This window comes from Lagopus muta, chromosome 4, assembly GCF_023343835.1.
Source record: "Lagopus muta isolate bLagMut1 chromosome 4, bLagMut1 primary, whole genome shotgun sequence".
In the NCBI taxonomy this organism is placed as follows: Eukaryota; Metazoa; Chordata; class Aves; order Galliformes; family Phasianidae; genus Lagopus; species Lagopus muta.
The window spans coordinates 64065062-64126009 of NC_064436.1; the positions used below are offsets into that span (position 1 = coordinate 64065062).

Consider the following 60948-nt stretch of genomic DNA (forward strand, 5'->3'; position numbering starts at 1 on the left):
TTCTCCCATTCTAGTCATTATTTTGTTTGGTCATTCTAGAAGATGTTTTTCCCCACTTAAAGCATACACCATCATATCAGCCATGTATACACCCAAACAGATTCCAGACTTCGGAACTCTAAACTGCATGCAACAGCAAAAGCTGAAGAGACACATACAAGAGATCACTACAGTAAGGAGAAGAAAAAAGGAAGTGTAAGATTCACCAGCAGATTCAACAGGTTAAAGAACAAGTTTGAGTATTCACTACTACCGGGTATTTTACAAGTTATTGCTGCCCGTGTTATTTCCCCAAACTCAACTTCTGAGGCTATGCCTCAGACCACAGAGAGTTAAGCCATTACTTCCTGAAACAGGATTTCCTCCCATTGTTTTGTCCCTGGACAAAATAGATATTTCTATGTGCCATTCATATCTCCTGTAGAGCAAAACACGATTAAGAGCCACTCAGTAAAAACAGTACTTCGATAAACCCGAAAGCAAAAGCAGGAGACAGAGTTCACAAAGCTCTTCTCACCCGGTTTGAGAGCCTCTTCCCTGCAATAGCTCAGCCCCAGACTTGTTCAACTACTAAAGGCCCCTCCCATTCTCCCTCAGTGCTTAACCTAATAAATGCCAGTCAAGAGCGAGACATCAGCTAAAAGCTTTAATTACTTGGTTAGTTAGAAGTGCCATCCTTCAGCAATGCTAAGTCCTTCAGTTTACTTGTTACAAGCAAATCCATATAGTTTACAAGTAGAAACGATATGCAGTAAATGCAATATCTTGACACACATTTATGCACCTAAAGCCAATTAGATGCCTTTTTAACATGCTTGAGCCATGTGTACTTGATTTTCATTAATTAAATACTATTAAATACTATGTCTGAAACGAACACAATATTACTTAAAAATTATGGTGGCTGGCTTAGAGATACTTTTCTGAACTACAGTATACATACAAATTAATAGCTGAAGCAAATGTAAACATTTAAAGGCACACGTAAGTGCTCCAATATTTTTCTCTTCTTCCTGCCCCAAATGCAAGACACTGGGAAAGAGTACAGGGTAGTTGAAAGAACCGGATATACTTCCTTGGAGGCAACAAAACTAAGGTCAAAGCCTTCTTGCCACTGGGCGCTACAGATGCCAGATGTTCGCATAAGTTTAAGGAAGGGTGGGAAAAAAAAATCATAAGTAAAACATTCATTGAGGCCCACCTATTTAAACAGCAATCATACTACAGGATCATTATGCCATCACAGCAATATTTTTGTAAAGGAGTAATACTGCAGAACTCGTGCTCTTCTCCAGACAGATTCCAGGAGCTTCCTTGAGATCCAGGCTAATAGATTATCCTTGGGATTGATGTTATATTCACTGTACTATCACATCAATTTTAGCACTTACTGACTCAAGGTGTCAATTCCAGCAAACCATTCAAATGACACTTCTGAGAAGAAAGTCTGAAGAGATAAAATAGTACTTAACATACAAGCCTTAACATCTCATCTCTTGTTCGATTAACTCTAGATTCTGTTAATCCATGAAAACCTCACTGAATGAAGCAGTTCTGTATTCCATGCCTAGCATGGCTCTTTTCTACAAAATTATTTATCCATAACATAACACACTTCCAGGAAATCAGTTAATAAATCACTTAGAAACACAGTTCAGTATTCAATATTACAACCAAGACAATGCTTTCTTAAAAGTAATTAATTAGCTGTGAAAGAAATTTGCTTATCAAAGTCAACACTGACTTAGGTTCCTTCATGTAGCTTTCATCTTGTTATACAACCTTAGAATGTAAATACACACGTTTATAATGGGGGAAAATTAACTTGATTATGTCCCACATTGCTAATGCTACAAGCAGTGAATACATTACTTACACAGCGCTGATGGGCACAGAGAGATCATCCTGCAAGGCTTCACTGCAATCATCAAGCGTGAAAGTAGACTCAAGTTTGTCTGTCATAGTGGGACTTAATATTTTTCGAGACTGAGGATCTCTTAGAGGAGTTTGAAAGGTTACCTTTAAGAAAGGGACAAGAGGGCAAGGGAAGGAAAAAAGAAGGACATGAATACCAGAATATTGTCAAGCTCCGAATACCAGTACTGTATATACTGAGTACTGCAGCTCATAGAAGAATATACTTAAATATGAAAGCAGAATTTTACCTTCATAGCTCTTGCCACACTTTTTGGTGGCAAGTTTTCTTTCTGGGACAGGCGCAGAATAGGTCTCCCTGTAGGTTCCGGCAGTGCAAAGTAAAAGCCACAGTCTTCCGCTGTTAGATCATCACTGACGTTTTCTCCATTTTCTGCATTTAAGATCTGCAGACTCATTCTACAATATCAGCACACAACATCAGGGCAAGAATGAGAGGGTGTGGTCAGCCAGATGTACTTTCAGATAGCTGAAGAAGTCGGAAGCCTGGCACTGGATGGCAAAAAAAAAAAAAAACAACCCACCACCCACCAAACACAAACAACACCACTTCAAAGCAATCTTACAAGTATTCAAGATCCTCCCATGAAAAGGTGTATCTCAAGACTCTTCAAGCACCCAAACACAGCACCTGACCGGCCCCTCTGCTTTTGCTAGAGGTCTAGCAAGTTAATTGCTGATATTATGCTCTCTACTTAACATACAACCCTACTAATTAAGTCCATCCCTTAAAGGGAGCTCTATTTTCTTCATTCCAAACCCCTTAAAATCAGTAGAGGCAGTCACATCTCATGTAATAGGATGAGATCACATGAATCAGAGAAATGACTGTCATTTCTGCATTGTTGATCAGCGAAAAGCAAAACAAATGCGTTTAGTTAGGATGTGTTTAGGATCAGGGTTCAGAATTAAGATTAATTCAGCTTTTTCTTGCACTGTCTGAACATATGCTGCTTTTTTGAAGCACTTGGCACTTAAGAATCCTTTGTTGTACACACATTACTAGTATGCAAACCTGGTGGGGAAAAAATAACAATATAAGTAGGTAATTCTTAAATTCTGCTCTTACATTAGACATGCACAGAAGCTTTACTAGACTGCAAAGTACTATAAAATTAGATAAGTCTAAACATGAAGGACTTGAAACTAAAGCTTACAAAATAAGTTAGAAATAGACAAGTGGCCCAGGCAAGCTAATAAATTTTACATACATGAACTCTGTCTACTTTTTATTCCCATCAGGATCACATTTCTTTTAAAGCATCAAAGAAACAATAGTCCATGACGCTACTGCTATAAACAAACTAAAAGCAAAAAAGGACCAGAACATAGAAGGCATCTTAAGCAAGATCTGGGCATAACCAATGCCCACCAAGGTCAACTCCTGAGAAGCACTTATCTGACAAGCCACCAGCAAATCAATTTCTTTCAGGAGAATGGAGGTGTTAAATGATACATACAGGACCTAGGCAAGGGAATCAGGATCCTCAGATAAGAAAGTTGGCTTTCTGCAATGGGAACAACCATTCCAAATGATCTCAAATGGTTGATGTGAACAAGCAACTGATTATTAGCTGTCATGTAGTCAATAAAATTAGACTCTGAATGATTGTTTTCATTATCATAAAGAGTTAAGAAGCATCTCCCACTGAAAACCTTGTCATGTTTTCAATCCGTGTCCTCGTTTATTCAAATTTTAAAGTCTCTGCATTCTTTCCTACTCTTACATTAATCCTTATGAGAAAGTCTGCTTCCTACTTTCCACTGAACTCTACTGCTTTGACTGCAACACTGACAATTTTAATCAGCAATTGAATGCAAACAATACAGTAGCAATGGCAAGCAAAGTACACCTCCATTTGTTGTCTCTTCGTTTCTTTAGCTTTCACCACAAATGATTTTACAAGTAATTTTACAAAAATAAATGTACATTACATCATAGAACTCAATGTAAAGAACTTCCTTGCATCCCTTCATTAGGAACGATAATTAAGATAACAGATCAACTGAATTGTTGAAGATTGTAATTGTTCAGTTTAAACAATTTGTTTAAAAACAAAGCCATCATCTAAGACAAGCTTTATAAGCAGGGAACATTCATTCAGAGACAGCAGTTTTGTCAATGCACTCAAGCCAACACATACAAGTTTTAGTTTTGTTTTTAAAAGGCACTGAGTTCCCCCTCAGCCACTCAAAGATCGCAGAATCATAGAACTGTTTGAGTTGAAAGGGACCCTTAGAGGCCATCTAGCCCAACTCCCCTGCAATGACCAGAGACATACACAACACAATCAGGTGCTCAGAGTCCCATCCAGCCTGACCTTGAATGTCTCCAGAGATGAGGATTCCACCACATCTCTGAGCAATCTGTTCCAGTGCTTCACTACCCTTATCATAAGAAATAATAAATTCTTGCATGCAATCTAAACCTCCCCTCTTTCAGTTTGAAACCATTTCCCCTCATCCTATCACAGCAGATCCTACTATACAGTCTGTCCCCTTCTTTTTTATAGGCCCCCTTCAGATACTGAAGGGTAACCATCAGATCTCCCCAGAACCCAGCTCTCCCAAGGAAATTGTACCATCCCTTGCATTATTTTTGTGGCCCTCTTCCAACAGGTCTCTGTCTCTCCTGCACTGAGGAAAACTGGACCCAATACTCCAGGTGAGGTCTCACCAGCACAGAGTAAAGGAGCCGAATCACCTCCCTCACCCTGCTCACCATGCTTCTTTTGTTGTAGTCCAGATACAGTTGACTTTCTGAGATGCAAGAGAACATTGCTGTCTCATGTCCAGCTTGCCATCCACAGAATGAAACTGCTTAATGTCTCTGAAGACTATTTAAATAGGTACAAGTGGCAGTCTTCCGTTCTGGACTTGTGAATGAACGTTAGCTCAGAGACATCAAGTAAACCACAGGTAAACATCACTGACAAATTGAGGACTTCCTGGCAGCTACTGTTGTCTATTGGTCAGTGGAGCACAACAGCCAAAACACCAACATGATCTCAGACACTTCAGAAAGCCACCAAATTCGTAGGACAAAAACAGACATTCCTCTCTATTGAATTGTCCTTTTTAAGTTCTCCAGCATCTGAGACAGAGCACCAGTTCCACACAGAGCAACTTAGTATGAACAAAAGCATGCTCTGTGTGTCAAGCTAGATACCATGTGTTAATTGCAACTTGGAAGTCAGTAACTCTAGAGAACAACTTGCTTTCAAATCATTTCAGGAAGGAAAAGTTGCAGCACCTGTAGCCAAAAACAGGCCAGGATGGAAGCAGAAACAGAGCTGCAGCCCTGGGGGCTCTGCTGTCCCCCGTCTGCAGTTTGGGGTAGGGAACAAAAGATGGCTTTGAACTGGAGGCAGCAGTCCTTGATAAGGCTTTAAGGAGGGAGGATAGGCAAAAAGGGACTCCTCTATCCCCACAGTTCTCCAAGGTGCCCCACAATGCTCTTGATCCATCCTAGACCATGAGGAACCCTTCAACCTCACATCACCCACCATGAAACTCACTGGGGTTTCCTCTGCTGCCCCTCATCATCTCAAATAACGGAGATGCCCACCAGGCCCCATCCCTGGAGGTGTACAAGGCCGGGTTGGATGGGGCCCTGAGCAGCCCAGTGGTGGGAGGGGGAGGTGTTGGAGATTAATGATCCTTGAAGTTCCTTTCAACCCGAGTCATTCTGTGATTCCAATTCTGTGATCCTACACGGACACAGTGCCACACCTCCTGCACCCCGTTCTTACCCCGGTTCAGCCCTACAAAACCCTCATACAGAGGCAACCCCCCAGAGCCCGACACTGCCCTCAAAACACGGACACGTCCTTAGGGCTCTCCTGAGTCCCACATCACCCCTCCAGCTTTGTCCTGTAGCCCCAAGCCGGCTCACAATGCCCTTCAGCATGAACACCCCCCAGCTCCAAGCCCACAGCGCTCCCCGAGCACCCACCTCAGCCTACCCTTCTCCCAGACCACGAAACCCCTCCCCAACAACTCTCCGTACACCCAAATCAAGCAGGATGATCACTAGAGCGGCTCCCTTCCTACCTGCCGGCAAGCACCAAACCCGCAGAGCAACGCGCTCCGCCACAACCGCCTCAGGATTTCAAACTTCAACGGCACCTTCAGCCGACCAATGAAAAAGCGGCATTCGGAAGGCGGTCTCCAATCCGGAAAGCGTCCTGCGGAAGGGCGGGGATTTTCGAGGCCTTCCGCCAGTAGGATCTCACGGAGCGGAGCGGCCTCGGGAGGCGCGCTGGGAAGCGCTGGCTGCGGAGCTGTGCAGTGGTGGCGGGCTGAGGGGGAGGGGGGAGCGGGTTGGCGGCCAAGTGGTTCCGCCTTTAGACCCGCCCTAGGGGAAGCACCGAATGGTTCTGAGGAAAAAAGAAAAAGAAAAGAAAAAAAAAAAAACAGCAACAAAGGCTCCATGTTGGATGTTTTTTAGAAGTGCTACCCCGCTTTCCACGCAGAGCAGAACTGAGTGAGAAAGTGAGGCACAGCCCAGCGTTCTCCTTGTGGGTGCCTGCAGTGGGGCTGGCTTTGTGAGATGTCGCTGTCAGTGAACACAGTTCCCCTTCAGCCTCATTCCCATGATGTGTTTGAATCAAAGAAATCAAGTGCAGAAATTTCACAGCAAAGCGTTGTTACTGTTAAGATGGGTATTCCTTATTAGCAGCTCTGGGAAGCAGGGGGGATGTTTCCCCCATAAGCGCTTCAGAGATTACACAATTCAGGGTCCGTTTTATTTCCACAGATAATCCATACTCATCAATCACCTGTGAGATAATTTATTAACATATACATGCCTATCTCAGGTAGCGATTCATGAGATTTACAATCTGCTGTTCCATGGTCTCTTCTACTGTCAGGATCCTTCTAGCATCATGACAGTGACACTCCAGTTAACAGCCTTTTACTTTGTCCAGTGGTCCTTCCTCTGTCACCCTTCTATGTAAATTTTATTCACTGATACATGCTCAGCAGGAGAATGCCTATTATAAGTAATTTATAGATACCAAAATCAAAACATTTGCTCTCTCAGCACTTGGCCGTTATTTCTGGACATCTGCTCATCCTTGGATAGAGATAAGTTTGGGAACATGTCTTTTAATGATAATATACTGGGTCGCTGGAAGATAGGAGGATAGAGGGGAGTGTCTTGACATCTGCCTATTGCATCCCAGCCTACTCCCAGAGTGAGACAATTCAGCTTTGTGCAGAGGCCCTGGCTTCTTTTGATGTTTGACAAGCCTACCCATATTGTTTCATTATTGTATTTCTTTTGCTGGAAGTCTTTTGTTAAAACAGAACAAACTTATCACATGCTTTCTAGCCTATAACCCATAACTATTTGCAACATCTAAAAGCCATTGCAGTTTTGCAGGCAAGAACTAATCACGTAATGCAACAATTCAACAACTGTATTTCTAAAAATATGCTACTAAAATATATGGTGTATCTACTTTTTGAAATCAGCTATTTCTAAAAACACATTATAGAATATATTGTGGCCTACCTCTTCAAATCAAGGTCATGAAATACCATTAGGTATTTCATTAGGCTTTTATCATCAGGGCCCTTTGAAAAAAATGAAACTTGGCAATATAAAAGTTAATACAGGATCAGCTCCGAACTTGGAAAACCTTTAGATCCGCTTTTAAGCTTGGGATCTGTTCAGTGATCTATGCTGGTTAAGAAATCCTTGTGATTGTGATCCATCATCTTCAGGCCCTTTGCGCAGCTGTTTCACATGATAGCATTTTGCCTCTTTCCCTCCTGCAACACAAAACCTTTAGATCCCTCTACCCCAAGTATCTTTACAGATCTCTGCTATTCTGCTTAGAATAAAACAGAATGAAAGCTTGCTGCTTCACAACCTGATTTTTATTATTAATCTTCATTCTACCAACTACAACAGTTCTTGCAGTTCTTAGCAATAACAACATGACTGATAAAACAATAAACTTGGTAACAATAGCATCCTTGAGAATGAAACAAGATGCCTGCAACCCAAATGTAATTTTATTGATATAACACTCTTAACTCAAAAATCACCAGATAACTGAATTCCTGACCTCTGTCCATCTCAGTAACACTGCAACCTGCCAGCATAAGACTTCATACTGTGGAGACTGCATTTCCTTTTTAGTTCCCTCTCAGTTGCACCAGTCCTTCTTTGCTGTGCTTGTCCTGTTATGCAATTTTCCTTTTCTTTATAAGACAAATTAGTGGTTGGTGACCCTGCCCATGGCAGGGATTTGAAACTAGATGATCTTTGAGATGCCTTTCCAGCCCAAGCCATTCTATGATATGATTCTATGATGACAATTCTGATATTTCTATGTCAGCAGGAGCCAGAGATCCTTTGTTTTGGATATGCTCAGCCCCCTCTAGCCTCATGTATGTCCACGGCATTTCAGCTATTCTGATTCAATCATCTTCTGAATAAATAATAGTAACAATAAAAAACAATACAAAAAGAAGGCTTGCAGCCTCATAACCTGATTTTTATTATTGATCTTCATTCCACAAATTAAAATAGGTCAAATATCCCTCGGGCCACAAAAAAAGAGGGGAGATTTTGACTAGATATAAGGAAGAAGTTCTTTACAGTAGGAGCGGTGAGGTTCTGGCACAGGTTGCCCAGAGAGGTGGTGGATGCCCCATCCCTGCAGACACTCAAGGTCAGGCTGGAAGGGCTCTGAGCACCTGATGGAGCTGCAGGTGTCCCTGTTCACTGCAGGGGAGTTGGACTAGGTGGCCTTTATGGGTCCCTTCCAACTCAAACGATTTTGTGAAACATATCTTAAAATTTCTCTCCCTTTAAGGACTCAAGTCTCTGATCATTCTCTAAAGAAAGTATTACATAATAAAATACACCAAGAAACCGAAGGAAAAGTGTTGTTTTTACTTTAGAGCCTCAAGCAAAACCCTACTGACCTACTTCAGAAGGATGTTACTTTCACACAGAACTCTTCGAAGCTCAGAACTCCAATTAATTTCATTCACCAAAGCCGTTAAGCACGAAGTTACGCGTTTCTGACGCACCAGGAGGCAGAGAACGGCTCAACCGTGCGGAAGGCGGCAGAAGCGGAAGCGCCCATTCCCATTTAATGTACACCCGGCGCAGGGGCGGAGTGAACTACCGCTCCCAGGGAGCCGCGCGGCGTCGCGCCGGGCCGTGCCCCCGTGGGCGGGTGGCTGGGCGGCGGGAGCGGGGTCCGCGGCGCAGGATGGAGAGCCCGGCGGTGACCTTCACCTTGGCTTACCTGGTGTTCGCCGTCTGCTTCGTCTTCCCGCCCGACGAGGTGCGCTCGGCCGGCCTGACGGTGCAGAGCCTGCTGGCCGCCTGGCTGGGCAGCGAGGACGCGGCCTTCGTGCAGTACCACCTGCGGCGCAGCACCGGCACGTTGCTGGCGCACTCCCTGCTGCCCCTCGGTGAGCGGCGGGCCGGGGGGTGGGCTGCCTTCCTGCCTCGGTGCGGGCAGCGGGCACGGTGTGCTGCTGTGCCCTATCTGCCAGGGTTCTTGGTGGTATACATGCTTATCTTTGTCGCCAGCACGTGGAGTTGCAAAGGAATAATGTTTTCTTTAATTTGGAAGTTCAAATCGGCTTCCTTTGGCAGTGTATTTCAAGTAGAAATCAGTGATGGGTATGGATATGAAGTACCGAATGTATTCTTGTCCTGGCTAATTATCCAGGTGCACATCAATGAGCGCAGTGGATAGGTTAGGAGTCTGCGTTGATTGATGTACTTAAATTTAGAGAATCATAGAAGATAGCAAGTTGGACTCAGATTTGTATCACACTCGTGAAACCACTCCAAAATCATAGGATTGTTTAGATTGGAAAGGCCACGAAGACCATCCAGTCCCACCATCCACCCAAATCAGAACATATGTCTGAGAGCAGTGTCCAAACACTCCTGGAGCTCCAGCAGCTCAGGGCTGTGCTCATTGCCCTGAACAGCCCGTTCCATGCCCACCATCCTCTGGGTGCAGACCCTTTCCCTAACGCCCAGCTGCCCCTCCCCTGACAGCTCCATGCCATTCCCTCGGGCCCTGTCACTGTCACAGAGGGCAGAGCTCAGTTCTGCCGCTCCACTCCCTGTGAGGAGCTGCATCTGCCATGAGGCCTTCCCTCAGCTCCTCTGCACCGGGCTGAACAAGCTGAGGGACCTTGGCTGCTCCTCACACTTCTTATCCTCTAATGGTTAAAGCCATTGCACTTAATTGCTTCCTTTTCCCTGCAGGTTATTACCTTGGTATGTGCTTCGCTGCACCTGAGAAACACCTTTGCTTCTTCTACCTGGCCTCAAAAGAATGGAAAATTTTCTTCTTCTTTGCTGTTCTCCTTCCAGCAGTCAGCAGCACCCTGGCGTATTACTGGTCACGGAAAGGTTGGAATAACCACCCATTGGCCCGGACACTCGCTGTTTATGCTCTGCCACAGTCAGGTTGGAGGGCAGTGGCTTCTTCCATCAATACAGAATTTAGGAGAATTGACAAATTTGCCACCGGAGCCCCAGGAGCGAGGGTGATTGTTACAGACACATGGGTGATCAAGGTAACCACCTACTGCCTACATGTCGCCCAGCAGCAGGACATTCATTTGACTGTGACAGACTCCAGACAGCACGAACTCACACCAGACTCAAACATGCCCGTGCAGTTCCTCACCATCCGTGTTGCCAGTGTTAATCCCTATGTGAAGGCATTTGATATCCGGTAAAACAAAATAACACTTTACAATTATGACATATATGATATACGATGGCGTTCGTGAAGTGTTCTTGGAGCAAATCTGAAAGCTCAATGACTCTCGCTTCTCTCTCCCTGCCCGGTGCTCAGAGATGCTGTATGCACAGTTCTACCATGCAGTGCAGTGAAAAAAAGTTTAAAAAGATTCATGTGCCCACAATAATAAATGCACAGTGGTTAAACAGAAACAGAGGGACTGCCCTATTTGGTCCTCTCTTAGAAAAAGGGTTGTGCTGCATGCAGAAAGAAGTAGCTGGAAAAACTTCAGTGAGAGGTACTGGAAGAGAGCAATAAGAAGCTCTCAGTAAGAAAGAGAATCTTCAAGTCTTTGGTCTTACAAATTTGGTGGTGAAGAAATAGTGATATTTCTAAACTTGGCTGTTGTTCACTCATATTTTTACCCCTTCCTCTGCACAAGCCTCCTGATTTTGTCATTGCTCAAAAGAATTCTCACTGCTCTACTGCAAGCTAGCTGCCCTTAAAGCTAGGAAGTAATTCCAACCCATTTCTGACTGATGAGTTGTAATAGCAGTAAATGATAGTAAATGTGCTGTGAAAAATTAGGCCTTGTTTTCCAAGGGCTTCAGCTGTTTTTTAGCAGTCTTCCTATGTAGCTGAGCAAAAGTACAAGTTCTGCAGAAACCCTCAACGCTGATCAGAATGATACTAAAATCTGCCTTGTTCTTGTGTCATGAAAGGGAATTTGTGCTCCTGCAGTTATATATTTGAAAAGGTATTTGAGTGTCTGTTGTTGTAAATGTCAGCAGCTTTTATAGGTGAACAGAGGGCTCCTGGCAGGCATGAGGATGACATAGAGATGAGGTGTCAGAAATTGGGTGATATGCTCAGACTGAGGGGTTAAGGTAAGCATTATAGGATCCTAAGTAGAGACTTCTATAGACCTGTGAAAGTAGTGATCAAATAAATATTAAACAACTAATTATCTTCTTCTCTAAGTGATAAAAATGCATCCCATCATACTGGGAAAAGCACGAGATCCTTGACAGTTTCTTTTAGGGAAAAGAAATCCAAATCCCAAAATTTTATGGTTAACCAAAACAGCATCAAGAAGAGTTTTTAGAAGTTCTTGTAAGATGCATCAAAAGTAGCAAGTATTCTGGAATGCAGTCATACAGTGTTTTAAAAAGTGCCATAGGACAGAATTCACTTTTTAAGAATGTAGGACCACTGTGTATTTCCAGAATCAGAAGTAGGGATGTTTCTGAAAGAGAAGTGCTTCTGTGTAGGCAGGCCACGTTTCCCCATGTGCACAGTGAGAGTTCTTTATCTGGGTATAAAGGTCTGTGTTATTTTCACAGTCAGCAAACTCTATTATCCTTCAGCAGTTAAAACAATGGAGACCACCAGGAATTAAAGATGAACATTGCGTTGTGCTGTGCTGCAGGAACCTCAGCTGGGGCAGAAAGACTGAGGTATTTCAGGGCGATGTTCCCAGGGCTCCTCCATAAAAGCTGCTTAATGAGGGAAACACAAAGTTGGGGAGTTCAGAGTGTTGTGTTTTGAAGGGTAACAACAGTAGTGTGTCACTGCAGGATCTGTACAAGGTCTTATGTGCCACGTGAGGTCTGTTGGACTCAGGGAGACTTCTTTTACTAGCAGCAAGCTAGTGTGAAGCATGACCTGTTGCTACCTGAAATGAGAGCATGTCACATTTAGCAGCCATTTGCAGCCTTTTGAAATTTCAGTTTTAATCTATAAGCGTATGAGAGAACCAGAAATTAATACTGACTTTCTTCTGATTCTTACATGTATCAAAATACATATCGGAATACATGATGCGTGCCTCATTGTGTAATACAGTCATACAGTAACTCTAATTTCTGTCCTCTGGGGTTAATGTACTATGGTTAACTATATATATTACTATAATTAACTTATGGTATAAGGAAACAGGCATTGAAAAGGTAGACGGAAACTGTGCATGCAGTATTTTATAGATAATTCATGATATATTAAGTATTTTTACTCATGTTGTTGAATTGACTGGACATGAAGCCTGAACTTGCTTATATGTGCAGGCTGAGATCTGGGCAAGAGGACTGCATGTTCCAAGAGATATCAGGGAAAAAATACAAACAAAAAAGAAACCAGACAAAACAAGCCCAGCAGAACAGTTGGTTCTTCTGTGTACTCACTTTTCTGTGTTTAACCTCTGTGAGGTACTATCGAGGTATTTGAATGGATAATTGAGGTAACATTTTATTCCATCTTTTTCAAGGCTGAACTCCACAGAGTATGGGGAGCTTCGAGAGAAGCTACGTGCTCCCATCAGCAATGCAGCTAATGTTGTGATCCACCAAAGCCTTAGTGATTTATTTCTAGAAACCTTTACATCTCTGGTGGAAATGAACCAGACGTATTCTGTTCCAAGCACTCAGGTGAGACTTTCTATCCATGTGAAACTGTAATAATTTATTTTACAATATAGCTGAGCCCGCAATTATTGTAACTGGTAATTTTGTTTACTTTGAGTTCACCTCCCATTTCAGTAAACGTGTAATAAACGTAGATCGAGCTGCTGCTTCTGTTTCCTCTAGAAAATGAACTGTATTGTGAACGCCATATTTTTGAGACATGAGAAATAGCAGAGCAGAAGTTGTTTCTTTAAAAATTTAAAACATTTGGACACGGTGATGTTGCATTTCCAGAGAGTTTATGGAGTAACAGCTGCTGTTCCTGTGCTTTAAACAGCTTGTTTTTCTAGACAGCCCAGTTTTGCTGGATCTTCTCCTGTAATAAATTAATAATTCTTAACTGGGACTTGCTTTAAGTGTAGTCAGTAGTCAGGTGCTGCAACAGACTGCCAGGGAGGTGGTGGAGTCACCATCCCTGGAGATGTTCAAGAAGAATTCCTATGTGGCACTGAGGACACGATTAGGGGGCATGTGGGGATGGACTGATAGTTGTACTAGAAGATCTTAGAGGACTTTTCCAATCTTCATGGTTCTATGATTCTAAGCTTTTGTCTTTGGTGAACCTGACTGGAGGAAATGAGGCAGTTCTGCCTTGAGGTTCTGTCCAACTCAGCTTCCTGTTATGCTTCTGTGCAGACTGTTTTCCAAAAGCCTTTTAGAGAGCAATAACAGAAGACATTCGCTGCAGTTCATAGTCGTGGCATTTTTCTCTTTTAGGAGCTGGAGCCATGCATAGGATGCATGCAGACTATTGCAAACATCAAGCTCATCAAGAACTGCCAAGAGCCAAATGAAGGGGAATGTCAGCAATGCTACTGTCGTCCAATGTGGTGCCTCACCTGCATGGGCAAATGGTTTGCCAGCCGACAGGACCAGCAGCACCCAGAGACATGGCTGTCAAGCCACGTGCCTTGTCCAACTTGCAGAGCCAAATTTTGCATTTTAGATGTTTGCATAATACGATGAATAACATTTGGGTATGTTCTAACTTTTTAAATTTGTATTTCATCGTGGTTTTGGTCAAAAGGCCCATTAGCATTGTTTCTTAGACTTTGCATTACACAGGAGTGCAAGCTCCAGAGCTCTGTTTTACAGCATTGAAAATGGATGTACATTTGCTCAGTTCTTCTCAATTTTTACCTTTTGTCTTTGGTTTTTACACATCAGATGTCAGTTTCTGAAAAATGTTGCTTGAAACGTTTAGTAAAATTTTGCTTTCTATGTCTTGGATGGTATAAAATCATCCTATCCATGTTTGCAATACTGTTCTCTTTTTAACCTAGGTATTTCTGACTCTTTCATAAAGGGCTGAGAAAATTACTTTGGTTATACTTCACTGATACTTTTGTTTATTCTTTAATCCATCTGCAAAGTTCTTATTCATCTTTGCAAGTGTACACCAAACAAGAGTACCAGTTGTTCTCCTTCTGCTGGTCCCCTCCATTTATAAAGGAGATTGGTTTCTGTAGACAAAGGAATTGGATTCCTGAAGTTACATAATTTCCACAGGGACCTTTTATTCCATTAATCTGCCTTCAGTTTATTTTTTGATGGACTTTTTTATTTCAAACAGAAGGATTTAGAACTATATCCTGCTTACTTGCACTGCTGTTGCTGTGCAGTATTAAATCTATAGAGCTGCATTGCTTAAGGTTTTAGAGTTTTCTAGGTGATGGCTTTTTCCTATATTTCAAATATCTGAATTATCTGAATTACCTGAAAGAATGCTCGACTACTTCAAAGACTTCACTTTTTGTTGTTGTTGTTAATGTTTTTCTCCTGAAGGACTGCCTTTTCTCTGAAATAGATGTCAGGATCGCAGAGATTGAAGTTGCTGTGCTAGGCACCCGAGAATGGCCGATCATCATTTCCCTAATGAAAATTTTTCAGGCTTGCACTTCAAAGCCTGATCATAAGGAACAGACATTGTTTTAGCATTTGTAGGGTACCAGTGCATACTTCCAGATGCAGTGTGCATCCAAATAATTTGTAAATTCAAAGTAACTTCCAGAAACAAATGGGCCAGATGATGAGAAAGGTGTATTTTAATGCTTTGGTCCAGGAGAATGAAAGCCCTGATACTTCCCATAATCAGAAGGATCTTAATTGTAAATCAAAAGCACAAGTGACATGGCAGTGCTTAACTGGCACCTCTAGACTGCCTTGAGAAGAAAGACTGCTTTGAGCAGAAATTGCTGGCAACATTTTTTAACCTTTAGCAGAATCCTGCAGGGCCAGGTGGGGTTGTCTGCTATGCACCTTCTCACTATACACCAGACTTTACAAAAAATGTTTACTTATGGTAAGTTTGCATAATATGGCACAGATATAAAGGATGTGGTAATTCAAACAGTTGTAGAAGAGAATGCATAATTTTGGACTTTGTCACTGACAGTCCTTCAACTTGTACATCTCTTTTTCAGTTTGGAATAAAAATATTTTAAAGATCTATGAAGATCATAAAAACCTTGAGACTTTTGGATTACAGCACATGTAATTGCAAATATTCTTATTAAAAAAAAAAAAAAGAGTCGATTGCCCATAATATTGCATGGAGTAAAAGCTTTAGATTCCCAATTGCTTGTGCAGTACAGTTTTTCTTTAGGGAAATCTATCATCTTTGAATTGAAGTTTCTATTTCAGTGGAACTTTGCTTTTACCCATCTTATTTCTTTTGCCAACATGACAGTAAAACAAGGTAATAGTCATAAATGTATAGTACTCTTGAATCTTTTGCTGGTTGTGCTCTTTCCACAGAAGTGCCTCAACTTTAGTAATAATTACCAAAATAAAATGATGAATTATCTTAATAATAGTGCCTGGCTTATATTCCTTAAAATAAGCATTTTCTCTAAGTTTAAATTCTCATGGTAGTCTAGCATGCCTATGAAGTTTTTAAGCTTTTAAAAGGCAATGTTACAGAACAAACTTGTTAAAAATCTCCATGATGTTCTCTTCATAGAGACGGAAGAAGGCAAAACCATGACACATTTCTGAGCACAGGTCATCTGTTATCTTATAATTCACCAAATGTGAAATTTATTCCTTCTGTAAATTTTCCTACTATAAGCTGAATGTAGAGGGCTACATAAAAGAAGACATGAAAACAATTAGTGTATTTGTCTCAGAGGAAAACGAAAGAAAAGAGAATAGCACAGGATATCATGAAATCAGAGGGGGAGATTTTCAGAAAGGCAATAAAAGAACAATGTGTTCAATTAATGGTATGAATTTGGGGATGTTTCTCTAGCACGTGGGCTTCCATCCCTTTGGCTCGCTCAGGCCACACTGAATGAACAGAAATTGTCTTGTGTTCTATAAAGTATATAGTCAAGGAATATAAATGACAAGAATGTTTATTTTTATACATTTTTTATTAAAACACAATTTTAAAAGGGTAACAAAAACAAAGAACTGGTGGAACATTTGACCTTGCTTTTGTGTAACACATCTACGTCTGGTTCGATGGAAGCAGTTGCAATTCTTAGTTCTCAAGACACATTTCAGAGATTTCTGAACTACTTTTACTCTTCCTATATTACAACAACGTAATGAACAAAAAAAGGCATTTCATACAGTTTTGTACTTCCTATACTACAGCTGTTAACACCTATTTTAAATTATTGACTGCAGACACTGCAGATGATGTGGGTCATTTTTACCCTTCCCAAAATTACACAAAAAAAATTCCCATATTACACACCCACGTTTCATTGGTTATTAGTAGATGATACTCCAGTAGTCTGCATTCAGAAGGCCTATCGATCTGTCATTTTTTACCAATTTAAATATAAATATAAAAAAAATATATAAAATATAAAAGTAAATATAAAATTTACTACCCCTTCTGAAGCTGTAAAGCCTGGCTTGTATGAGAATGTTTTACAATTATTTCTAGTTGTGAAATATATACTATTCCTAATTTTATTAATTTTATTAAATATACATTAGCTCAATGATTTTGAAGTATATATCGTTTTATTCTTGTATTTTGTTTTAGATTTTATCATCATTTAACTTCTTTTCACACACAAAAAAGCAGCCACTAAATGCAAATTGACAAATCAACAAATTCTGTGAAAAAGCGTATAAATGTAGGTGTAATGCACATCCTCCATAAATCCAGCTTTAGCGTGCTTGGATTATGAAATGTAAGCGATTATTACTTGTATATTCCCCCCTCGTGATCAGAACAGTGGTGAAGTGCTGGCACAGGCTGTGGGTGCTGTGTCCATGGAGGCGTTCAAGGCCAGGCTGGATGGAGCCCTGGGCAGCCTGGTCTGGTGCCACATCTGGAGGTTGGTGGCGCTGCCAAAGGCGGGGGGTTGGAACTTGATATCCTTGGGGTCCCTTCCAACCCAAGCCATTCTATGATTCTATGAAATGGATAAAATCCTGATGGTGCTCTGAAAGTAATGCTTCCTATTTCATGATGTTGGCCCACATCCCCAGAGATAGATGATGGTGGCATGGTAGGAGAGGCCGAACCTTTCCCACGATGTTCCTTACACCGTACTGCTGTGTGACAGACAGCAGCACAGGGGCACTCTAAGAAAACAGCTTTTGAAGCAAAGGTGTGGAACAGAGCTGCTCATCGCTAATGGAAGCGCCTTGCTAACGGTGGTGACTGTTGAAAGACAGCGTTTTGTAACTCAGAAACGGGTTACCAACCGGCGTTCCAACCTCACCCCTTGCTCAATAACAACCCAGTGCCCCCACAGGCACCCACGCCCTCTTCCCAGTCTCAGGGAAACACCGCCCTGTAGCGCGCTGTGCGCGCTGCTTCGGAGGGTGGAGCCGCGCTTGCGCACCGCGCCGAGCCTGCAGCCATGTTCCGCGGCGGCGGTGGGGGCGCTCGGCTCAGCCATGTTCGGCGCGCAGCAGGGCCGTTCCGCCGGCGGCGAGCTGGGAGGGCCACGCAGGTGAGCGCTGCCGCGGGTGGCCGGATATGCTGAGGTGCGGGCTTCGCTCCCTCAGGGCGCGTGGGTCCTGCGTCGGGTCCGTAGGGCTTCGCCCGCTCCGGGCCGGGGATGTGTGGGGGATGTCGGGGGAAATGGGCGCGTGGGCTGAGGGGAGCAGCGCGGCTGGGAGATCGAGTGGTTGACTGTTGTGGGTGAGCGGGGAAGGGCTTTGTCCTTTAATTGCCTTCACAAAATGTGAGCGTGTCGGAAAATGTCCTTTTGCCTGGATTATGAGTAAATTGCGTGGTGTAGGCAGAGCAGCAAGCGGCCGGAGTGAGCCAGGAGAGAAAACAAACCCAGAGCGCTGATCCAGGGTTAAGGAGACAAAATCCTTTCCTCCACCCGCTCCTTGGCTCCAGGAAGCGCAGAGACCCGGCAGGGATGGCGTGCACAGAGCAGCGTGGAAATGGCTGCGTTTTCTGATTTGGAAGGCTCCACATCACCACACCAAAATCCTAACTCCGTGTCTTGAGTGCCCAAATGCTCCCTGATCTCTTGTCAGCTTGGGGCTGTGCCCACTGCCCTGGGGAGCTGGTTACACGTCCCCTGATATCCAACCCAACCCTCTCCTGAACTGACAGCACAGACTCCCCTCTCAGGCTCACTCACCATTGCAGTTCTTCCCCTGTGAGATAGGTCTGGTGCCAGTAGGTGCTGCAGAGCTATTGTATGTAGTCAGTGATCTTTGAAGACAACAGAACTGCCTGAATTGAGTAGGAAGGCAAGGAGAACACAGCAAACTTAATCCTTAAGCAATCCTTGGCTGTCCTTCCAGTGTATTTCAAGCACTCCATACTAGCTCGAGTGCTTACTTGTGAGGGCTCCATGTAGTGTCTGATGAAGAATTTCCAATATCGGCATGTTTTTCTGTAGCTGTTTGACCTATTTCTCCTTAATCACACCATTTCCCGTGTCAAAACTGACAATTCTTTTGTTCAGGACTTCAGTGATGTATGCAGTATTGCGTAAATGAAGCTAATATGGTGGTGACATAGGCCTGTCTGAATATTGGCACATCAGCAGTTCCATAAATACTGCTGACCCTTATTACAAACAGAAAAGGTAGTTCTGCTTTTCCAGAAATTAAGTTTATTTTAGAATTTGGGTGTCTTAACTGCAGCAGTGTGAAAGACACTTTTGCAGTAACTGCGTTGTCTAACACATTTTCTAAGTTCCTGTTACCTGAATGAGTAGCTTGGCACAAAGTCACATATTTCTATACCAAAATTAATCAGTATTTTGTAACTGTGAATGATGATACTTATATGTAGTTTTCAAAGACAGTATTGCATGACTCCTTATGACTTGATTCCTGATGAAAATGCTTATTTTCCAGTTCTGCGCAGCATCCACAGTGTTGGCATCAAGAGCAGAAATGTAGAAGTTGGAATGATTCAGGTTCTTTGACATTTGACAAATATCAATATGGCCATTTAGACCACTGGCTGGAGAGGTAAGGAATACATGGGAGGTTTGTTTAAATTGTGTATTTCCCTTTGTTGTTGTCTTTGATGGAGTTGCAGTACAAGGAAGCACTTGCAGTGGCTAAGCTTTTACATGTAAGAGATTGTCAGGTCTGTGTTCTGATGTAAAGTTTTCCTTGTGACTGTTTCCTTATTCCACAAAACGAAGCGTGAGTTATCACTGCAGAAGGTAACTTAAGCTGAAATGATTTGCTTGAATTTTTGCTTGAATTTGAACTGAAATGAGGTGGAAGTACACTCAGGGCATTACACTTGTGGTGGAAACTGTTTGTACTCTGCTGAAGTTCATATTAGGAGCAACAGAAGCTCATACAAGTTTCTTATTTTCCAGCTCTATAACACCAGGAGATTCTAGGCCTCTTTCTAGTTGCCCCAGCTGGGAAAGTGAAATTAGAGAAGGGAAAGCAATGAGGACATCTACTAAAAAAATGACAAAGTAGGTATTGAATAATTAAGTCACTGTTTTGTGATCTTCAGCTACTTCGCATACATTAATGACAATTTGAAATGCAACCAGGTTGTCTCAAATCAATCACAGATCACAGAATCACAGAATCACCCGGGTTGGAAGGGACCCCAAGGATCATGTAGTTCCAACCCCCCTGCCTAGCAGGGCCACCAAACATACGTATTCAGATCAGGTTGCCCAGGACCCCGTCCAACCTGGCCTTAAACACGTCCAAGGACGGGGCATCCACAACCTCCCTGGGCAGCCCGTTCCAGGGCCTAACCACTCTCCTAGTAAAGAACTTCCCCCTAACATCCAACCTAAATCTTCCCTCCTTCAACTTAAAACCATTTCCCCTAGTCCTGCTGTTGTCAGCCCTTTTGAAGAGTTTACTCCCCTCCTGGGTGTAGGTTCCCTTCAGGTATTGATAGGCTGCAATGAGGTCACCCCGCAGCCTTCTCTTCTCCAGGCTGAACAAGCCCAACTCCCTCAGCCTGTCCTCATAGGGGAGGTGCTCCAGCCCCCTGATCATCTTAGTCGCCCTCCTCTGGACCCTTTCCAAAATCTCAATGTCTTTCTTGTACTGAGGGCTCCACACCTGGACACAGTACTCCAGGTGGGGCCTCACAAGAGCCGAGTAGAGAGGGACAATCACCTCCCTGTCCCTGCTGGCCACCCCTCTCCTGATGGAGCCCAGGATCCCATTTGCCTTTCGAGCTGCCAGAGCACACTGCTGGCTCATATTCAGTCTCTCGTGGCTCATATTCAGTCTCTCGTAGAGAGACTGAGGAACCTAAAGGAGAGAATAGCAATGAGAAGTTTCATCTGCAAAGCTGTTCATGTGATGATTTCAGACCCTTTCTTTTTGGTTTTAAATTGCATGTTCATTACAGCTTTCCATAACAGAAAACAGTGAAAGGAAAAACAAAAAGCAACCTTCTAGGCTTAGAAAGAGAAACAGCCATGTAATCATTCAAGCCTTTATATTATCCATTTTTGTGGAGTTGAATTTTTTTAAAAATATATAATAGTTTCCTACAGATGCGTGCCAATGATCATGCACTGCTTTATTTCCCTATTGTGGCACTATCTGTAAGCTCCTTGTAAGGCAGCACAAACATATGTTTACTTATTACGGGTGTGAACAATTGCATAAACTTAGAAACCTCATTGGTTTTAATGGTTGGTTTGGTTAGCACAATTTTCAGCTCTGTAAACTACTGAAGTAAACATTGCTTTTCTGTCAGAGTACCTGCAGTTGTGTTTTTATGTGACTTGTACAGCTATTAAAAGGCGCGTCTCAACTTCATTCTAACTTTTGTTTTTAAGTTGCGTTTCAAATGATTCTGCTACCCCATCTGAAAGAGAAACAGATGAAGTGGTTCTGAGGAGAAGACAGAAACAGATAAATTTTGGAAAGAACACACTTGCTTATGACAGATATATTAAAGAAGTTCCAAAGTAAGTTGCACGTTTCCAGATGAACTTCCTTTTTCCTTTCCTTGATGTGTCTGCAGGCCAACACGCAGCTGTAGTTTGTTTTCCTCAAAAAGAGGCTGGGCTTTTTTGCATAGAAGTTATTTATTTAAGGAAGTTTTATAGCTAAATGCTGCACTTGTGTATTGCTGTTCCTGTAATAGCAAACATTCTTTAAATTTGGTATTCATCTGCTCCCTTTAACCTTTCTGGTGCCTGCTGCTAGGCCAATACAAAGTTAATGGATTGTAAGAAAAGACACTTCAATAAGGAATTAACTAAGCCTCGCATTTAAACGGTAACCAATTAGTGGTTAGTCAGTAACTAATTGAAATCAGAATTTGGATTTTATGCTTTCAGTCATTCTTGCTCAGGAGTTAACATTGTGAATTCTGGAACTTAAAATGAAGACTTTGCAGTCAGCCCCCTCTTCTTACTGCAAACCTACTAGAATTCAGAAGCCACTCAGCAGTAACATGTGAACATGCTTCTGTGTTTGTTGTTTGTTTTGGGGATTGTTTTATAGAGGTGTTGTTTTTACTTTTTGTAACAACTTGCTACTTAGAGCTTCCCAACTTTCTCTGGGTTCAGCCTCTAAGAGTCTATCATGAATATTGCCAAGCAATGCAGGGAGCTCTGTAAGCTTCCTATTGATCAAAAGTTGAAAGATGAAACTAGATGACTGTAACGCTATAACAGATGGAAAGTACCATAGTAATAGTGGGATGGCAAAGTCTTTGGCTACAACAAGTAAGGACATGCCCAAATGCAGCAGCTGCAGACACAAAAACGAAGAAAAAGAGCTACTTACTTCTAGAGAGCTCTTGTAAATGGGAATCTCCAGCAAGAGATGCCCTCATCTCCACTGCCACCCCTTAAATGAGGTCTGGGAAAGGATGGATCCTGGCTCTGTCCCTTCTGGTCACTCAGATACATTGCATGCACCTGAGTTCCCCTGGGTTGGCCCGGCCTTCCCACCAGGTGCTCAGTCATTGATTCAAGCTGTGACTTAGCATTTCCACTACAGTGAGTAAAAATCAACAACAGGTATTGTAAATTATCGCAGATATTTCACAATACCACGATTGTATCTTCCATTAAGTTAAATTACAGGTGAAGAATAGAAAAGGTGAGACAATGTTCAGGAAAATAAACATGGATACACTGTTTAGAAACAGTAAATCTGGATAGCATTTAAAAGAGTAGTTAATAAGACTATTTCTTAGCAGGGACCTGTTTCTCTTACAGAATGATAGCAAAACTAATATGGCTAAGTGTATCAGTCTGTGAAGCTGTTATGAAAATCCACTTATAGTGCTTTGTTTGATTTAAAGCATGATTGTAATATGTTCTCTCCCCCCCTAAATCATAAAGTCAACTCCAGTATGGTGGGACTAGAAACGGTATTATTTTGTGCTGGAGGTACTTGGAGGTTGACCCCTGCCAGCAGCCAGGTACCCACACAACTTCTGCACTTCTTTTTCCAGTGGGATGGAGAGTGGATTGAGAAGAGTGAAATTTAACTGGTGAAGGGAACAGAGGAGATGGTGGATACAAAGGCAGTCATTTTCTGCCTCTCACAAATAGGCTGATGCCTTGCCATGCTCTGAGCAGTGCTTACTTTGTAAGATGCCTCCCCTTCTTAAACTGTCACTTTTTAATAGCCAAGCATCATGTTATATAATATGGGATACTGCTTTTGTCACAACTATTTTTTCATCCCAGCTTCTTGCCTGCCTTCACATTAATGGCTGCAGGAGGGAGCTCAGCAAAGTGAGGTTAGATCAGAAAGTCTTGAAGCAACCTTCAACAGTAGTCAAAATATTAGTGTTTTACCAACACTGTTTAAACATACATCTGAAACACAATGCTTTGACATCTTGCTAGACTGGATGACCATCTAGTCTGTATCTTATCTTTTGTCTGTTGTAAACAATGTTCTAGAGTGTGCCTATTTCAGTTTAGGTGTTAAAAAAGAGGAGAGCTCTTTATTAAATTACTGAGGCTTGCTTTATCTGACAAACAGGATTTTTTTGAAGGACAGAAGTTGTGTCTTGAAATATAAATGTTACTGTGTATTTACAGGAATCAGAGAATACCAGGAGTTCATCCTAGAACACCAAACAAATTTAAGAAATACAGCCGTAGATCCTGGGACCAGCAAATCAGGCTGTGGAAGATAGCACTGCATGCATGGGATCCTCCTACTGAGGAAAACTGGGATCTGCAGCCGGTGTATGTTCTGGTGAATCAGTCAGCACACCTTATGGCACAGAACTGTTAGAGCAATACTAACTGGGAGCAAGGAGGGCAGGGAAAAAAAAATGTCAGGCTCAGAAATGGGAAGAATCACTTGAAAATCTTCTTTCCTGGTTGAATTCTATTAATCTCTAAGGTGGTATTTTATTTAGTCTAAATTGATTTCCAGTAAGACACTTTGAAGTTCAATCTGTCTGCAGTAATACATTGTCTTCACCACGTGTTTACACTGGTTAGTGCAATGAAAAATCATTTCTCAAGAAGGGGAGAGACTTAGGCAGAAATCTGGTCACTAATTTCCTTGACTTTGATAACCTTTCCATCTTTGCTTTTTCTGTTGTCAATAAAGCCATTCTGCTGTAGTAGTGGTAAATAAAAGAATTCAAGAATTCTAAGATAAAAGATATTTCTGTGCTCTCTGCCTGAGTGGCAACTGTATTCAGAATTACAGAATGGCCAGGGTTGGAAGGGACCTCAAGGATCATGAAGCTCCAACCCCTTGCCACAGGCAGGGCCACCAACCTCCCCATTTAATGCTAGACCGGGCTGCCCAGGGCCCCATCCAGTCTGGCCTGGAAAACCTCCAGGGATGGGGCATCCACAGCCTCTCTGGGCAGCTGTTCCAGCACCTCATCACTCTCTCTGTAAAGAACTTCCCATGACATCCAACCTAAATCTTCCCTCCCTCAACTTCAAACCACGTCCCCTTGTCCTGCTATTCTTCTTAAGCTTCTCATACTTTTGAATTTGTGTAACAAGGCTGGCTTCACTCACACCACCTGAAAGTTTTGGACTAGTAAATAAGAAAGAGATAAGTGAATATACTTTTATTAGCACTGCTAATAACTGCAGTGTAGTTTTTAGCTATGCTGTGATTGAACTGCAATGAAAGTTGCAGGTGTTTGCACCTTTTGGATGTTATTTGAGATTAACTGTTAACCAGCGCAGCTTAACTGTTTTCTTTTAGAGCAGTAAGCTAGTTATGTAATATTTTTAAATCCAGGTTTTTTTCCTGTTTCTAGGAGTACAGAACCCTCAGGCAGTTCCCAAGAATGGTTCTACAAAGATCGTGATGATTCTGGCTCCACTATATTTGATGAAAAGCAGTATAGAATTAAATGTGAAGATCAGTGCAGCCAGACAGACTACACATCAGAGAGGTATGAGACACAAACTCTGTCATTAACTTACTGCAATGATTAAATACACGCTGCTGCTGTCAGGTTGTCTTTCTTTTTTTCTTTTGTAGAAGTCTGATGAGGGGAACAGTTAATGCTGAGTCTGTTTGGTGTTTACATTGTAGAATGTAGTCCATCTCTATTGCAGACAATGGAATGCAGGAAAAACTAGCACTGTTACAGAACTTCATAGTTAATAGCTAAAGAAAGCAGAGTTCTTTCTGCTTCACTGTTTATTAGCAGTATTGTGCTTGTCTACACAAGAGCAGGGAGAGTAGAAGTAAAGCACCTTGTGCACTTGCCTACTGAGATACTTTATACGTATCTCAGTTATACATGATGAAAATAGTTCTGCAGTTCCTTGCGTGATTGAGACTCGGTTCTGTTTTCAAAATACAGTGGAATGGTCACCAAATTTCAGCCTTTTTTTTTTTTTCAGTATTCCTCTATTATGACTGAAGAATCATACCTCAAAGAAATAAAATCTTCCCATATGCCATTAATTTACAAAACTCTGATAAGCATTTAAATGCAGATGAAAAACACTTTGTGTGTAAAATCCACATCTTATTTTTGTAGTCCCTGTTCTCCTGATTCTTCACCAGTATGGAAACGCAGAAAACGAAACAATTCTGACTCCTCTGTGGTTTCAAAGGGCAAAAACCATTATGTGCATATGTACCATGCATTGGAAAGGTATGAAGTGATTCTGCATGTGGTATAAAGTGATGCTGTAACTCATATTACAAACTGACTCTGGGAATATAACTGGAATTTCTCTCCACTTGCTAGTAGCTTTAATTTTCTTTAAAAATGTGTGTGATTTAATAAGGACAGGAAGTAATGCCAAAAGCAATAAGTTGTGTAGTTGCACAATTGTAGAGCTGACGAAGCTTTGTTGTCAGAGGATACAACATTGGTTACTTGGGGACAAATACTGTCGTAGAATAGCTTGGGTTGGAAGAGACCTGAAAGATCATCAAGTTGCAGTGCCTCTGCTGCAGGCAGGGCTGCTGGCCAATCAGGTACGGGATCAGAGCCCCATCCAACCTGGCTTTAAACAGCTCCAGGAATGGAGCATCCACAGCCTCTGCTTGTTCCAACTCCTCGTCACTTGCTCAGTAAAAAACTTCTCCCCGACGTCTAATAAATCTCTTTTATTTTAGTTTTAAAGCCATTCCTCCCTTGTCCTATCACTATCAACCTATGAAAACAGTCGCACCCCCTCCTGTGCATGTGCTCCCTTCAAGAAATGGAAGATCTCAGTGAGGTCTCTCCAGAGCTTTCTCTTCTTCAAGCTAAACAATCCCAGTTCCCTCAACTTTTCTTGATAGGAGAAGTGTTCCAGCCCTCTGAAACTAAAGGAGAACTTTAGTGGCATAGCTCTAGACAAAGTTATGTCACAACCACAAGTAAAGTGAAATGATTTAACTTCTGGGGAGATTATAGATTCTTCTCCCTAGCCTCAGTAAGAATATGAATACAGGTGTTTTTTCTTCACTTAGCTCCCTTATCTTATGAAGAATTAAGAGAAACTATGATACAAAGCTCCATGGTTTCCAACCTTTTCATTTTCTTTCTAGTCTTACAGAGTCAGGACATCAGCAGACTTTTACTGAGTGCTCAGATTGGGAAAAAATTGGTGAAAATGATGAAGTAATGACAGTACAGCACAACATAGAAATAAAAAGGTAAATACCATAGTGATGATCTTTGTTAGTTGCTTGCACAGTGTCCTTGGTTTTGTTTTTTTTTTAATCTTGTTTTCCCTTCACAGTTTAATACTGTTTTGTTTGTGTTTCTCTTTTCTGCAGCGTGTAGCATGGTTGGTTATTTTTCTTCTTAGAATTTAGCTGCCTCTTCCCAGTGTGATTCCCCATCTGCTGCTTCCACCATGAAGCTGCAAAATGCTCAGCCCCTTTCCCCTGCTGTCTTATGGAAAACAATGGCCCTTTGCAGCACCGGGCTGTGATTGTTAGTTTCTTCTCACTTGCTGTGTCCAGGAACTGAAAACTCTCTCCTCAGAAGTGAAGCAGTTTTGCAGCTGATATTACAATAACAGTTACTTCTTTTTATGTAGTGACCCCATTCCCACCAGTTGTTCTTCAGGATGGAACAATCAGAACAACACCAGCATCTTTCTGCCTGATAGCAAAACTTGCAGAGAGTCAGACTGCCAGCTGCAGAGGTATAAAACACAGCTGTCAATCAGGCTTTTTCATATATTAAGTTAGATGCATGCTTGTGTTACTGCCATACTCCAAACCAAACTTCTATAGTAATGAATTTTTTATTGTTATTTTTTGGGATGTCTTAGTCACTAATTTGTGTGGTGTATGGTAAAATTCTATCCTTAATGTTCTCTTGTTATAGATTATTGCAGTAAAACACATGTTGTATTTGATATTAAAGTATTATTGTAATTAAGCTACTTAGTTGTTTTGAACTGAAATAGAGATACAGAAGGAAAATGTGTGGATTTTTATTTGTAGGCTTAAACTTTGTAGCAGTTTATTCAAAGGACATCGGTCAGAGTATCCTGAAAGGGGATGGGGAAATACTGAAGACAGAATATTGAGGAAAAAAATTTAAATACCATGGTGAGTTGATGGTGATGACCTTTACCCATTCAGAACCCAATACTGTTAAACAGAATCCAGTGGTTCTGTTCAAGTAGATCAGTTTGTTTGTCTGTTGTGTTACTATGATTAGTGTTCCATCCCATCCTCTTATATTTATTTCAGTGCCTTAAAAGAGCTGATACATTGGGCTTGGTGGACTGAAATATTTATCTGTTCAACCAGAAAACATAATGCTTTTTTATCCTCCACCTGCCTCTTAATATTTTGTGATGCTGTCACAGCTGTGTTTGCAGCAACAGATTTCACTGAAAGTTTTCTTCTGAATTATAGATTTCTAATGCATTAATAGGGTTGATTCTGTCTTGAGTTTTTTATGAGCATTGCATTTTATGTAATTTGATTGTCCTTGATCTACATGACATACGGAATAGGATGTAAATGTCTTCAACAGTCATTGGCTGGAATATTCTCCATAATAAAATTACTAGGAATGTGGCACCCAACTGGTTGTACATGACTTAGATTTTTGTATTCCTTTAATACTGTGAGGAAAAGGCAGGTGGAGCTCTCACAGAAAGATGTCTCTAATAACATTTCTTCTATTGACTCAATTGATTTTAAGTTCTTTGGATATAATTAAGTCTTAACATGTTATTTTTCTAAAGTGCTAATTTAATATTTGTAAATATTTAGTCTGTCTTTGTATATAGAAGCATCAAAGAAGGACTTTCTCCTGTGACAGAAAATTATTTGAAGATTAGGATATAGTCTGAAATCAGCAGATCAAACCTTGGACAACTGGTGCAGTTTCCTAAGTTCTGCACTGAAAGAAGAAGAGATTTACAGTCAGCATTTGTGCAGTCAACACAAGGTGAAACATGCAGGTGAAAAAACAGAAACAAAAAGCATGCATCCATAATGGAAATTGAGAACCTTTCTGGTCTTCTGGGATAGTCAGTTGATACTTACCAGCTTTGCAGTTACATGTGTATCCTGTTGAAAGTATGCTTGATTTTTCAAAGGGAAAAAAAAATACATCAGGATTGTGCTAATTAGAATTAAAAGGAATGTATTTTGTGAATTAACAAGTGTTCAGGTGAAGATTGATATAAGGGGTTGGAAGAGAGGCTCAACTTCTTAATTTTGTCATTTGCAAATAATTTAGTTCAATGTGTTTTTACTCTGCTTTTACTGTAAGTTACGTTCTCAAAGTATTAATGCTGTCTTTAACTCTTTCTTTGCTGTGGACATTATGACTTGATCTTTTACGCCAGGCTTGAAGTTCAGTGTGCAATACTCTTCTGTAACATCACAGCTTAAGAAAGTAAATATTTTGCCATTAATGACTAGATACATTACATTTATAAAATACTGTTGTTTGTCTCTTTGTTTAGGCTTCTCCAGATCTTTAAGGATAGACTGTCTTCTGCAAGCTCTGCCTCGAGTGTAAAACCTCTGATTTTATTCAGATTTTCCTAAGATGATGATGGATATACCTTAAAGCTTTTGTGAGGACATTTCTACTTTACCTTTGTTGACAAATGACGTGCATCATGTTGTAAAGGCTACTTCCAGGGATGGGTATTGCTGTTGCCATTTGGAGATCATGCTGCAGTGAGCTAACGTTTTGCTGGTGAATTGGTCCAATATTGAGTCAGAGTGAAGAATCCACCTGATGAATCAAGGAGTTAAACCTTGTTTTCTCTACTGAACCAGAATTGTGTATCCAGCCTGGAGAACTGCTTCTAAACAATGTAGATAATTCCAGTTTGCTCTTCAGTTGCTAAAAGCAAATTGCTTTTAGCTTTTCGCGATCATCTTTTTGACTTATTTTCCATTCTCTGAGGTAATACATATTAAGCTAGCATCTGCCTAGTGTGAAGGGAGAAGGAGAGATTATCAGATTCAGCACCTTCTCTTTGAGGGGATGAGACTGTATAAGCAGCCATGTGGTCTGAATACCTGGATTTCACTTTTGATGTGTGTGACCTGAAGAGCCAATACTGCTGAAGGGATAAGATGATGAGGTTACTCTTGTTACAGGAAATGAATGAGAAGCAGCAGTATTTGCAGGTTTGGAGCTACTTAGGCATGGGGTGTCCTGGCTAAACTGTGATAATGTTGACTCTCCCTTATTTTACTTTTCTATGCTGTGTGCCAAGCATTAAAGTAAGGGCTGTGACTCCAATGGAGTTTAGATGAGAACTATGTGTCAGGTAAAATATATTTTCTTTACAGACTTTGTGACTTAAGTAGTGGGGTACATATGTTTATTAGAGCTATTAGTTGTCTTTCTACAGTGGTTCAGCTCTGCCACTGTTAGTTGGCTCTTCATAATGCCACTGCAGGAACTGTGGCCTTGAGATGATGCACAGTGACCTTGTGGGACTGGCAGGGTACTCCCAGGGCCAGACATCCACTGTTCTGCTGAAGCAGCAAGCTGCTGCTTGGAAACTTCCAGTCCCTTCCAAAGCATTACTTCAAACTGTTGCTTAGATTTCTTTCAACTGAGTTTTGTAGAACTTCTGTGCTAGTTTGAAATTTTCAGATACGCTTCTCATTTGTCCAGTGCATCAAGAAAACTTGAACTGTATACAGCATTACTGCGGTGAGCTGGAGCATTAGCTTGTCTTCACCAAAGCCTGTCAAATGTATAGAAATTACTACAGTGGTTATGTTTAGCAAGTTTACTAGTTCCCAGTGAAGAAAAGGTTCAATATGTAGGGGAATGTGTGCTGCTGCTTTAACAGGAGTATATTAGATTGATGGCAGCTGCTGCTCAGTAGTAAGAATGTCCTTACGGTCTGTGTGCTTGCTCAGACATAGGAAGAAGGTGAGGCCTCTGGTACCTAGAAGTCAAATTAGTCAACTTCCTACCACTGGGGGGTGAAAGGAGGCTGCCTGCAGGTTGGTGAGGCTTGTCCCCTACATTTCCTACATCATCTGGGACTCATCCATCTATGCTTATGCTTAAGGGTCAGTGGAGTCCCAGTACGAGATAGCTCAGTCACATACCACAGTATGGCATGTGCATACAGGGAACAAATCTGTACAGCATCTTCTGAAGTACTATTTAAGAGTGATGGTGTTCCAGCATGCATGCTTCCATGTGTTTTATGATGATTGTAAACGTGAGAGTGATTTTTGTTTCTGGCATATTGTCTTTATGCAGAGGAATTAAAGTCTTTAACCTTTAAAATGCCTCTTAGTCTGCTTTCAGTGTTGTCATTATTATAAAAGGAATATGCGGGTTGTCTTTCTGTTTGCTTCAGGCTATGTTTTTGGGGAGTAGGAGTTAGCTCCTGCTGAAAGGGGTAGGAAATACTCTTCAGAAGGGGTTTACAGTACAATATAGGTTGTGTCCAACCCCTCAGTTCTGACATCTTGTCATGAGCTTGCATGTAGCCTAGTGGAAGGTGGGGAGCAGCTGGGGCCCCAGGACTCACTGCCATAAGAAAGGTGTGCTTGTGGAGTGGATGGAGCTGCCAGCTGGGAGCAATAGGCTGTCATGAAATGTTTTAGCTCAGCCTTCAGAGCCCTTAAGCTTTTGTCTGGGATGGATGGCTTCTGCAGCAGATATACATATGCAAATCCATAGGATTTGTAATTTGTCAGCTCTTAAAAGATTCTTAGATTAGAATAACTAGTCTTCCTGTAGTGGTTATTTTGGGCAGAAGTATTCTCTAATCCACACACACACAGATCACAGAATCACCCGGGTTGGAAGGGACCCCAAGGATCATGTAGTTCCAACCCCCCGCCTAGCAGGGCCACCAACATACATATTCAGATCAGGTTGCCCAGGACCCCGTCCAACCTGGCCTTAAACACGTCCAAGGACGGGGCATCCACAACCTCCCTGGGCAGCCCGTTCCAGGGCCTAACCACTCTCCTAGTAAAGAACTTCCCCCTAACATCTAACCTAAATCTTCCCTCCTTCAACTTAAAACCATTTCCCCTAGTCCTGCTGTTGTCAGCCCTTTTGAAGAGTTTACTCCCCTCCTGGGTGTAGGTTCCCTTCAGGTACTGATAGGCTGCAATGAGGTCACCCCGCAGCCTTCTCTTCTCCAGGCTGAACAAGCCCAACTCCCTCAGCCTGTCCTCATAGGGGAGGTGCTCCAGCCCCCTGATCATCTTAGTCGCCCTCCTCTGGACCCTTTCCAAAATCTCTATGTCTTTCTTGTACTGAGGGCTCCACACCTGGACACAGTACTCCAGATGGGGCCTCACAAGAGCCGTGTAGAGAGGGACAATCACCTTCCTGTCCCTGCTGGCCACCCCTCTCCTGATGGAGCCCAGGATCCCATTTGCCTTTTGAGCTGCCAGAGCGCACTGCTGGCTCATATTCAGTCTCTCGTCCATCAGGACCCCCAGGTCCTTCTCTGCCGAGCTGCTCTCAAGGACCACTCCTCCCAGCCTGTACAGGTGCCTGGGGTTCTTCCGGCCCAAATGCAAAGCCCTGCACTTTGCCGTGTTGAACCTCATCAGGTTCACCCGAGCCCAGCCCTCCAGCCTGTCGAGGTCCCTCTGAATGGCATCCCTTCCTTCCACCGTATCAACCGCACCACTCAGCTTGGTGTCGTCAGCAAACTTGCTGAGGGTGCACTCGATTCCCTCATCGATGTCATTAATAAAGATGTTAAAGAGCACCGGTCCCAAGACAGACCCTTGGGGGACACCACTTGTTACCGGCCTCCACCTGGACATAGAGCCATTGACCACCACCCTCTGTCTGCGGCCTTTCAACCAATTGCTAATCCAGGTTCCATACATCTGGACAAACTGTGCTAGCACAACAAGAGGAAGGATACTGAACAGGTAAGGTTTGAGGTCTACTGATGTCATCCCATGCAGTGCTGCTGTTGGATGTAGAGCCATTTTAATGCCTCTTAATAAATCTTATCCATCTAAATAGACCAGTTAAATCTATCTGTTGTTTATCTACCCAGAGCTATCTGACTCAAGGATTAATAATTCAGGTAAGCAAAGCCTGAATCTAGCATTCCATCTCCAGTTTATTTGATAGCTTTTCATTAATGCTATCAGTTTTAATTAAATCCAGTTTGTATGCAAAAATAAGTTTCAAGCTTTACCACTTAAGATTTCTTCTGAGAAGTGACATGCATCTCCTACTGGTATGCATCCACTGGAAGGGTCAGTTCATAGATGTGTTATCTGTACTTGTAGAAGCAGTTCTTCAGTAGTGTTCCGAAATGCCACAGGTTGTGTGCTTTGCTTCTGCTTTTTTATTCTTGAACTGTTGCTTTGAGGTCACAGTGATGAGGATACCTCCTTCCCTCAAAGTTCCCACTGAGCTGAGAAAGTGTTTTTGTGACAGATTTTCTTTGCGGTCAAAGATATAAATGATGCAAGGCAGGTGTAATCCTAAAGCTGTGTTAAAGCAGATAGTTCTGCTTAGTAAGCTGAATTTAACATGTCTGTAGTGCTATACTAGCTGCTGTAGGGCTTCCAGGCTTATAGCTGGGCAACTTGGATGAATTCAGGTAAATGTGCCATTAACTCAGAGCAAGGATGGGGAATATAGGTTTGATTTCTATGTTTTGAACATCTACTGAACTTCAAGCATGTCCTTCATCCAGTACAGTTCTGTTTTCTGTGGCAGTGTGTGGGAGAGTGGTAGCATAGCAGAAACATTCTTATGCAAGCACAGCTATTTCTTTTACAGATACTGCACAAGAGATACAGTAATGCTCAAGGTGAGGAAAGGGAAAGGAATTTCCAAGATAACTTCAGTTGCACTGCTTTCAAATCTTAGTGTTCTGCTGAGCACAAAGTCAGCCTGTTAGTGCACAGAGGGGGAGGCAGCCTGGAGACATTCTACAACAGAGATCTTGCAGAGAAGAAAGTGCAGGACCTGTGTACAAAATGTGAGGGAGAAAAAAGGAGGAGGTGAGGGAAAGAGAACTTGCTTTTCCTTCCCGTGTTTCCTAAAATTACTGGATTCAGTCAGGAGCGCTGGCTATGCCAATGCTCCACCTAACAGCATAATTAAACAGATAAAGACGCTTCTAAATACATTCTTACCAGGAGTCTTTGGGGTGTAAAAAAGCAAGCCAGCTCTCTGCTGAGATGTCAAACTGGTTTATCTTAATACTGCAGTTGGCTGAAGATGCATGGTCTGGCCTGGTGCGTCTCCCAGAAAGCAAGCTGGCAGTGAGCAGGCTGTCACTGCCAAAGTTCTGCTGGGATTTCATGCAGGTATATGTGCCTATCAAAGCTGGCCCAGCTTTGCAAAAAATCCCAAACAAACGCAATTAAGAGTTTAAACAACATTTGCACCTTTCTGGGAAATAGTGTGAATTTCTCCTGCTGTAATTTGCAACCGGAGGCCTTGAACGGCTGAGCTGGGTTTTAGAACGGGATCATCTTTAAGGTCCCTTCCAACCCAAGGATTCTGCGATGACCTGAACTACCTGCCCATCCCGTCCTCTTTAGCAGGCAGTTGAGTACCGTTGCCGTGCAGCTGAGATCCTCGCGCTGCTGCCATTGGTGGCCGCGAGCGCAGGGAGAGCGCGCCAAAACGGCGCAGAGCCGCGCTCCGATCTCCCGCCGCGGCCGGGCGGGGCCGGGCCGAACCATGGCGCTGGGTCGCGGGAGGAGGGAGGAGGAATTGCTGTCCTGGCGCTGCGCGTGTCTCGGTTCCGTGCACGTCCCGAGGCGGGTTGGCCGGCCGTTGTTCCGCGCTCACGGAGTGGTTGGGGAGAAGAGACGCTTCAGCGGCCGCGCTCCGCTCCCCTGGATCTCCACCCCGTACCCGGCGCAGTGGACCGGCCGGCGGGGGGCGGGGCCGGGCGGGGTGGCGGGAGATGCGAAGCGCTAGGTGGTAAGGCGGCAGTTCCGCACGGCCTCCTGCGTGTGTGTGTCCGTCTGTCCTTCCATCCGTCTTTCCATCCTCAGGGCCCCGCGCTATGTCCTTCCGCCAGAGGAGCCCGCACGGCACGGCCAGGAGCAGGTAGGGCAAGCGAAGGGCTCGGGGCGCTGCCGTCGGTCCCGGCTGAGCCGCGATCCCCTCAGCGAGGGGCCGCCATGTTGTGCCGCGGGGGCGGCGGGTCTCTGAGGGAGCGCGTCTCTGCCGGCAGCCCGCAGCCGCCCCCTCGCTGGTCCCAGGGAAGGAAGCGCGGCGCCGACGGGAAGCGGAGGATGCGGAGCGACGGCGAAGCGGCGATGTGCGGGGACGTGGAGCGCCGGGCCTCGGACAGCAGGGCCGACAGGTGAGAGCGTGGGGGTGAGACGGAACGGCCTCCGGTTGTGCCGGGGGAGGTTCGAGTTGGACATCGGCAGAAATTTCCTCTCGGGAAGAGCGGCGATGCGTTGGCACGGGCTGCCCGGGGAGGTGGTGGAGTTCTTGGCGCGTTCCTGGAGGTGTTAAAGAACGGTGGAGATGTGGCGCTGAGGGACGCGTCGGTGGGCCTGGAGGGCTGGTTGGACTGCAGGGCCTTCGGGAGGTTTTCCCGAGCCATCGGGTTGCTGGTGGTTCTCTTTCGTTGGGAGAACAGTAAGCAAACGTGACCTGAAAAACAGGAAGCAATTTAAGTAACTTTCCAAAGGTTTTCTAGATCTAATGAAAAGTCTCTGGTCTGCAGGGCACGGCTCTGAGCTCGTGGTTTAGGATGATTAACCAGCAGGACAGAAACTGCTCTGGAAAACTTGATTAAGTCTGAATGTAGGCAGCAGCTGATGCCTTAGGAAGAGAGATAAGAATCATAGAATGGCCTGGGTTGGAAAGGACCACATTGATCATCTAGTTTCAACCCCCTGCTATGTGCAGAGTTGCCAGTCACTAATACCAGGCTGCCCAGAGCCACATCCAGCCTGGCCTTTAATATCCCTTCCCAGTTTTGAATCTTCTCGTGTTGTTAACAGGCTACAATGAAGTTATTACATCCCACTTGCAAATCTCAGTTAACCAACTGAAAATGAAGTTACTTTTTTTTAGATTAGGTGAGCAATATTGTTATGTGTTCTGTTTTTTTTCTTATACCTATTGAGTCTCTAAACAGGAAATAATAAATACTGGTTAAGTCCTTTAATGGAGAGAAATTATGTGAGTAAATGAATAAAGATGATATTTCCCACGCTGTTCTCTGAAGGAAACCATCAAAGTTCTTAAAGTGTAGTCTAGGTTACCTGCTGCAGTGATATGTTTCCACAGATATCTTCAACAACTTTTACTAAAACAACAAGAAGAACAAAAATACCAATAAATAAAATATCAGAGAATTGTAGGGGTGGGAAGGGACCTCTAGAGATCATCAACTCCAACCCCCAGATCAGTCAACTTCAAAGTGGAATCATCAATTGCTCAGTTTTACAATGCTGAAATTTCAATAGAATCATACAAGATCTTCACAACCATTGTGAGTGCTATACCTGACAACATCAAACAGCTACTAACTTGCAAACAGGGAAGATGGTGGGGAAGGGGTAAAATGCAGTAGAACAACTTTATTTTTTTTCCTTTCAGTTTTACAACACCAGAAGGCCCTGGCCCCATTTCCCGGTGTTTAGACTGGGCAACTGCAGTGGAAGAAGATGAAATGAGAACCAGCGTTAACAAAGAAATTGCAAGGTACTCATGGGTGTTTAAGATGAAGTGGGGAAAAGAGGGAAGTGGAAGTTTTCTTGTAGAATCTGTACTGACTCATATTTTTAACTTCACTGTTCAGTCAGACTCAGACCGTGGTTCAGTCCTAGTCTACAAAGATTGGAGTTCAATCTTAGCCTCAGAGTCAGAGTTCTACTTTTCAATCCAGCTTAACTCCATAGCACACTGAGGGAATGTATGTCTCTAAATCTCTCCCTTTTGGAAGAAATGTATCCACGTTCCTTTCAATGTCCCTTCTCATTGTTCACTGTTTCTGAATATCTTTTTCTGTTTAAAGATGTTTTATAGTGAACTTAGGATGAGTCCTTGGTTGTGTTGTGTTCTTTAGTTTTTGGGGGAAAACTGAATCATCTGCTAGTGGAAAGTATTTACAGTGTGTAGGTGGATTTCTTTAAGGCCTTGAGGTAAAACTGACTGAGCTGTCACAGTGCAGCCATGTATGTTCTCTCTGTGTGTGTTCTTAATATTGACTTGAACTCTTGCAGATACAGAAGAAAACTCCTGGTAAATGAGTTTTCAAGAGAAAGGAAGTCCTCTTCAGGAAGGTAGGTTTCTAGCTTAACTGAAGAAAATCTTTGCAGTAGATTTGACTTTTCAAATGTAGTGTTGCTTTTGAAAACCCTCGAGTTGAAGTGGTACATCTTAGCTCTCTCCCAACATTTAAATTCATTCACATCTCAAGCATCCATTTGAAAGCACTTTACATGTTTCTTTTGAGTCTTCCATGTACCAGTTTGTTTTTTGAGTATCACTTGTTTTCTAGTGCTCTCAAGTTTATGACATTCTGTTCTTACAGTTCTGATTCAAAGGAGTCCACTGTAACAGTAGAACTGGAGACGGATGAGGTGGTTTTGATGAGAAGACAAAAACAGATAAACTATGGGAAAAACACAATTGCATATGACAGATACATTAAAGAAGTTCCTAGGTAAGGTGCTTTTGCTTCTGGAAAACTAAATGTTCAAATGAACTCCAGCTTGTTTTTTCTAAGCATGTGAACATACTAATGTTCTTTCTAAGCATGTGAACATACTAAACTTGGTATGTGAAGCACGTTGAAATAAAAAGGCATTTACAAATATTTTTTTTTTAATCAGTTAAGTAAAACAAGCTATCAAGTGGGACTTGGATTTTTTTATTTATTTTACAACAACTGTACATGAGCAGTTCCCTTCAAACTTTCTCCTGCTGCAGAAATGAAAGCGTAAGCTCTTTTGGTTGTGCTTGTCAGCTTGAAGAAATGAAACTGCTTTTTTTTGCAGTCAGCTTTGTCAATGGTAAAATGAAAAGCAAAATGGACTCTGGTTGTTCTTATGTTTGGACTATGTTTTATGTGCAGAAACTGCACGATTAAGTTTTTAGATCTAAGATTGTCTTTTTTTCCCACTTGACCCAAAGACAGAAAAACTAAAATGTTCATATGTAGATGCCAGCCTTCCAGCAGAGTGCTGGGATTGGGCAGTAGTTCTTTTTGTGAAATAACTTTCCAGGTTAAAAGGTTGTAATGAGCCTGCTAGACAGCAGGCAGTCTGTCTTAACTTTCTCAGCCATATGATAAGTCTGTTTGGAAAGCATTAATTTTTTGTTTTTTCATGTCTAATATCTGAACAGATGCCATCGTATACCAGGAGTTCATCCCAGAACTCCAAATAAATTTAAGAAGTATAGCCGTAGGTCATGGGACCAACAAATAAAGCTGTGGAAAGTTGCATTGCATTCCTGGGATCCACCAAGTGAAGAAGGATGTGATCTGCAAGAAATGTGCGTATGGAATATTCCAGATAAAGAGATATTTTTTAAAGTTCTAAAAAATAAAGCAGTGCAGCCATTTGTGAGACAAGTCAGTGATGGCTGAATGTTTTCATTAGTTACTTGTCCATGGATGGTGCTCTTGAGAGCTACTCAGTTCCTTCTCAGTAACGTGTCACAGCTTTTAGGACATACTTGGTGGGAATGGACTTGTCCTTTGTCTTTGCAAGGGTGTGTAACCTTTGCTTCTGGAATGTATTTCCACTGGATGAAATCAGTCAGTACCACAGTGCTCCATAAAGGGAAAAATCACACCGGTAAGACAGGCTGGTTTTTGCAGAGCAATCTGGATTAATTACTCTGTGCTAGAAGCAGTACTGGAGAGCTCTGATTGACTGGCTGGTCTCATAAATATTGAGCTCAGACCAATACAGTGTGCCAGAACATGCCTTACAACCTTCTCACTTGCTAGATCAAGAACAGTGGTACATTGAATCACAGAATCATAGGAGTATGTAGGCTGTTAAATCTTGACAAATCAGTGGAGATAAATCAGTGGAGAGAAGAAATAACTTAGGAAAAGAGCAAAGAATTGTCTTCTGCATTGAGGCATTGCCTGAGTGTCAGTTGTCTTTAGTCATTCAATCTCAAGGCTTTTATTTATTCTTTGGCCATTTTGGCTGTATGAGTTAACCTGCAATTCTCTCCTGTCCCAGCAGTTTGCCCTGCTGTCCCTGTACCTTCTGTAGGTCTCTTTGCTCTTATGGCATCACGTTCACAAGTGAACTCCTATTGAAAAATGCAATTTGCTCTAAGATGTTGCTTCTTAATTATTTCATAGTAGTCCTGTTGACCTCGGTGAGATGGAGACAGAATCCATAGGAAGCAATTCTACAGAATCTCAAACAAGCTGTCAAGATAATTACGTAAGAATACCTCTCATTTGCTTACATATTTATTAATAATCTGTCCAGTCCTTAGAATTATAACCCGAATGGCCTGAGCACATAAGAGATTCCATCATCTGCTATTTTGAAGGACTGAGCAGTTTCTAAATCCAAATGATTTCCCAGCTGTAACCAATTTGTGTCTATAGCCTGAGTCTAGAGTGACAGAGACATTTTCTTCTGCAGTTATGGAATGTTAGATATCTGTCAAAAGCATGTCACCTGTGAGTTATGATTTAGAGACTAATGTTACTATGTTAAAACAGAATGTAATTGGTATATTTTTGGCACTGTTGGGCTTTTTGAAGGCTTTTTTTACACCCAGGAAGCACTTAGCACAGCTGAGCAGATGCCTTTTCTAAAGATACACTAATCTTTGTTTTGTTAAAGTTTCTCTCACACTGAATGTAAATCAGTATAATGCCTTGGTGTAGCATATGCTGATCCTTAAAACTACATTCCAGAAAAATTATAGAATGGGCAGAAATCTTCAATTTAAATCTTGTCAGTCTTAAGACTAGCCTTAGGTTTTAGTACAGTCTTTAAAAAAGTGTTTGTAAGCTTCTGTTATAGAGTGGCCTAAATGAACTGCAGAAGAAGTTATGTGAGTTACTGCATCAATAAACCTGCACTTAACTGCTATTTTTTAACTGACTTTGTATTCCAGGATACCTGTTCTGGCACTCCCACCAAAGTTAGACACATTGACTATCAAGCAGAAGGTGAATTTGACTTGGACGCATGTTTGAGTGAGCCTCTTAAAGATTTAAATACTGTGAGTTAAATAGTTTTGTGCAGATTGTTTTAGAAGAAGTTTGTTTTAAATTTGAGATGTTAGATTGATTCATCAGTTGAGTGTTTTCTATCTCTCAATAGTGAGAAGTCTTAAGCAAAGTTAAAAACAAATTTCTTTAAGCTGTGGTTGGTCTGCCTGTTGTCCAGACCAAACTGATGTTTAAATTCAACAGTGTGACTTCTTTCTAACTTTTAATTTATGTATATCAGATTTTTAAATTTTTTTTTATTATTGTTATTTTTTTTACAAAACTTTAAAATAATAGCTGGAGGCAATGCTGTCCTCAAGTAATTATAAACAGTCAGGCAAGATCTTGCTATTTTATTTTTCCCTGGTTATCCTGAATTCCAGTGTTTCACCTGCGGATCGAGAGCGGAGTACAGAAATATTTTCCATCTTATGTCATTTTGCTTTTCCTTCTGTCTCTACTACAAAGATCTGCCTGGATGTAATGCAGATGTTAGCAGAAGAACACTGCTGATCAGTATAAGGACACTTGTCTGTTGCAGTTACTGCAGTTTTAGCTGCCTTAGATTTTAAAAGCAAAGACACAAACAAAAAAAAGCCAACAAACCACAGATTCTTTTCATTTACAAAGACATTTTTGAAACATCTGGAAAGAAGGTACTTAATGTCGGATGTCAATATGGAAAAACATAGGTAGCAGTAATACTACTTTGAAAAACTATAACCTGAATTTGAAACCTGTAAATAGTAATGAGCTACTTGTTAATACCGACAAGAGCATAAGATGTCTAGGGAAAATAACAAATCCTTTTTAATTTGCTGTTTTTAAATGTAAAACTTGTAAATGGTAACACTGTACAGACTTTCTGCTGAATGCAGTTGATGTTTCTACTGCTTTTGTATGGGATTTGCTGGAAAATAAATTGATATACATTTATTTATGACTCCCAAGCTTCTTTTCCCACTACGGGTGTTCTGTGGATAACACAATGCAAATAGTGAAGGTCGTATATCTGAGGCACAATAATAATAGGCTGTGATATTACAGGGGTTTTTTGTACCTTCTTTTGACTTTGAGAGAGACTTAGGAGCTATCTGCATGCAGACTGCCATGGTTCGTTTGTACTGGATAAGGCTTTTGCAGTCTCTTTCAAATCACTTGGATTGATGGGTGTCCATTCAAACTGCCTGCCGAGGTCTGTTGTTTAGAACTTCTGCTAGAATCACAGAATCACAAGGTTGGAAAGGACCTGCAAGATCATCTTGTCCAACTGCTCTACCATCACCACTGCTACCACAAGCACTGAGCCGTATCTCGCAGCTCCTCATCCAGACGCCTCTTGAGCACTGCCAGGGACGGCGACTCCACCACCTCCCTGTGCAGCCATTCCAATGCCTGACCACTCTCTGAGAGAAAAAGTTCTTCCTTATGTCCAACCTAAACCTCCTCTGGTACAACTTGCGGCCATTTCTTCAGGTCCTGGTTGTTGCCTGGGAGAAGAGGTCAAACCCCTCCTCATCACAGCCTCCATTCGGGAAGTTGTAGAGTGCAATGAGGTCTCCCCTGAGCCTCCTCTTCTCCAGACTGAACAATCCCAGCTCCCTCAGCTGCTCCTCATAAGGTTTGTGCTCCAGACCCCTCACCAGTTTCGTTGCCTTTCTCTGGATACGTTCCAGGGCCTCAATGTCTTTCCTGTAGTGAGGGGCCCAAAACTGAACACAATACTCGAGGTGCGGCCTCACCAGTGCTGAGTACAGGGGGATGATCACCTCCCTGCTCCTGCTGGCCACACTATTTCTAATGCAGGCCAGGATGCCGTTGGCCCTCTTGGCCACCTGTTGGCTCGTGTTCAGCTGAGCATCAACCAACACCCCCAGGTCCCCTTCCTCTTAGTCATCCAACCACTCATCCCCAAGCCTGTAATGCTGCATGGGGTTGTCATGGCCGAAGTGCAGGATCCAGCACGTGGCCTTGTTGAACCTCATCCCATTCACCTCAGCCCAGTGATCCAGCTTGTCTAGATCTCTCTGAAGGGCCTCCCTTTCTCAGGCAGATTGACACCACCTGCCAACTTGGTGTTATCTGCAAACTTACTGAGGGTACACTCAATCCCTTCATTTAGCTCATCAATAAAGATATTAAACAGGATGGGCCTCAGCACTGAGCCCTGGGGGACACCGCTGGTAACGAGTTGACAGCTAGAAACGCGAGATGAGCACTTCCAGCTCCATAACACAGGGCTTTGCCTGATCTGATCTCTAGACTGGGATTTCTGGTTGTTGGTGTTACTTAAGCACTGTCAGGCTTAATGGAGACAAATGTCTTAGCTCTCAGGTGAGTATCCCAGCTGTAAGGAGTACTACTAGCTATCTTAATTTTTCAGGCACACTTAAAGTAAACGTAGCTTTTGTCTTTTTCTGATGGGGAAACGTGGGGATAAGGTGGTCCATGTCTATCTGGAATCATTCAGTGCTGTTCCTTAAGGATTCTTTGTGCTAACTGAAAGGCAAAGGCCTCTCAACTGGACTATGTGGGTATCTCAGTAACTGTTCTGTGTGTCAAATTTTTTAACTTGCATGGTAGGTCTGAAAATTGCATGTGAAGCTGCATGGGAGCAGCTTCCATGTGTGGGGAACCAGGATGAAACAGTATTGGAGTCAAGAGAAGCCAGTAGACTTCTTAAGGACTACTCCCTCCCCACGGTGGGATGGAGGAGACAATCAGGAAGGTGAAAGAAGGAAAATGTGTGGGCTGAGATAAACTTTACCAAGTAACACAAAAGGTGTGTGCTAAAAGATACAGGCGTGGGGGAATGTGGACAAAACATCAGGAAGAACTGAGGTACCTATTCAGAGCAGGGAGTTATTAGGCAAACACCTGAGACAACGGATCTTCCGTGAGAATCTTCTGTGAGAAATGCCTAAGAAATACTTGTCCTTTGGCAAACATCTTGGGACAGTGAAGTATCTGCAAAATAACTTCTCAGTGGTTTGTCCAGAAGCTTGGATGGTTTATTTCTCCTGACTTCCTTAAAAGCCAGCCTTAGGTTCAGGTATGTGCTGCTCAGCAGGCATCCTCACCCAGGCCAGGCATTTCTTGATTCAGCCTGGCAGGTTCATTTAGCAGGGCTGTGTTCTGCAGCTGGTGGTGAAACAGGCACTGATTTTGAGTATGTTGTGAAACAGCTGGGTATCCGTAGTGGTGTCTTGAACCCTACGAACTGCTTTGTTTCAAGCACTTAGATGGGATCCATAAATACTGCATCCTCTAGGGTGGTGTTGAGCTCCCGTGTTTTCTGATTTAGGACGTTTTTTCAGAAGTGCTGATCGGGAAAATTTTTTGCAGTGGAATGAGGCCCTCTGGTGGTTAAACGTTGGAAATGCAATTTGCTCGCATTAATGTCTACTTGATAGGATAACGTTAGAGAAAAATAACATCCATATGTTTAATTGTGCATATTGCATGCAGTGGAGTCTGCTTCAGATGGAGAATGCTGTTGTGCCAAACACCAGACTTAATAGGTCAAATTCCTTTAAGAATAAAAATGAGCAGGTTGTTGGGAGGGCAGCAAAACCTGTCAGCACTGCTTTTTATAGATCTGTGCCTTCTGCTTTATATTCCTCTTGCTCCCTGGCCAGTAAGAGTCTTGTGTCCTCTTTCAGCATCCTTCATACCATGCCTGGCTAACTGACAGTAGACTTAGCTCTGGCAAATGGAGAGGTCCATCTGTTTAAGACTGGGTAGTTGGTAATGAGTGCTGATCAGGCAGCAAGCAGAACACATAAGAGCTAAGCTGTCCAGCTCTTCCTTCATTTGCACGTTAATGGGGCCTTCCTTCATTATTTTGCTATTGTCATATAAAGCTTAAAGGAAAGCGTGTACCCTTTTGTTAAGTACAGATGGAAATGGAAAGCTAGTCCAAAAATTAGAGATGTTGGGACAGATGTTCTGAAAACAACTTGACAATGCAGCGATTTAAGCCTCTTTAAGGAAGCCAAGCTAAAACCAGCTTTGTTCCATGAATCAATTTTTGAGTCAAAATACTCTTTCAAGTAACATTTTGTTCACATGTATATTTACTGAAGTTATTTTCAGGATTATCTGCTCTGTTGTGTTGCTAAGACACAGAATGACCAGGGTTGGAAGGGACCTCAGGGACCATGAATCCAACCCCCCTGCCACATGCAGGGCCACCAACCTCCACATTCAATACTAGACCAGGAAAAAAGGAAACACTAGGACCAGGAAAATCTGCAGCATCCAGGCAGCATCACAATAGAAAACATGCAAGGGATCGAGATCTAGCATCTGTCACTTCTGCCCCCCACTGTATATTTGGACTACCAACGCTGGTTTCAATTTGAGCTTGCCACTTGCCTCCTTTGGATTGTGTTTAAATGATAGGAGAATTTCTCCAAAAAGGGCTGATTTGTACTCGTACTGGAAAAATGACTTGAAGTGGAATGTTAGAACTTCCTTCATGGGTTAAAGTGGTGTTCAGCTGTCTGCGCTGGGAGCTTTCTGTCTATTCAAGTTTCTTTTGAGAAAGTTCCTGGGAGGTACTGAAAAGGCTGTAATTATTAGTAAAAACAACGTTCCCTTTTGTGTTCCATGAGAAAGGGGCTGCTCCATTTCTTCTGAAAAATGCTTTGTTTTCAGAAATATGAGTGCAATATAGAGATGAAGATTTGTGTCTGCTCTTTCAAACAGCTTTCATGCGCTAGAATCAAAGTAACTTTGCGGTACTGCAGAGGGCAGTAAAAGTGCATGTTTAATTACATGCACACAAAAGAAATCTCAGAGTTACTTTACATTTGTTGTAAATGCCAGGAATCTAATTATACTTACTGATTCTGACCTTAGGAGCAACCCATAGTTCCAATAAAATCCCTTCAAGTCTGTCATCTTTCACTGTTCTTTCCATTTCCAGTTTCACTTGATCTTAAGCCCATTATTAGAGGGAATGGAGGATAATGGTAACTTAACAGCAGCCAGAGGGAAAATGGACTTGGGGGAGTCCACCTGACAGATAGTACTGGCCTGCTTTATTTAAAATCCCTAGTGCTACACAGTGGAGAGGTATCTGAAAACGCTTATTTAAATTGCTTTATAAAGATCTTTTTTTTTTTCTTATGCAAAGAATGAAGGAGTTATTTCTTTTTTTTATTTCCAAACGGTCTGAGATTTCTGAAGGAAAACTCACTTAGGGATTTTGTCCACAGTTAATTGTTTCTGGGATCTTCCTAAGCATTTAATCTATTTTCTTCAACACATTTGTTCAGAGCATGTTTATCTTACACTGACCAAATTGTTGGTGCTCTAAAAGCACTGCCGTATGAATTAAAAATGATCCCCTGTAGTAGGAGAGCTGGATGTAAAATCAAAGTAAGGAATTAGCAGCAACTGAAAAGAATATGTTTCTAGGGCTATCACATACAGTGCATAGAGGAAAAAACACTGGAAAACAGTCCAGAAGCGTCAGTCTAATCTAGAGGCTGCTCATAGCCTGAGCAGTTGAACATTTTATACAAGGACATGGCAGATCTAAAATTAATTAATGCACAAGGAATAAAATGATGTTCTGGTAATCACCTGTCCCTTATCTGGAAAGAAAAAAGAGGAATTTTAGCAAGCCAGACTCCTGTGGAAGCAGGTTGAATCCTCAGGATGCAACCAGAATTTCTGGAACTTGAAAAAAAAGGTAAGAAAATATACACTACTGACTGATAAGCAGTGGCCTGGTGATGGTTTGGTAGACTTGGTACCAACTTACCAGATTGACTAACAATTCTTCTCTGACATCTGACTGTTAAATTCCTTCCCTTCATTCTCTCTTTTTAGAGAGCACCATTCAAGCAAGCCAAACTAGCAGTAACAAGCTTTGTGCAAGACCCATATGGCATGAAGTGCACAGTGTGGTGGTAAGGCTTTACATGACTTGTAATCTATTTTTGTGACATTCTGGCCATTCTTCAGAATAGATCTGAAGAAGCATTCTAACTTCTTCAGATTTTCATCCCAATAATAAACTTATATTTCATATATATATGTATCATTTGGGGATGAATATATATAAATGAGCATATAAAAATGTGAATATATGCACATACGTAAACTGAAATATTAATATAGTGCTCTCAGTATTAGTGAATTATATTCTTCTGACTAATAATCATATGTATACTAAGCAAGGCCTCATGAGGAGAAGGCAGCTACAGCAAGGACCGTCACATCCATGCAGATTCTGAAGTATTCTTCAATTAGGGACCAGGCCCTCCTCATGATGAGAAAATACACCCAAAAAAACTTCCTGTGAGAAGTTTCCTGTTGGCAAAGCCCATGTTTTTATCTCATTTAATGAATTAACTTGGGATAATGCCAAGATATTCCCTCCAAAAACTCCCAGACGAATCCTAGTTGGACTTTTGCTCTGTAGCTCTTAGAGGTGAAATGGATTTGAGCAGCGTGGAGTGAGGTACACTATGTCTCCTCCCAGCACCAATCTGTTTCACTAGAACCATAAGTGCAGTTTGGGTTCTTAGCTGGAATTAAGCACAAAGATATTTTTTTTTTACAATAGTGCAGTATTTAAAAGTTTGTTTATAAAAAGTTACTAAAACTCATTCCCAAGATCACAGAGACCTGAAAATGTGACAACTTTCATCAAAGAATGCAGTTCTCTTGCTTTTGTAGCCTCTCTTGGTTTGGTTGTGATGCATTCATAAGGAAAAACAAATGGATTTTGTAAAGATGCATTTTACAAAGTAAAGAGGGTATTGAAGGGAAAAAAACACATTCTTGCTGGTAGAGCATGTCTGGCTCTTAACAGCAAAATAGAGGCTCCACTTGACTGTTGTAAACCAACTAACATTGTATTAAAGCTGAGATTGGTGTTTCGCTTTCAGACTTTTTGCTGAGAGCTCTGCTTTTCACGAGGGTGAAGATGAAAAAGGGATGATCCCTTTAAGAGCCTGATAGGTTCAGTCAGGAAATTCATATCTCACACACCAGGCAAAAATATGCTAGCAACTGCTGGGAAAATGACAACTGCAGTGTCTGATCGCTTGTCAAATCAATGAGGCTTTTCTCTCCTTTTGGTGAGAATTTATTTGCAGGGGTTGGTGAGCTGAGAAAATAAGATTCCTGACCTAATGGTCACCCCCATTGGTATCTCATTGTGGAAAATACTCTCTGCTGCAGTCCATTCAAGTGATTGGCAATGACAGCTTGGATGGATATTGTCAGTTGACAGGGCTTTGCACTCTTTCTGTTTTAAAAATGATGCGAAAGATCCCTTCCCCAGTGTGCAGCACCACAAGTTGAGTTTATGAATGAATGGCTGAATGCATGCTTCTCCCCTGTCATCTGCAACAAAAAATATCCCAATCCCATCCCTGAAATGATATGCTAAGTAAATTCACACACATGCGTTTAACACTCTAATGGGGCCTGAAGGCAAGCTGAGCGAGTCTTTCCGAACACCGCGGCTGTATTTTTTGTAGTCATCAGGAATTTCATGGAAAATGTAAAACTGCCCATTTGATATGGAAAATCTCCATGAAAAATGTGAAATTCCAGCATTTCCAGCAAGGTTTTGCTGACAGCTCATGCATGGAGAATAGCCTGAAAGACATGCATGCAATTAAGGGATCCATATAGCTGAGCTGGAGGGAACAACACAGGCAGTGGGGGATGTGGCCAGCTGGTGTCTGCTCCTGGACTCTCTGAGGGCACCAGACCATTGAGAGATGTGGGACGAAAGGAGAAAAAAGAAAACACAGAAGCTTCAGAGAAAATGAACCAAGTCTATTGGAGAAAATCCCAAAGCTCCTAGGTAACTCTTTCCCTCCCCACGCCTCCCCCTTTCTGGGTGCTGTTCGAGGCAGTACAGAGTGTGACAGGAATCACTTGGTTGTGCAGACCTGATAGTAATGGTGCAAATATCAGGGATGCAGAGATACTGGGAAATTTAGCCAGGGAGCCGGGTGCTGGGCTGGGGAGATGAGGATGGCTTGGGAGCGAGGTGGTGCCTGAGGAGACTTTTGCTCTGTATCTAGGTTTGATTGTGACATTTCTGAATGGTTTTGCCCTATCAGGAAAGGCCCAATTCTTGTGTTTATTTTCGAAGAGTGACTTCTGCACGCGAGCTTGAAAAACCCTCAGGAGTGTTACGGAATACGGATGATAAAACCAAAAAGAAGGCCACAAAACGTCTTCTGCCCTGCTGCCCCCTCAGCATTTCCATTGCAGTAAGACACTACAGCACCACCATGTAGCCAATTTCTTGCTTTATGCATGGAAATGGCCGCATTTATCTGAGAAACTGCAGTCCATTAACACCAGCCTGGCCCTGTAGCACTCCTGTATTTAACTAATGTCAGCAACAAGGGGTTGAACAGTTGGAGCAAGGGGTTGCAGGTTTGCAGAAGGAGAATGAAACACTGAAGAAAAGGGAACTGCCCTGCAGTGTGTTTGTTCTGAAGGCATCCCCCTGAAGTCACATACTGCCATCATTCTTATTTGACAGGTGAGCCTGAGACAGGGCAGGTAGGGAGGTGCACAGGTGGGTGAGGGATGTTATAGCCAGCAGGGATCTGGGCACAACACTGCACACAGGATCACCTGGACCCGAAGTGGTGTGGCTGCATCATCACACCGTGTGACTCCAAGTTCTGCTGCTGCTGGATTGCCTTTGGCTGGAATAGCTCTCCTCTGACACTCCTTGCAGCCTATGGAGACTGGGATTAAGCGGCGCACCCATCATGCAAAACATAAAGGAATGCACAGGCATGTGAAGGAACTGGGAAAGGATAATGCCCTGACACACATTTGAGGGATATTGTACAGTTTTCTCCCATGGCAGATAGAGCTCACACTTACTTTTTCATGCAGCGTTTAGGAAATATCTGTTGTACGTGAGCAGTGCTTAGGAGAGAAGCTGGATATAGATGAGGGCACAAGAAAGGGAGGAAATGAAGCATCAGTTGTTGTTGTGTGTGAATGTAGAACGGAGGTCCACTATGGGATGGGAGATGACTTCAGCAGAGGCTGGCTGCGGAAACATGATTTCTGTGCTGCTTCTGGTGCATATTTAATAAAGGTCACTATAGCCATGCAGCCTCATAGCAAAACGGCCTCAGATAGTTGCCCTCTCACAGCTGCACCATCAAAGCAATTACATTTGAATGTTTTGTTTGGACTTTTCATCCTCCTCCCCCTTCCCAAATCCATGAGCGCTCCCACGCACAGGGAATATATGAACCATGCAGCAGGAGCGTGAGGGTCCTGTCGCGTGAGCTTTGCAATTGCGAAGAAAGAAGGTAAGAAGCTTTGCTTTCACTGCACTCCGAGTCACTTTCATTGCAACCCGAACAAAACTGTTTACTCATTGACTTAACCAACTTTTTCCAGAAATGCCTGGGCATCTTGTGAGGCGGCGGCGCTTTGTTTGTAAGGTCTGTTTGCTTTACAAGGCTGCCTGCAGCACAGGGAAAATGGAAGCAAAGGGGACCCTTTGTAAGACCCTGTTAGCTAAGGCTGCAGTTCAGCCTTTATCCCTGTTCTACTTTTTTTCAGAGCCATTTACTTCCACCCCGTCTGCGTTTTAGCTGTGTTTGTGTTCTCTTTAAAAGGGTATCTTGTGTGGCCCGGCAATGACAACCAGTGACATGAGAATGTGGAGTGTGGAAGAGGAGAGCACTTCGCAACATTAGGACAGAAATTGCAGGACGTATCAGGTATGACTGGTAAAGACCTGTGCACAATGCATGACAGCAATTCAAGGAGAAGATGCTGGCTGCTGGAGAGGGAAGTCCTTGGGGAAGAAAGCATATCCAGACTTGCAGCCCCTTCATTGGTTTCCCAGTGAATGTGTTTGCCATATGCTGCAGCTAGTTAGCAAGAAGCACAATGTGGCATGCCTGCTAGGTTAGTATATTGCCCAGCAAGGTGTGGCATGCACGCCTTTATTAACGTCACGCTCCTCACATTTTGGAAGGTGATCGTTTTTCTGGTTGTTGTGGACACGTAGGGCTGCGGTTAACCATTGGCTCCAATGGTAGGTATTGCCAGGATTTGACTGTATTGACACATAAAGCCCTTTAGTGAGAGTAAGGTGGTGGTTTATATGAGTCAGCTGGCTGTTTCCAGGGTTTGGCTGTGGATTAGTGCTTTTTTATCAGCGGAGTGTTTCATGGTGATAAACAACTCGCTCATAGTTTGTATTTTCCTCACTTTGCCTGCAGAAGATCAGCCAGCCTCAAAGGCAAAGTTCATTATTCCTAAGGAAAAATACAGCTCTGCAGTTCTATAATATTGATATCTCTTGAATACCTGATTTCTCTTCTTATGGAAAAGGCAGGATTTCAGCAGGCAGGGCCAACTAATGAGAACAGACATGCCTTCCCTCATTGTTTACACATGCCTGCCTGGAAAAGCTCCACACAGGGCTACTCTGCAGTAAAGGTTCTTTCACTCTGTAGACAAAAATAATTGTTCTCAGATAAAGTCTCTTGTATCCTGGGACAGAGCCTAGATTCTTCTGTAAAAAAAAAGCGGTTTTGCTGTTGCTCCAATGGCAACAGCCACAAACAGACCCGTCCAGAACCAGTTGCACCAGCCAAGCCCTCTTGCCTTGATTAGTGGGCAGAACGTGGGTGAAACGATAAGGAGTGCATGGCAAATTGAAAATAAAAGTGATGCATTGTTCTCAAATTCAGAGACTCCACTTTCTGCTTATGTGCCCTTCGCGCTGTCGTCTTTTCAGAGGAAAAATATTCTCATTCCCTTAAAATGCTGGAGGTCACTCGACCATGGTGAATGTACTTGAATCTTAAGATTTATGATTGCAATCCTGTTATCTGCAGTGTCAGGATGATTATCCTAGCAGTCCTGTGGGATCAACATAAAAATTGCTGGACAAGAAAATTATTTGTCAGGAATTACAGCAAGGAGATGATTTGTTCTGAATTTGAAACAGACATAGATATTTGCAGCTGCTCTGGCTGTCCCCTCCCTTTTTCCCATGCTGTCCGAACAAGATGAGATGCAGGTTCTTGTTTCTTTGCTCAGCATTTGTTGGCTGTTCATATTCTCACTTGTTGTCTTTATTTCACAGCTGTGAATGTGCAAAAACTACACCATGTGTTAAATATGACTGAAAGATATTTTATCTCCTGTGGCCAAGGATTTACTTTCTTCACCTTCAAAAGCTTACTATTGCCACAGCCTTAATCTCTTTAACAAAACAAAAGATGAGCCCAGTAACAACTATGCTACCACTTTCTGTACAATTTCTTAAAGCTCCTGTCAACTTTCTGCAACACTTTAAATCAAATAGAAATTGGCCTTCAGTGCAGCAAAATATGATAAATTGTGAACCTTCTCTGGCAATAGAAAGATTATTTTTATACTTTTAGAAATAATTTCATTGAAAGATTTCTTCTCTAAGCACCCTCTCCCCTCAGCTACGTCTGGACGTCTTACTTAGAAAACAATTTCAGCTCTTGCATAAATTTGAACTGGTAGGTAGTTCAGTGGGCTTCAGTGCCTGACAAAATGTATAAACACTTGAGATAACTTGTTTGATATCTGTTGCAGTAAATCCTGTGTCTGACAGTAGATGACCCAGATTGGATGTTTGGGAAGGCCACAGAATACAGCCTGCGAAAGATAAGGAGCTCCAATTATATTACATCAGGTTTTCTGCCTTCATCTGATTTCTCAGTTCTCATCTACAACCATGTGTTCATGTTGGGCTTCTGTTGTGGACTTACTGAATATGGTTTTTGAAAACAGAGCCTTAAGCAGACACCCAGCTGTGTCATCTGGGTGGTGAGATGTGAGTTGTTTCATCTACAACTGTGCTCTGATTGTCCATATCATCTTGCACGAACAGCCAGAGGCAAGATCAGGTGTCCGTGAGGCTTCACCCAGCAGTTATCCAAAGACTTTTAGTAGGCTGTGTGACATCAATGGGAACTCATTCCTTCATCTTTTGCAGTTGTATTGCCACAGAAGTGCAGCAGAGCAGACATTGCACAGCCACTTAGGACTGCATTGTGATTAAGGTCACAGCAACTTGAAAATTGTTGTCGTAAGTCACAACTCAACAATTTAAACTCTGTTATCTGCTCATGCATTCTTACTCTTCACTGATACTTACACTCTGTCTCTGATTTATAACAACATCTGTTTTATGGAGTGGGGAGGAAGAAATGAGTCAAATTTAACAGTAGAAAAAAGTTCTAGTTAATGCCAAGCATCAATACAGGAGAAGTCCTTAAGAATGTGCCCTTACCTCCAGTAGGATCAGCTTCACCCCTCACAATGCTGGCAGGTATTGCCAGACCTCTTCCTAATCCCAAATGCATCACTGGGTGCACTGGAGACCAGACACAAGTGTTCCCCAGGGCTTGGTACTGGAACCTGTCCTGTTCAATATCTTTATTGATGACCTGGACGAGGGGATTGAGTTTACCCTCAGTAAGTTTACTGATGAAATCAAACTGGGAGGAAGTGTTGATCTGCCCGGGAATAGGAAGGCCCTACAGAGGGATCTGGACAGGCTGGATCACTGGGCTGAGGCCGATGAGATGAAGTGCAACAAGAATCTTTCTACTGACAAACTTCTTGCACTGAGTTTCTACGCTTAGAGCCAGGCTGATTTCTGTTGCTCTCAATGAGTAGCACGTTAGTCCATGATGTTTGGAGGTTTAATACAGACCAAAGTCTGTCCATCTTTGGTCCACATACTGTTAGGCTTAGGGTAGGTCAGTTTCCACTATCCTGAACAAATGAGGAAGTGTTAAATGGTACCCATGCCAACCATGTGTCTGAAGGAATTGCATCTGGTCTCTTAATGCAGCTTGTGTGAGGAGTTATCAAGACAAATTTTGCTGGAAGAATTAGTGCTGCTTTGTTAATGGCAAGAGCTTTGAGGGGGCTGCTTTGCTGCAGTCCTGACCCCTGTAAGGGAGGATGAAGTCGTGTACCAGAGTTTGTGCTGTTCAACTGCTGCCAAAAATGAGGAGCCTGCTTTCTCCTACTCTTTCTGCTCTGCTTTTATCTCCAGCCAGCCACATGGTCCTTCCGCTTACTTTGTGCGACCTCCTGTAGTTGTCAGACCCCTCTGTAAGCCAAACCAACTGCTAGCTCAGTCCATTGATTTAGCACTGTGAAAATCGCTAAGAGAGCCAGAGAGAGTGTAAGAATGTAAGGGGACCAAGAAAGTAAGAGGGATGCTCCGAAGATCTTCAGATAGGTGGAGCTGTGCCTGAAGGCAGAAGTTCTTATGGCAAGAACGAATTTAACAGCTTGTTTATGGGGAGGGAAAAGCTTGCTTTTCTTCCTTCTGCTTCCAGCTGTGCTTTCCCTTCCTCTCCCTTTGGCCAGTTCTGGCACATGTTGAATCAATTCCCAAGAAGGCAGAAAACCACAAAAGGAACAAAAGAGAGTTTGCATCTCAAAGGGATCTACATTAGCGCAGGGTCAGTGAGGGAGGGGTGCTGAGAACGGCGGAGGTAACCTCCTATTGCCTATTGGCTCTGGGTGTGCATTAGGCCACTGCATACGCAGCCTGTCCCTCTGTCCCCACTCCTTATCGTGGTATCAAATGGGACTCTGCTTGCCGTCTGTGCGCATCTCTGGGATGTGCCCGGCTGTGAGATGATGGGCTGCCAAGTCTTGTTTTATGGGAGGAAGGAGTTCTGTGATTCTGTGAGTTAGGGATAACTGTGAATATAAGAGGATGAGTGAAACCACTGGAAGATGCAACATCACATTCCTCTGACCAAAGATATAAGGAACCAGTTAGGAACATGAAAACAGCACGTAGCCAGTAACGTCTGTTGGATGCTAGAAAAGAAGGTAATAACAGGCATACAATCTAAGATTTCTCTGGTGTGTTCACCTAGCTTCCAGCTAGCTGTGGCTTAAGGGCTTCCTGAGTTAGAGATCATGCTTCTGTTTTTCACAGCACCTGGCATATTTTCCTCTTGCAAATTTATTTAATTGTGCTTTTGAATGCATGAAAACTTTGGAGTGATAATTTGAAATCCTTGGATGAAAAGACCCACAGGAATACAAACATGTCTAGCAGAAAACACCAGAATTTCTCCAGTATGATGAAAATCTCCTGTAAAAACAAGTTTCAAATCTTCTTAAATATAGAATCATAGAATCATAGAATGGCCTGGGTTGAAAAGGACCTCAAAGATTATCTAGTTTCAACCCCCTCTTCCATGGGCAGGGTTGCCAACATACATTTTGAAACATAACCAAAAGTAAAAATATTCAATTAATATTGTAAATACAGTAAAAGCTGTATATCTCTTGAAAAGCAATCCCTCATTTTTTTCCTCTTCCCCTTAAATACTGAGAGCCTTGTTGTACTTACACTACCCCTATGCATGCTAATGGCTTTTGCCCACATGAACACTGATTCTATTTCTCTTCCTGCCTCGAATACTCACAGTGATGGAAATGTAGTACTGATGACTTAGAGTCCCTGCAGCGTGCTGTAGTGCTGCTCAGAACATGTCTCACTGATGTAGTTCAAAGTGCCAGGACCAGCCAGCAGCCACCTACACTCAGACTCCCAGTACTTACCAATGCAGGAGAAAGCCAACTGATATTATCAACATCAGGAAACATTTTCACATGCTTCCCTAGCCTAGATGGGTCCCCTGGAGTAAAAACATCTCGGTGGGGCCCGCTCAGCAGGTAGGTGGCTGCCAAGGAATGTTCGCGGTAGGTTTCCACTTTCCCACTTGCATTTTCCTGATGGGAAACCTTTGGTGTTACTTTATGGAATTATACACCACTGACTGGCACTGCTCTGCAGAGTCTCCCGGTTTTCTGCTTACCTTCTCTTCCAGATGACTGACCACCTAGGTAATACCTCCCCACTCAAACAACAGATAACCTCAACATTAGACAAGCAGCCAGAGCTCAAGGAGCACTTGGACACTGCTCTCAGACACAGAATTTGAATTTTGGATGGTTGTGTGTGGAGCCAGGAGGTGGTCTGGAACAGAGCTCCTTGGGTTGGGTAAGACATATAAGACCTCAACAATGCATATCATTGCAAGAGACGTGCTTATGGCAGTCACGAATGTTGAAGGTTCCTGGCCATATTTTCATGCTTCCAGAGCTCACCTAGCTTGAGGCCAGGATCCAGGAACTGACAGATAAGCCCTGGAGAACCTCACTGGTGTGGTAAAAGAAGCTTCTACTCCCTGTTGGTTTCCTGTAGTGCAGAAGATTATTACACATCCAGCAGCACTGTGCTGACTTTCCAACCCACCTCCTGCAAAACCCAAATTATGGAATCATAGAATCATTAGTTGGAAAAGACCTCTAAAGCCATCTAGTCCAACAATCAACCCAACACCACCATGCCCACTAATCCATGCCCATCAGTGCCACATCTACATGGCTCTTGAAAACTTCAAATGCCCCGAACAATCCTCTGTAAAGACTTAAAACAGTGACAGATTGCTGCTTTTCTGCAAGAAAGGAAAGCAAAGAACTGCAGCTGGGTTGGAGGGGAATGCATTTGTTTCAAGTCATAACATGGTCCCTGCAGGCCAACGAGAAGCAGAGCTCAGCTGAGTGAGAACTCCGTGGAGTGATTTGCATTGCTCTTTTCCATATGTTCATTAAAACCAGAGCAAACCTGTCCATGGGTGCTCCTTGCTTTGGCTTAGTTTCTCACCAGATTAAAGTAAACCGATAGGAGTCTGGTTTTAATACGCTGCAGGAATGTCCATTCCTCTGCTTTGCTCCAGGGTTAGTGTTAGTTTAATGAATTGGTTTAAATTAACATCGAGTTGAATTGGTGCAACTCTTTCATGTAGATGAGGCCTGAGGCTACCAGATAAACCAGAGATGAGGTGAGAGGACCTCTGAGTTCTACACAGCCCATCAGAAACCTGTAGGAATGAATTTGCAATCTATTTTTGTCTTACCTTTTAAAAGAAACCATAAAATGGCTGGAACAGCTCTAAGCAGGAAGATGGGGCCAGGGAGCGGTGGGGAGAAATGCCAGGAGATTGTGAGAGCAATTTCTGGAGCTCATACCTGGGAGTGCCTCACCCTGCAGCCAGCAAGCTGCACATGTGCAGCACATGAATGGGAGAAGGGAGGAAGTACAGGGGAGGCTGCAGGGCTAAATCCTCGGCCCATTTAAAGTCAGTGGCACAGCTCCACTAAGATTGGCCCTTGGCCCTGAATTCATTTGTTCCAAGGGTTGGCTTGTGCAATTGTTAATCTGTGCTGATGAGCAATAATTGCTACAGGAAGGGAAAACTGAAGCGGAGGCAGAGGCAGCAACACAAAAGCTGTGGAATCCACCCTGACCCTGCCTGGGCTCAGCACTTCACTTTGTGGCTTTGCTGGGTGCATTGCTGGAGGGGAACATCCTTGTGCCAATGCCACATCAAAGTGCAACTTGTGGTGCAAGATCCCAGCAGACAGCATCAGCCAGAGCTGCCTGCAAAATGAGCAGGAATAGTGCAGCTGGACAAAGGCTCAAGGCTCTCCTTCTTTTTGGAGATGTTTGGAAAAATGCAGAACCTGGTCAACCAACAGACAGACGTAAGAAACTTTTACGATACAGAGAAAATCGATGTGATGGTCCTTTGTGGGTTTTACATAGCAGTGCTTCCCCAAGAAGGTGTTATCATCAGGCCCAACTACAGATAGGGAAACTGCAGCACAGAAGAGAAATGGGTTTGCCCGATGTCACATAGGAGTTCAGAGGCATAGCAGGGCCTATTTTCCATGCTTCAGTTCTGCCCTGTAACTTATAGGACAAATCCAGCCCTCTACTTTGGGCAATAACTAAATACTCAACTAATTCAGAAGCTTTGTTTAATACCGCAGTGTGAACAAAGGAGTATTTTAACTTGTACCACAGATATTTTTTTCCTGCTAGATGTGAATAGCATGGCTCTGGAGTGGCTGGAACATTGTTTTTTCTCCTCACCATTAATGATGCAATGGGACATTTGCTATGACTCTTCCTAAGACATCTGTTTTCAGGAACCCAGTCATCTGGGAAGCATTTCAGATAACATTTAAAGATAGCTGAAGGAACTGAAGATGCAGCGTCCGTTGTCCTGGTCCTGTTAAATAATATCAGGATATAAGGGTTTTAGAATTCTTTTGAGCTCTAGCCAGTATTGCAATTGAAACTCAAAAAAAAAGAAAATCAAGCAAGGCTTGTTATGAACATTCCAGGAAGGTCAATTGTCTCATTTTGCTGCTCTCAGTGGCCTGTATTGTTAATGTAAAGGAGATAGAAATCTCATGTTTGTAAATGAACCAACATCTCCTGTTGAGTTATGCCGATCATCCTCGGTGCCACATCTGTTGTTCTGCACTACGTGATGCACGCAGCTGTTAGGCAGTGATCCACGGGACAAGTTCAGAGTGGCTCTCTGGACTGCAGTTCCGTGTCTGTGCCAAGGCACAGCAGTGCCTGTAGTGCTGCACTGGCTGTGGGTCCACAGACAGGTGATTCTATCTCCTTCCAACTTCTTGGACCAGCTCTGTTTTCATAATTCCCATCAAATAATGCATCATTCAGCATTAAGACGTGGCTTCAAAGACAGGCATTTTGCTCATCATTTCCACAGTTTTATTGGCAAATAATGGTAGTTCACTGCCATCAGAGTCAAAGCACCGAAAACCTCCCAAAGTCTAGATTGTTTGATATAAGGCTATGCTTCCTTTCCTGTTACAACTCCTGAGCTTGTTGTCAGCCATCCAAGAAACTGCTGTATCCACTGGTCTTCTGGCTGACCAATCCAATCTATGTTTTTCCTCTTTCTTGTGTAACAGGAATTAAAACAGAAATAGAATGCAATTAAGGTATTTAAAAAAATTATGCCAAAGACCACTGGTTGCAGAAATGTTCTTTCCTTTGTTCCACGCTGGGTTAGAACATTTATTCTGATCATGGCATAACATATATAGTTAAATATTGGTCCCTATACCCAAGGCATATGAAGCCTGAATTAAATAATTACAATTAAGCATATATTATATGTTATATAGCATTTATATTACATAAACATCACGGGGAAAATAGAGGGAGCTGTGCCTGAATTCACTTAGTTCAGGTTATTCCTTTGCATTGTAGCACTGAATTCAATAGTCCGATCTAGAAGGAGTGACCTCCTCACGCTCCTTCTAACTTTACCAGCCAGTTGGGTTTCCTTGCTGATGACCCCATTCCTTCCTCCCTCTGCTCCAGCCAGACTTCACATCTGGAGCTGGGAAGATTACCAGAACCAAAGGCTCCAGACAAGTAAGCAGTCTGTCCCTTAAAAGCTTCCCATTTTCTTCGAAAGATATCCCATCTCACTTTTGCAGCAAATAGTCAATTACTTTCAGTCTCTAATGAGATTTGTCATCCAGTGTTTATTTCCAAACTGGAACGAAAACATCAGCATTACTCTAATTTGCACCAATAACCTTAGAAAGCAACAAAAATACTGGGCAGAATGCCTGCAGTTGCTTTTTCAAAGTGTTTTGAGAATTCAGTTTCCTCAGCTAACTACTCTTGCTCTTTCTCATTCTCATTTCATACATTGAGACATAACTACTATATAACTAATAAAATAAACAATATATAATTAAGCACTAACTCCTCATTAGATCTACAACCTTCTGGTTTGCTCAGAAGAGATCTGCTGACTAAAGCAAATGTTCCTTCATAGTATGTACCACACAGATTGGCAATTAATACTATATAACTCCACAGAAGCTTTTATGAGTTTTGAAAGGTAACTTTTCACTTATGAATTACTTTAAATCTTATATATATATATACTTATATTTTAATTTATTGAAGATAACCCTGTAACCCTTCAGACATCAGGCCTGGTGTTTCTTTGCTTCCAAAGTGAAGTCAAGAAGTTTCATGGGCTCTGCCTTCATAAATAGTTCTTGCCATTCCCAGCTCCATTCATTCTTTGGGATGCAGTCCTGAAGGAGGTGGAAGTCTTGACAGCCAATGTTCAGCTAAGCACTGAGGCTTCTCAGCTTCTCAGCAATGCAGATGTGCTTAGAGCTGTGTTTTCAGGAAAAGCTGAATGTTCTTATCCCAAAGAAACCTCACAGTGGGGCTGAGGTTGTTTTGGGATCTCTGTTGCAGGCACAGTATTGAGGAGCAGGGTAGGCTGGGGAGGAGTAGATAGGGCTGTGGCTTGGGTGAGTTCCCTGGACCACAGCATTACTTCTCTTCCTGCATGAATCTAGCAATGTTAAGAATTAAGCTAGAGGTGTGCTTAGCTTCCATATGTTCTGCATCGTGTCATTTCCTGCTTTGTGCACCACTTTCTCACCTTAGCTAATTCACCAGAGGGTCATCCGTCTCTCTTTGCAGTCAAATATTTGAGTGGACAGCATTGCCTTCAGTCAAATGACAGCTCTGTAATTGTTGGAAAATGCAAAGCAAAATGTTAGAACCTATAGCTCCAATATATTGCTTTGCATTGAAGTCTGGGTGTTCATGCAGATTTTATTCCTCTGATTTATGTTTTCTTACTCAGTTACAGCTGAAGGGCAAAATCAATGCCATGTCCAAACCAAGCAAAAGAGTAGAGAGAGATCAAGGTTACAATCTGTTTTTGGACATATCCATCTCTGGATGGATGAATATCCTCTTTCACACAGTAAATATATGATGCATTAGGGTACTAAAGAATCTCTGTTATTTAGTAATGGAATTATAAACTATTTTGCTTTACATTTTCATTCATCTTAGACCTTTTTCTGGCATTAATCATTTCATGTCATCTTCAACTTCTTAGGAAATTCCCACTTCCTAAGTGCACAGAGGAGACCAAGTCTTCCATTATATTTTTAAGTGTTTTGGGGTTAATAAAACTAATGGAAGAACCCAAGAGTTTGCCCTGGTAAGTCTTAGGAGGTGAAAATGTTTGCTTCCTTAGCAATATCTATGTCGCTAAATAAAACAGGAGCAGGTATTGTTTTCTGGCATGAAGGAAGGTGATACAACCTGTCTCATGTAGACTGTATGGCATCGTGGTCCTTTCTGGGAGCAGCTGCTTGCCTTATAGGCCTAAGACACTCCACTTTCAGGTATCCAAAGCAATACAACAGCTGGGCTGGTGAAGCCTTAGAAATACCTGCTATCCCCTAAGTCCTGCCAGTCACCCTGTGGGAGGGTTCTTCTGGGCACAGACCGCAGCTATTGTAGAGTCACAGAATCATAGAATCACAGAATCACAGAATGGTTTGGGTTAGAGGAACCTTTAAAGCCCATCCAGTCCCAACCTGCTGCCATGGGCTGGCTGCCCCCTAAAGTTCAAGCTTCATGGCCCCATGCAACCTGGCCTTGAGAGCTTCCAGGAATGGGGCACCCATAGTCTCTGGGCAGCCTGTTCTTGAGCTCAGTGGTTTTTTGCATTCAGAGGTCCCTTGCAGAGCAGCACATCAGCAGCAGAGGCCCCAGTAGTTCCCCTTTAAGGACCTGAAAGGTCCTTTCCAAAAAGTCTTCTGAATTCCCCTCTTAACTGGCATCAGAGAGCACTGAAAGTAGGTCCTAAATTAAACAGACTCAATATATCTTCATTAAATATATCTTTATACCCTTCCACATGTTGATGTGGGCTAATGCATCAGTAATTTTCTATGTCGTGACTTTAGGTCTGGGGGTTTTTCTATCTGTTTTTCATCACAAGTAAGATTTTTGTTAGCTCTGCAGAATGACATGGAAAGTGCTCATGTCAGGTATTGTGGCATGTCTGCGGTCAGCTGGTGTCGAGAAGAATGTTTGAAGGGGGAAATTTTCTCAGGGCTGCTCCAGAAATTGCTGGAGAATGGCAGCTCTGAGGACTGGGTCTCAAGAAATCATGGTAAAGCATTCTGCTGTGTAAGGGAAGAAGAAGGGAGGGGATGGGAAAAGTCAGATAAGGTTTGTCATTTAAACCTAAACACAGAATAGCCTCACCTTATATCTTGAAATCTGCATCAATTATAATGCCTTGTTCACTTGCAAATTTCACTTTAAGATAAAAGATCATGCCTGGTTTGTTTGCCATTCCTACCGCCAAAGACAAGCTTCACTTACTCCCCTTTTATTCTCAATGACTAAGACTGAAAGAGCTAAATTACATTTCCTCCCCCCTATGGAAACCTGATGAACCAGTGTGAACCTGCACCTGAGAACCCCCGGGAACGCTGAGGATTTGGCCACACAGATCGGACAGTTGGATGCTTAATTGCGTTCTGGGCACAAAGCCTGCCTGGATGTGCATCTTTCATTAAATGTGTGGGAGTCCAGAGCAAAAATTAGACCCCGTTTAG

At 42.6% G+C, this 60948-nt stretch overlaps 4 protein-coding genes across 9 annotated transcripts in view; 3 read left to right on the forward strand and 1 right to left on the reverse strand.

The window, feature by feature from the left end:
- The window catches only part of TACC3 (transforming acidic coiled-coil containing protein 3), a 20049-nt gene extending 13830 nt beyond the window's left edge, over positions 1-6219 (reverse strand). For 2 of the 6 annotated variants that reach the window (XM_048941826.1, XM_048941825.1), the window contains exons 1-3: positions 5989-6219; positions 2166-2334; positions 1877-2019 (exon numbers count right to left, since the gene is read on the reverse strand). In XM_048941826.1, coding sequence (XP_048797783.1) covers positions 1877-2019; positions 2166-2333 — 311 coding nt within the window. In that variant the 5' untranslated portion in view covers position 2334; positions 5989-6219. Of the gene's footprint in view, positions 1-517; positions 599-1391; positions 1490-1876; positions 2020-2165; positions 2335-5988 lie in introns of those variants that run through there. The other 4 variants (XM_048941829.1, XM_048941827.1, XM_048941830.1 and 1 more) reach the window with 3 other exon arrangements.
- Positions 6220-9079: 2860 nt separating this feature from the next.
- On the forward strand, positions 9080-17010 carry TMEM129 (transmembrane protein 129, E3 ubiquitin ligase). Its single transcript, XM_048941832.1, has 4 exons — positions 9080-9378; positions 10193-10667; positions 12940-13099; positions 13853-17010. The coding sequence occupies exons 1-4, from the start codon at positions 9174-9176 to the stop codon at positions 14099-14101; spliced, it is 1089 nt and encodes a 362-aa protein (XP_048797789.1). The 5' UTR covers positions 9080-9173; the 3' UTR covers positions 14102-17010.
- An 829-nt stretch (positions 17011-17839) lies between these two features.
- On the forward strand, positions 17840-30728 carry LOC125692224 (histone RNA hairpin-binding protein-like). The gene is made up of 11 exons (XM_048942458.1): positions 17840-18057; positions 19433-19549; positions 19912-20016; positions 21358-21489; positions 23590-23739; positions 24786-24923; positions 25521-25637; positions 26525-26632; positions 27022-27129; positions 27434-27541; positions 28217-30728. Exons 1-10 carry the CDS (start codon positions 18002-18004, stop codon positions 27531-27533), a joined length of 1131 nt encoding a protein of 376 aa, XP_048798415.1. The 5' UTR covers positions 17840-18001; the 3' UTR covers positions 27534-27541; positions 28217-30728.
- Positions 30729-34334: 3606 nt separating this feature from the next.
- On the forward strand, positions 34335-40545 carry LOC125692477 (stem-loop binding protein). Its single transcript, XM_048942989.1, has 8 exons — positions 34335-34496; positions 34624-34755; positions 36009-36113; positions 36635-36694; positions 36946-37077; positions 37761-37910; positions 38740-38824; positions 39513-40545. Exons 1-8 carry the CDS (start codon positions 34453-34455, stop codon positions 39627-39629), a joined length of 825 nt encoding a protein of 274 aa, XP_048798946.1. The 5' UTR covers positions 34335-34452; the 3' UTR covers positions 39630-40545.
- Positions 40546-60948: the final 20403 nt, after the last annotated feature.

What these genes read in the sequence shown, in the direction of transcription:
- TMEM129 (XM_048941832.1), top strand. Translation starts at nt 9,174, where the DNA reads ATGGAGAGCCCGGCGGTGACCTTCACCTTGGCTTACCTGGTGTTCGCC. An exon ending in GCACTCCCTGCTGCCCCTCG is followed by an intron (nt 9,379 to 10,192) that starts GTGAGCGGCGGG and finishes TTTTCCCTGCAG; the next exon opens with GTTATTACCTTGGTATGTGC. An exon ending in GTGAAGGCATTTGATATCCG is followed by an intron (nt 10,668 to 12,939) that starts GTAAAACAAAAT and finishes ATCTTTTTCAAG; the next exon opens with GCTGAACTCCACAGAGTATG.
- LOC125692224 (XM_048942458.1), top strand. Translation starts at nt 18,002, where the DNA reads ATGTTCGGCGCGCAGCAGGGCCGTTCCGCCGGCGGCGAGCTGGGAGGG. An exon ending in TATATTAAAGAAGTTCCAAA is followed by an intron (nt 21,490 to 23,589) that starts GTAAGTTGCACG and finishes GTGTATTTACAG; the next exon opens with GAATCAGAGAATACCAGGAG. An exon ending in CACAACATAGAAATAAAAAG is followed by an intron (nt 26,633 to 27,021) that starts GTAAATACCATA and finishes CTTTTTATGTAG; the next exon opens with TGACCCCATTCCCACCAGTT.
- LOC125692477 (XM_048942989.1), top strand. Translation starts at nt 34,453, where the DNA reads ATGTCCTTCCGCCAGAGGAGCCCGCACGGCACGGCCAGGAGCAG. An exon ending in TACATTAAAGAAGTTCCTAG is followed by an intron (nt 37,078 to 37,760) that starts GTAAGGTGCTTT and finishes ATATCTGAACAG; the next exon opens with ATGCCATCGTATACCAGGAG. An exon ending in GGATGTGATCTGCAAGAAAT is followed by an intron (nt 37,911 to 38,739) that starts GTGCGTATGGAA and finishes ATTATTTCATAG; the next exon opens with TAGTCCTGTTGACCTCGGTG.